The following is a 72,089-nucleotide window of genomic DNA, read 5'->3' as shown; positions in this document are numbered from 1 at the left end:
CATCTTTACAGAGTTGTCAGAAGTAAATGAAAAAACACAGGTAATAGAGCCTGGCCCAGTGTCTGATTTGTGGTAGATGCTCAATATAGCTTTTTTTTTTTTTTAAGAACCTAAACTTAACAGCATCCATGAACAGGTACTACAGAAGGAAACAGGCTTAAAAGATTAACTGCATTTTCTAAGTTCAAAGTTACAATGGCAATCATTCGCATTCCTGAGATTCAACAGTGCTTATTCTGACCCACAGTTGTAGGTAGGAACCTCACCGTTATATTTCCTGTGGATTCCAACTATAGATGCTTCCATAAGGTGGGATTGTGGCAGGTACATAGAGAATCTGTTCTTCTTGATTGCTTAGCAGGATTGATGCCTAAAGCCAATTAACCAAAGCTGAGACCTAGAATGCTGGCTCTCAGCAGGTAGCAGGTACATGGAGGTGAAAAGCATATTGCTAGTAACCTGATCCTCTCCACATCTATTGGCTGATATTCTATCTAGTGCACTCACAGATACCTCAGATTTTCCTCACACCACACCATCCCATGATATCCTGAGCCACTGGGCTCTACGTGTTCCCTTAGAAAAATCCGGCACCTGGGTGCAGAGCCCAGGATCATAACCTAGATTTCCCTTTGCTTCAGATTGTCTTTGCCATCTCACCACCACACCATGGCTGATTATCATGGCCTTCATTATTAACTTGGAAGTGCTATATTTATTTGCTAACGGGAACTTCCATTTCCATAGAAACTTGGCCTCTCTGATATACCACACAATAAAAAAAAAAAAAAAATCCATATTACAATGACCTTGCTTCCTCTCCCCTGGACCTTTGAATTTCAGTCCACAAGGCACTGTTCCACACTTTGGAGCCAATCTTGTGCCTGGGCAGCAAAGGGGTAATTAGGAGTGTGGTTTATAATAATCCCTAACTACACATCTGATCAGTCTTTCTGATGGTCTCATTCTTACTTTGAAGTTCCCAGGATTAAATTCGAAGAAATGATTTTGAAAGAGAGTTAATAAAAAGAATTGAACTGATAAATGGGCATACATCTTGAATGGTGCCAACAAATCACTTATACCCATCTAAGTCATTCTACACCCTCCAGTGTTCCATCCCTTGCCTGCCCACTCCAGGGCACAAGTTTCCCACACTGAATAAGAGAAGTGGCAGTAACCCCAGGTACCTTCTTCACAAGAACACACACCAGTCCTTTAAATTACCTGGTCCAGTCTCTGTCTTCACATAATATGGGCAGGCTATTCACCTATGTGAGACTTCTAATCTGATTCTAATCATATTTCTTAGGGGCCAGAAGTGTATTTTATTTACTTCTGTGCTATTTACATTCAGAATGCCAGGAAACTGTTAAGCCCATCTTGGAAGATGTTATTTTATTTTATGGTTCTCAAGCCCCACTGTTCACTTTTGGTCATCTGAAACGACTATCTTTTGTACCTTGTATTTTCACAAATATGAATCTAGGGATACAAAAACTTGTGTACATATTCATTGTATATAATGCATTTGGTCAATCTTTTCCAAATTGTATAATATTGCTCCCAGAGAGCTGAACCACAAAATTAACTAAATTTTTATCTTGTTCTCCATAAATATAATCTATAACTGTTTCTATAAGAAACCTGGGGTGCCTGCCTAAAAACCCCCTGTCATATGGTTGAATCCATTGTATCTATTGTCTCACTCTCCACCTGCTTGTCTGCCTAAGAAACTTCCTTTACTGAGGCTCACAGTGACCCTGGGGAATCTTAGAATCAGTTTGGGTCAATAATAATAGTCGTGGCCTGATTCTTATACCTCCAGACTCAAAAACTTGAAGGCGTATCCTTCCAATAACTCCCCTTGGCCTTGTCTTGAGGTACCAACACCCGATTTTTACTACATCCTGAAGAACAATCTGATCCACTATTCTCCCCTGATCCCATCCACCTGAAGCCACAATCATGAAAATCAAAGCCACCTTCCCTTATAGGCTATGGGACACGGACCCTGGCACAAGGGTATAGTAGCAGTGGTAGGTACATAGTTCAATCCCACTGGCACGAGTCTCCTGAGAACAGTGTCTCTTGTGCCCTATTTTCTAAAATTCACAGAATAAAGTCTCCAGGACAGAATTCTAGAGTTAAAGACCAGGACACTTATTCAGAAAGGCTCAGAATATCAGGTCCAAGAGGTGGGAAACTTCTTTATCTTATTCACTGCTATTTCCCAAATGTCTAGCCCTAAGCTTGGAACTTAGTATTTGTTTAGTAATACTTGAATATTTGTTTAGTAATACTTAGTATTTGTTTAGTAATACTTGAATATTTGTTTAGTAAAACTTGCTATATATAATTTTTTTAGATTTTCTTTTTCAAACATATGTCTTTCAGGTTTAAACTGAAAGACATATGTTTGAAAAAGAAAATCTAAAAAAATTATATATAGCAAAGGAATTTAATTGCTTTTGTTTTCAGGAAAAAAAATTTTTTAAAGAGGAATTTAACATTAAAACAGTTGAAGGACTTAATTAGAGATGGAATATAAGAGGCAGTATTAGAAAATGTAAACAGAACACAATTGATTCAGACCGCCTGGGTTAAAACCTTGGCTTTAAAGCTTACTAGCCATGTCAATGTGGGCAAGTTGGTTAGTCTTTCTAAGCTTTAATTTTCTTATCTTTAAAATGAGATAATATTACTTGCCTATTGGACCTGTTGTGGAAATTACATTAGGTAATACTTAGAAAGGGCATCATAGCTCCCTGGCTACAAAGTCAGCCCCATCACCATTAGCTCTTATTAGTGATAACATAGTATTAGCATTATCTTTGGGGAGCGGGAAGAAGATCAAAGTTTATTTACTATCTGCATTCAAAAACATTTCACATCAAACAATCAAAATTTTAAAAAAAAGAAAGAAAAAAGTAAGAAAAAGAAAAAGATACTCTACTTAAGACTAATGTGCAATTTATACAGAATAAACTTTCTGGAAATTGATCTTTTCAATAGTTCTGATTATATCTGAATGGACATGACTAATTCAGCTTAGTGTTTTAACTAAAGCTATGTTTGATTTTTAAATACTGTAGACTTTAATAAATAAACCAAACAAGTCTCAGTGTGGAACAGTCACTGCCAATATCACAGTGTCCCTGCAGGCGAGAGTTTAACACATGTATTCTATAGTATTAGTATTACCAATAATTTTGGTAATGGCTTCCTAAAAAGCTGTGTGGAAGAGTGTATCCACTGAGCATCTAGATTTGGATGAAAAAAGTGTCATGCTGCTCTGAATGAAACACTGAAGCACATGCCTTATATCAGCAATTTTTGGCCCGGACTGTAAATTTCTTGAAAGTAGGGACTGTGTTTACTCATCTTTGTATCCCCAGTACCTGGGAAAGAATTTAACAAACAGTAATTCTGTCAATAAACTTTCATTCAAGGGTTCAACCTTTGCATTGGCTGGCTAATAGTTTTTCTCTGCTAATAATTCCATATGACATATTGTTGTGTTGATAGTATTATAGTCCCATAGTAAATATTGGAGCAAACTCTGGTCTCAGTCAGGTGATGGTGATATTAAGAATTAATACACAGGCTCCAACAAAAATGTTCCACATTCCGTAAATTCAGTACATTCCAAGAGGGATTAATGCTATACAAGAATTCCCCCACATAACACTACATATGGACACTGTGTTGATTTATGTGTGTGTCTCTCTCCTCAGAAGTATTTTGTTTAACCCCATTTGAAATCTTATATAAAAATCATTTGAGAGTATTATATTTTTGTAGCAATAATCTGACAATGACTCACCTACATTTCACATTTTAATACTGTAAAAAGCAACATCCAAAGTTTGCCAGTGAATTCCTCAACTGCCTTCTCTATGACCTATTGAAATAGCAATGGCTTTTTTCTATCAGTAACACGTAGATAATTGAAGACTTGAAGAGTAGTCTAATTTTTACAAAATTACTCATCACCAGAAAAATAGAGCAGAACTTGAATTATTTTGGTTTTTATCTCTAAATGCAAATTCCAAATTACTTCAAAACATACAAGTAGTCCTGACTTATTACTAGGGTTAAAAAAGGAAGAATATTCTTAATAAGAAACACTAAGAAAAAAGAGTGTATTTAGACACATTCCCTCAGTGTGCATTAAATGAAGGACGAAGCAAACTGGGGTAATAATATGGCTTTGGATTTATGTGAGAATTGCTTTTGATCTTCTCAGAGAAGAATGAATTACCCAAAAGTCTCGACTACTCTGCTTAGAAGGATTCAGCAGGGGCAACTGGTTACTTAATCAGAACAGAACAGGTAAGATGGAACTAGGAACCTAGCTCTGACTTAATGTGACTACTGGGGACGATAAGAATAGGATGCAAGATGAGGGCTGTCCCAGCTGGAGTTGATAAAAAGAGATGGAACATAACAAATAAGGAATAAATATTTATGTGAAATGTCAACAACACTTAGCCTTGCAATCGAGTAATCATCTTTTCATAGTACCACCTTCTTAGGAAAATAGAATACTCAGAAGATCAAAATTTTAGATCATGGGTAAGCATAAAATTAGCATGAAGTCAATGGTTGGAAATCCTTAAGCTGTATCTCTATTTCACAGTAGCTTTTCTATTTTAAAAATTATTTAATGCAGAAATATTTAGATAAGGGATATGTTGATAGAAACTAATCAAATTAAAACTGCTGGTGAAAATGGATTTATTTTTTTTTAATCTTGAATGATTTCGCTGTCTAATATGCTCTCTTCTGCAATCTGGAACAAAATAACATATAAATTCTAGCTTTGAAAACAGAGAATTGCTACTCATTGAAATATAGAGAAACTCTGAATGAAAAAACTCTCATGGCTTTTACCTAGATCTGAGAAAAGTGTGAGGGTCCCTAACTATGAGAAAAGCCAGAATGACTTTTTCTAGAAAAAATAGAACTATACTAGTAAAAGTCAGATGAAGCTACAACATAAAACAGCCCTGCCCTGGACATCCAATTTGAAACAGGAAATGCCCCTGCTCTGGAACTTCCAATTCTCCCCACTTTGTTTCCACAGCACTTCCTCCTTCTAATCAGAACTTCCTTCTTCTTCCTGCCTTAAACACAAGACATAAGAACTGGAGGTTCACAGACTATTTCAAGTGCCTAAGAGAAAGCTCAAGAGAATTTCAGATTCGTCAGCCTTTATTTCACAGACACTGATAACAGACCTCCTCCATTGCTTCCTTAGATATGCTCGCCTTCAACCGTAAAGCAAATGTTGCGCTGCTCTGCATCCAACCAATGGTCTCCAAGAGTGAAAAGTAGCCTGGACCTAAGAACTTCTGGCCTGTTACCCTGCAAAGAAATACCCAAACTCTGTGTGTGGGCGTGTGTGTGTGTGTGTGTGTGTGTGTGTGTGTGTGTCCACACATGTACGCTCATGCGCATGTATTGCAGGATGAATTAAAAAGTTCCTTCTTCTAATGAGTGGAGGGCAGGATGAAAATTTTGGAAGATAAACAAATCCATTATTTCAGTCAATTGACATTGAGCTAGACTTTACGCTTAGCCCTTTTCTATCTGCAAGGGATATGATAATTAATGAAGAAAAAAATCCCAGCTCTCTGTCTCCTAAAGCTGCATCTGACTCTGGGAATGGCAAAAAGAGCCGCTTACAGCCAGCAGACCATGTTATTAAGGCTATTAAGATAATGTTTTCACAAGCAGCAGGGTGAAAGCCTTGATATCAAAAGGAATATCTTGTCATCCTATAAGATTAGATTGTGTTGTCATCTCAAAAAATGAATACTTATCCTGGACAAATCAGCAAGAAACTAAACCATAATTCTAGGTAATAAGTATACAAAAATTAAATGGAGCCATCACTTTTGCTTTCTCTCATTGACTAGAATCCAAATTCTGTCCCCTGCCCCATAGTCAGCAACACCTGAGTTGAAGCATCTCCATCAGCATCCAGTCCGGGACTAAGACTCCTAGAGCACACAGAATGCAAGAAGAATCTGAGTAGTGGGAATAAGGGTGACAGAATTTCTTATCTTGGGAGAGTAGAATTGTCAGAGGAAAGAGAGAGAGAGACAGAGACAGAGAGACAGAGAGATAGAGAGAACAGAGACACATAGAGACGGGGAGTGGTGGTGGACCATGAAGAGAAGTCTTCATGGGACTCCCTCCTGCTGAAGGCTTGAATGTGTCAGACTCCCAGCAGCTACACCTGGAAGGATGCCCTTTAAAGTTCCTTTTAGCACTAATACTCCATGATTCTAAGATCTAAAGCAAGATAGCAAAAAAAAAAAATTCATTAATTGGATTATATTAGAATTGATAAGGCTAAACATTTATTTAAAAAGATGTATAAGATTTTTATTCTCATCAACAAATAAAAAATGTGTCCTAATTTTCAAAATTGTGGATTTTATTGTGTTTACTTATCAAGAAAGATGTAAGTTACGTTAATACCATCAGGAACCGATCTCTGAAATCAAGATGAAATTTCCTTCTAAAAGTAAAAAGTAGTTTCTGCATTAAATTAAAGTGAGCTCCTTTAAATATTCCAGCAATACTAACCTTATTTTTATAATCTAGTTTAATCTTTGCATTCACCCCATGTGGTAGATGCTATTTTAAACCTTATTTATAGGTGTAGAAATTGGGACTTGGAAAAGCTGAGTAACCTACTCAAAGTCACCTGGCCAGTAAGTGACAGAGCCAGGATTGTAATTGCAAATCTTGGTAGCTGGCTATTTCACTATTCTATATTGCAACAAATAGACTAGAGGATGTTGTGGTAACAAAGAAATGAGAAATGTCTTGAATTTGGCTTGTTTTAATAATCTTCTCTAAGAAAACGCTTCACAAGTTGTATAAATGTCTAATTACTATGTTGTACAGCTGGAACTAATATAATATTGTCTGTCAACTGTAATTGAAAATTTTTTTAATTAAAAAATTCAAAACAAAAATGCTTTTGTCTTTTTTCCTTAATGAACATATATTGTTCTCTTGTGATATATATAACATTTTCATCAACTTAATGAAATCATTCAGCACAAGAAACTGCCTCAAGAAACAAAAATATATTAATTTGAGCAAAAAATTATAAGGTAAGCATAACTCAAGAAATTGTTTCCCAAAACAGACATAACACTCCATCTTTAATCGAGAAGCACATGCCCCAACTGTGTAGAAAAACAGCTCTGTATGTGTGTTCCAAGAGCAGGATCAGTTTTCATGCTTTTAGCATTAGCACTGGGAGAGATTTAAGAACAGAGGAAAATTCCCTGTCCAGGCTTCTGAGGAAAGGCAAGAATCTGAGCAATTACTTCCACTTGAAACTTCTGCCTAGTTTGTTTGCACGGGATTTTCAGCCTTTGTGGGTTTTTTTTAATTTTGTGCCGTTTATTATTTCTCTGTCTGTAAGTGAGAAAAGTGATTTCCCCAGTGAAATAGATGTGAAAATAATGGATGAAGGGAGCTACAGTGTTCCAAGACCTAATGCAAAGACACTTGAAGATGGGAGTCCCCCCGCCCCCCACCATCTTCCCTTTAGTGAGGATTTTACCAGGGGCCAGCCTCAAGGAACTAGTATGAGAGAATGCCGAAGAGCTTTCAGCTCTAAAGGCCCTTCTTTTCCAAGTTCTTGATCTTTGAGTTAGGAGATAAGTAGCAACAGAACTACATATATTACTTCCTACAGAATCCTTGCTCCCTTTTTTCGTATTTGTTCATCCAGTTTCAAAAGGCAATACAATGGACTTTATCACCTTCACTCAATGGCCCCATCACAGAGAGTCCACAAGCATAATTTTCTTGATTGATTATTGGAGCAGATCCATTTTCCACATCTTTGTGAACACAGCTGCTGATGGTCTTATCAGAGGGAGCAGGGAATAGGCGGCACAAAAGTTTATTTTTCTTAGTTAAAAATAAGAGCATAGACAGACAGCAGTCTGGGGCTGGGGTAGTGACCGGAAACATGTAGAACGCTACTGAGAAAAGGGGAGAGAGAGATAATAGCAAAACTCAGCTCTGTGGGCCTGGCTTTTTTGTTATTTTTTAATGCCTGTGAACTGACCGCTATTGACGGGGTTTGTGAGTTCAGCTGATTCCAGCTGTGTTGAATCTACAATGAAGGAGATTAGTCCTATCCTAAATTCCCAAACTCCTACTATAGTACATTTCCCCAAACCTGATTAGGACCTCCGACAAACTGCCACATGCCACAGGTTAAGAGATCAACAGTGTTCATTCGATAACTTCGAATGTAGAACTTGAGAACAGTCGTTCTCAAGTTGACTTGCATATTGGAATCCTTTGGGAACTTTAAAAGCTACTGATTGATGCCTGGGCCCCAGCCCCCAGCACTTCTGATTTAATTGAGTTAACTAAGCCTAAGATCAGAATTTTAAAACTCCTCCCAAGTTTTTCTAGTTGTAGACGAGACTGAGAGAAGGGAGTAGAATGCCACAGCTGAGATACAGATCTTCTGCCTGCAGACCAGAGGATTCATGGAACAGGATTTGATTGGGTGCCAATGAATACAGTCTTGGCAACGTGAGGCCCTCTCTGGCTCTAAAAATCACTTTTTTATATGATGACTGGTTCTTGAAGATGGGAGTCCACTTTAGCATGCTGCACTTTCCAGCAATATAAAACCTCAAGGATTTGAATCAAAATTTCAAAGACAAAGCCTCTCCATCCTCCAACCAACCAGTAGGTAGGATTAGTGGGCCAAGGACCTGCTATTTGCTTCTCGGATATAATTTTCAGTCAAACTGAACTTAACCTCATAACCAAATGATGAGAGTACATCTGCCCCATAATTCAAGTTAATCTAGAAGATATATTACCTCTTCCCTATTGCTCTGCTAACCACACACATCTGACTCTCAAGGGGTAGAAAGTAGGACAAGGACTTCAAATTTCTCAGAACTAGAGCTACATCCAATTTGACTTTAAAGGTTTGCTGATATCATGTATTTAGAGAAGGGTCTAACATCTCTCCCTCTGGTGCACTTATGAATATGTGCGTAATAAACTTATTACTCATGTTACATGAAAGTCCTTTGTGGACTTTTCCAGTCTCAAATCTAAGCATGGTTAAGCCAACAAAGGGATTACAGCCTTATCAGGAGTTTATTTTGCAAGACTGCAACATAGCTCTGCCAGATACAGTATCCTGTTTTTTCCACTATACTGAGCTCAAAGATCCCATGAAATAAAGTTGAACTCTTCAGTTATGTGGAAATATAAACAGATCTCTCACTGTGATTTGGAGTTATAGTTTTACTTAGGAAAAAAAATACTGTTCAAATAGTAAACTGTTGACTCTCACAACTCAGAAATCTGGATATGATAAAAGAGGAAATTCTAAAATTTCTCCAGTGAATAAAAGGCACTACATATTCAACACACACACACGCACGCACACACACACGTTTTGCCATTTTCTGTATCCTAGCCGAGAAGACCACTTGATAATCAATAATGCCTGAAGAGTTTCTCAGTGGATAAATCAGTGAGGACAGACCATACCCATTTATAGCATGGAACAAATCTAATAGCAAGCTTTGTGTAATCAAGTCTAAACTATTCCTCGGATATACAACTAATTCAACCTAATCTGAGCATAGGGTGTTTTGTGGGCTTGGTAACAGAGTAGTAGTTTGAGATAGATACAAGAGATAGGGTGGCACATCCCTATTGTGTAGGTTTCCGTTGACTAAAGATCTAATACTGCCTTGAGACTATGTAGGCGAAACTAGTGGAATAGAAGGATCATGTTCAGATACAGCTAGATCCAATCAACCACTTTAGCCAAAATAAAGGTATTCTCCTTTCTATGAACTTAAATACCATGAGAATATCTACTGTATATCCTCAGATGTCTACACGCTGTCTTTCTACTGACAAGCTTAAGAATTGGAGCCACTTTTCCTCAGCCGAATTTCCGACAGCACAAAGATGAGTGATTTAGTAGTAGCATTCAGATGACAGCAGACTCAGTGACATTCCAGTTGCTTGGAAGACCCCAAGCCAGAGCCATCCAGGATGCTGTCCTCAAATTTCTGACCCATAAAATAGCTGTTTTAAGCCATGAAATTTGGGGTAATTTGTTATACAACAATAGAAGCCAGAACCGCATTGTTTCGAAATTTTACTTCCTACTGTAAGACTGTTTCAGAATATAAGAAAGTCAGAACTTTCTAGCCACCTTCAGGAAAAGAGCATCTTTTCTCAGACAATTTACCTTGAACTTTCCAACACTCTGGTGTTTCTAGAATTTGCTAACAGTTAATGGCCCTGACAAGCATTCACCATATGGAATAAATCAGAGAAAATTATATTTATGAGAATTCTACTATGAGATATTACTCTATATGTCTGGGAAAATAAATTTCAACCAACTACATGATAGAATGAGAATAGGGCAGAGTCCCTCAAGTACATATTCAAAGAGTAATAAATAGTTGCTAAACTTCCTTCTAAGAGGGTGGGACCCTATTCACTGTAGACCATTTTGCTTTGTTAAGCACCTAGCTGAGCAGGGACTGTAAGTTTAGGAGAAAAATTAAATTTCTCAGCAAAATAAAGGAAACTGGATCATGTTTGGAAAAAATGAAAAAGAGAACACCCTGTTTGCTGAATAGCAAAATGAGTACTTGAAGGAACAGAGATATTTAGCGATATTGTGAACGAGTTTGCTATTGAGTGTATAAAGAAAACTTTATTCCCTATCTTCCCTACCAGAATTTTGGTAAGTAATATATTGCTCAATAATTCTTGTGTTGCTACTGGTTTAGAGAAATACAGAGATGTTGAGGTTAGCCAAAGGTTGAAAAAGGGACTGCCTATACCAGCAGATATCTAGGTCACACACACATTGGTAAAGATGTTGCAGGGACAAAACATCTTTTTTTGAAAAGGGAAAGAAAAACGAAAAAAAAAATTTATCCTGAGATATCACCCAGACATGGTGATGTTTCTTTCTAAATAAAGAGTTTTATACATATTGTCCTCTAAAAATTGAAAGAACAGGCACACACAGGAATTACTAAGCACTGATTAGTGTCTGTTTTCCCAGATGCTAACTGTTGTTTAGTTTTGGAAGAGAAAATACTTATGGGAAAAGTTGGTCTAGGGATATGCAAAAAGGGTCATATACCAGAATCCCATTAAAAAGCCCCAATGCTTTTACCAACTGCTGGCAGTGAGTTACTACCTCTTTTAACCCTTTCAAAATTTTTCTTTCCTCTGTTCCTCTTTTAGAGAACAAGCTCTAAAGTGACTATTCAGATGAGCAAATCTGCTCTAAATTACTACTAATTGGTAATAAGTAAATGAATTTTATGTATTTTAGTTCCCTGGGTCATTTACATTCTTAGTCTATATGAACCTTATCCCACAAACTTGGGTGAGAGGGAAGTGTATTGTTTCTTTACTTTCTTCAAATTAAATCCAAGTTTGAGCCTCTTCCGTCCTGAAATCGTAGAAAAATCCAACTTCTGCCATTATTGGGATTGGTGGGGAGATGTCTTCTCCTTTTTAGGTGCCAATTATAAGCTAGGAGCCTGGTGTAGTTCCCAGAAATAGAGGCAAACATCACTGGCCTTCAGCCCAGCCCGACCTGCTAATGTACATTGTGTAGGTTGTGTTACTGCTCTCCAAAGTCTGGTGACTCCACAGTTTCCTCTGCTATTTGTAGGTAGAGAAATTGTAGCTAAGGTAGGCGCTTTGTGTTAGTGTCCGGCCTCCTTAGGTGCAGCTTTCCTGAGTCCTGTCTCCAACCGGGTCTCTTTCGTGGTGTGGGATTCTCCCCCCAGAGTTCCATTCCCTCCACTCTTGGGGAGTATCACTTTTCTCCCGTTTTCCTCATATAATCCTCTCAAGGAGACCAATCATTGCTTGGAGACATAAAAGCCAGGAAGAGCCACTGTCTACAGTCATTTTTGCTTCTTGCACGCACAACACAAACCTACCCTGAGGCAAGGCAGGGGCTCAGGGGGCAAAGCTTCCTTCCTGAGAGAGGAAGAGAGGAAAACATACCACAGAAAGAAAACACAAATTAACATTTCAACAAAACACTCAAACATGTATTTGACAAGATATTCCAGAAGTAGTAAGAGTTTCACCCAAATGAATGGGCTTTTAAAATGGGTCCTGTGGCACTCCTCTCCAGAAAGACTCCAAGACTCTGCCTGAGTTTGAAGTGCAATGCACTTGAGAAAATCCTCAATTTGGGGATGTTGTTCTTGGAATCACCCCTTGGGAGAGGAGACATGCCTGCTAGGACACAGTTCTGAATCATCTGTGAGGAGTAAACATTTAGGAAGACATTTTCCTGACCCAGCCCCTGCCCTTCAGAAGAATGTTAGTAATCATTCTGGTTAGTTAGCCAAAGGCAGGCCCTGCCCTACCTGACTCCTGCCAGAAGCAGCTGCCTTTGAAAACAGCAAAAAGAGCTTTCTGTGTCAGGAGGAAGCAGCAGGACCCCTGGCACTGACCAGAACTCACACTTTCTTCGTGCCACTTGTTTACAGACAGCAGGGAATAGGGAAAATGAGGTCAAGGAGCCGCTGCTGTTTCCCTCTCTACTAGGCCCAGGTGACCTGAGAGCAGACCTTCAGAAGCAGACACCTTGCTTCACTGCCTGTGAGGCCTAAACTCTGACATGTGACTTCAGAGGTTCTGCTGAAACCCTCGATATCCTTCTGAAAATGGCAAACTTAGAAGTCTAAGAGAATCTCTGGCTTATTTCTTTTTTAGCACCCTGACTTTACACAAGAGGTAAATTGAGGCTCAGAAGGATTAAGTGACTTATTTCAGTTCCCATAACTAATAAATTGAATAGCCCAGGATTAGAAACTAAGATTTCTGGTTGTCTTAACCCATTTGTGGACTTTTGAATATATATTTCACCCAAACATTTAGATTTATTTGTTATTTTAAAATAAATGCTTAAAGAAAGTCAAAACATCCTAACATTAAGGGAGGCTGACTCCCTTTGAGGAAAACCAGACAGGTATTTATGACATTCCAAGCAAAGTATCTGTCTCTGGCAGACACCAATAGATCACATTTGACAAGAGAAGTCTAAAAAAGTCTCTCAATTATTTTACAAAGCTGCTTTCTGTTTATGAGCCGTTAGCTCAATTTAACCATTAGTGTGTATAGTGGGTGTGTTTGTGTGTGTGTTAGAGGTATCCATGGGATAGACAAATAAGCTTTGATATAGAGCTGGGCAAAGCCAAAGAATAAGCACGCTGTATACAACTAGAGTGTTCTGTAACTTTGAAAAACATTATGGCCAAACAAAATGTTCTGCCAGGGGCAGCATTGGGTTAGCCATCTTCTATCATCTCAATATGAACGGGTTATATTTTCAGGTTCTACTGGTCTTAAAGGCCCAACCTAATAAACTCTGTTCTTGTGTACCTGAGTTGCCCAACAAGATCAACAGTTTACTTCCTCTTGGGGAACTGAGAAAGAAGAGCCAATTTTCAGTTCCTTTCACAGAACTGTACCATTTTCAAAAAAATATTTAATGCTCAACAAGTGCCTCTAAAGGCAGGGAGAAGGTATGTTTTCACTGAGAAGTTGCAGCATTTTAAAGCACTGTTTTCAGTTGGATGAGGGTTTCATTATGACTATGTAATAGTAACCACCACTAGCTAAATGCTTATTAACAATACTGTGGGATTATGCACAAGTACCTGCACACGTGATTTCATTTAATCTATAAGGAAGGCTCAGGACAAATGCAGCATCTGTCATGCTTTCAGACACAGAAACTGTGAGTTAGAGATTTTCAATAAATCCCCTTCAAATGATCAAAACAAAGGTCTATTCTTAATTTTTGGAACACATTGCCTTCTTTTGACCATCCTGTGCCTAAGCTTCTGAGAGCTTATGTCTCAGATGAAACGATGGCGGTAACTCACAATATCTCATTCTGGAAGAATGTCACACTGTCCCAAATTTACAGTCGGGGCCCCTCTACAGCAATGCTCAGAAATTCACTGGTGTGGATTCCATGCTCCTGCCCTCAGCGCAGGAGCCAGTGGAGAAGGGGCACTCACTTTCAAGACAGAGATAGATTGGGGTATGAATTCTAGCCTTGCCAATTTCCAGCCTTGATTTCCTCATCTATAAAATTGAACTAAAAAGACAAATCTACCTCATGGTATTTTTATAAGGATGGAATTAGTTACCACACACAAAGTGCCTGGTGTGCAATAAACGCTCACGAATAATGTTGTAATGATTTATATAAATCACCAGTCTAGGAAAGTCAGTTCTGATTCTCTTTCTTGCTCTTTCTTTCTCCCAGATGGCTGCCACTTTCAAATCTGCCCTGTAACTAAATATTTTCATTCAAATCACTTTCCTGAGTTTTATGGTAACATGCTTTCTAATTTGATGTTTAGATAGTCTATTTTCTAGTTATTTCTGAACTTTGAAAAAAAGAAACAAAAACGTTCTACTTATTTATGTTTTTTTCTTCTTTAAAAGCACTAGTTGAGGTCATGAGACCATTACCTCAGAGTGCTCAGACATTATTAAAACAAATTACTCTAGGTCAGTGTAAGGGGAGCCCTAGCACTCATTTCAACAGAAGAGGTCAGGAGGCCTCCTGAGAAGAAGTGAAAGAATGGATCTCTTGTTGGCTCACACGTGACATTATTTAGAAATAGCTTATTTTGCTAATATGACCAGGTGTTTCCCAGCCATATATAAAAACATTCTAACCCACACTGATTTGCTTGACAAGTACCCCACAACAAGGTAGTTAACTGAAGGGTATATTTCTATTTGGGGTAACCTCGTTCAAAGATCACACAGTCTGCTGATGAGAGCTTTTGGAGGGAATACTAAAACCCTAACATTAATGAGAAAAGTACTTGCTTGAGCTAGAAATTGTAGGTTTAAAATTTTACTCTACCATTCTCCGGTGATTCGACATGAGTAAACCATTTGATTTCTTCCTTTCTTTGTTCATAAAGCAGGAATAATAGTACATATCTCACAGAGTTCTGGTAAGATTTAAGCGGATATTATGAAAGAATTTGGAACAGAGCCAGATACATATCAAGCATTCAACAAATATTAAGTGAAATATTATTTGTCTCAATATATCAATTTGGACATGTGTCTTCAAATTTTAGATCCCCATTTCAAGATGATTGGTCTGACAATGGAATGAAAAACATGTTAGATTTTAGTCAAGAAAAAAACTTAATTATACTTACTAGTTTCAGTCTGGTTTTGGATAAATTTCTCAACTTTTATGAGTCTTATTTTCTTACTATGCAAAATTAGGCATAATAATATCTTCTCTTTGTACTTTCTAGGATTATTGAGAGGGCAAAGTTTGTCTTTGTGTATCCCCAAGCTTCAGATTTTACATTCCTTCTGTTTCTAAAAGTAATAACCATTGTTAAGTATGCATGTGTGTTTTCTCAAATTATTACCTTCTAATGGAATGGATAGCTATCAAAAAAATCTAGTGGAAGAATATAAGTAGGTTCTGGAATTCTACAGTTTTCTCCAAAGGAACACTTTATATGCAAAGTTAAACAGCAACTTTATAACAGAATGCTAGTCACAGCAATGATTAAGATAATTGTTCATCTTTGGATAAACGCCACCACCTTCTCTGACCTTACGCTTTCAAGTTCAATAAGATCAAATAATTCCCACAATAATTTAAATCCTAGAACTACATTTAGTAAGAGTTTGAGTAATAGTTTCTGAACACTCTACATATCAAATGTTATAGCCAATTGGCTACACCATTGGATAAATCATAGGATAAGGCTCATGAAAACCTGAGTTCTTTAAAGGTTCAAACCTAGCAAACTGGGTGATATTCTAGAACACTAAGTATGCACTAAAGTTTACATAATATTGTCTAGAGGACAATAATGAGTTAATTATTAGTTTAGTTGGACGGAGAATTAATTTATCTTCTTTCAGTGGAAAAAAATAACTAATTTCTAAATAATACATAAATATATTCTTACTCAAAAAAATATAAACCTATAAAGTTTAAGTCTCTTTAATCATCACTCCCCTCCTCGAAGGTGACTACTATAATTAATTCATTGTATATACTTTTAGAAATTATTTCTCTACATTTTTAAATACATAATGAATTATGTATCAAACACATAGTTTTGTTAGTATATATTCATACACAAATAATAAAACTATCCTTTAACTAGCTTTTTACTCTACAATGTATAGTAAAGATAGTTTTATGTATGCAGATATCCATGTTTTTAACTATTGCATAGTAAGTACTCCATAGCATAAATGTAGTATGCTTTGTTTAACCATTTACCTATTGACTTATAAGGGAGTCACTTCAAATATTTTGCTTTTATAGATACGCAACGATAGATATATTTGACCAAAACTTCTTAGGCACATGAGTAAATATTAAAAAGTAATTATTGAACATAGGATATGCAACACCACCAAACTACCTTTCAAGATGTTTATACTAATTCATACTCTGATCAGCAGAGTATCATGGAATCTACTTCCCTATACTTTCACCAACATTCGATATAAAATATTTAGACTTTGGCAGAAGATTACAGACTAGTAATGAAGAGGAATTTTCCATTCAAATGGCTAACCTTGTAATCTTCTCTTTGTCCTGCTTCTGTGGACATGCTTGCTGCATAGGCTGAAGGGCAGAGTGATCTCAAGATCAACTGAAGACTCACCTCCCCTATGATTGTTCTGTCTTGATAACAGACCTATTACCTAAATTCCTGTTCAAAAATCACATGCTCTGTAACTGCCCGTTGCCCATAGCATCTCCCAAGGGTGCGTGTAACCCATAACAACTCCTGTGGTCTGTAATCATCTGAGGACAAATCAATCAGCCAGCCTATGTCAACTATAACAGCGCAAATACAAAAGCAAAATTGCTCCTGAGCTTGGGGCTCAGATCTTTAGAGAGCTAGCTCTTCTAGGACCGCCGGTTTAATAAACCTGAGTTCTCCAAGTCTCTGAGTGGTGCTTGGTTTCTCACTGGTCTTGTTTCACAACATTTCTGCAACATTTCAAGCAAGATTTGCCTCCTCCCAGGTCCAAATTATAAAATAATCAACATGGAGAATCACCTGAAGTTCAGCTGATTGTAACACCTACGCCTGACAATATAAAAAAGACAAATTGAAGCCAGTAGGAGGGGAAAAGTCACAAATGGGGCTGGACCTGCACCTGCAGGTAGATCACTGGGAGAAAGAGCGAGGCTACAGAGACTCCCCTGAAGGAGAGGGGGATCCTGGCCTCATTTGGGATCTCCCCAACCCAGGGTCCCAACTCAGGGAAGAGGAGATTCCCATAACTCTGACTGTAAAAACCAGAGGAAATTTCAGCTGTCGGGGTGAGACAGAGTAGACTGAAACCCTACACACCCCTTTGAAGGACCTGCGTACAGAATTTCTGACCTGCGGACACTCACCCGGGACACTGGCAGTGAGTCAGAGGCTCATGCGATATTCATACCAAGAAAGTCTGCATTGCCTAGTGCCAGAACAAAGATTGGAAGGGCAGCCATCATTGTGCCTTAGTCTGGCTCCCCTACTGGGCAATCTACAGACTGCACCAGCTTGACTGTGCAGACCTCTCCCATAGGGCCGTTAGGAAGCTCTAGCCTGAGGAGATCAGCCCATCCTACCCAACCTGCAGATTGTCCAGGGCTTTTGTTACTGGATGGCTGCCACACCTAGTGCTGATTCAGAACCAAACATTCACAGCTGGAAGCCAGCACTGTGAGCATGCATTTCCAAGATAGTGTCAAGCAGATCGCTGCTGCCAACATGAACTTGGGCAGATCTCAAAGATCTGTGGGCCGGTCTCAGACAACAGCTGGTCTTGCTGTGATCTGGGACTTCTGTGGGAACGCATGAACGGTTACCAAAGTTGCAGCAAGGCTGCCTTGATCTGATTGCTATTGTCTCCTTGAGACCTGCCTACCCTACCCACAAATTGCTCAGGTGTCCCATTGACAGTGAACCACCACCACCCTGCCTACCCTCCCACACATCCCCTGCCTGTCTCCCAATCCACGCAGGCAACAAACTTTGGCTAGTGTAAGGTGGGCACTGAATGGAAATCAGTTGCAGGCTGAACTCTGCTGCCTGCAAGAGATGCAATATTGCATCTGGGTGGCACAAGGTTCTGTGGGACTTCCCCAGACAGCAGCTGGTCTCACTATGGTCTGTGATTACAGTGGGAATGCTCAGGCGCATAAGTTGCAGCAAAACTGAGGCCGTATTGGCCGGATGGCTCTTGTCTCCCTGAGATTCCGCTTCGCCCAAGCTACAAAGTGCCTGTGACTTATTGACAGGCAGCCTCCCCTGCCCTGCTTGGCTCTAGTGTTGTGCAATCTGCACAGGCAACAGACCTTGGTTAGTGCAATGAGAGCATTTCCAGGAAAACAGTTGTGGGCAGACCACTGCTGCCTATACGAGCTGCAATATCTCTTAAGGGAATTGCAGGGGTCTGTATTGGCTTGATGGCCCTTGACTCCCTGAGCTCCTGTCCCATCCAGTTCACAAAGTACTCGCTGCACAGTGATAGGCAGCTGCCCCTGCCCTGGGGTGATGCATTCAGGCCCTACATGGGCAGCAGCTGACCTTGCTATGATTGGAAACTTGTACAGGGAGCCATAGAGACAGCACTGACATGTAAACTGACATGTAAACTGACATGGCAGTGGAAAGGGAAAGTTTATTCAATAGACCCAGGAGACTCCCAGGGTCCCTGCGCCACCCAACATGTATATCACCTAGAGGCTTTTCCAGTTTCAGAGATTTATGGGCAACTGACAGGCAGTGTCAGACCTGGAGGAGCACTGGTCTCTCTGTTTAACTGCTGTATCAGGGACAGGAGATAACCGACCACTGCCTACAGCATTGTCTCTTCCACTTACCTATAGATCCAGCATAGGCAACAACCATCTGCAGATCGATTTATGGTTCCCACCAGGTACCCTGAGCAATCAAAAGCAGCAGCTGACCTTGGCCTACTGGAGACCCCCCCGCCAAGGGGCCACAAAACCAACACATCTAGTGGCTGGCACCAGAACACAACAGAGCAACTCCTGACTAGTTCCATTAGTAGTGCACACAAAGAGTGGTTGCAACAAGTACACAAGCCTACTAGGGCAAATCCCACTCAGTGGAGTAAGCCTCCACACAGCAGCTCTTACCCTGTGGGTATAGCTAATTCCCACAATTAATCACTGATGTACTAACAACAATAAAGGCTTAGCAACAACAGAAGATCACACACAACCCACACAAAGATCATGCACAGAGCCCCTGACATAGGGGATCAGGGAGAGTACACCACTGGGCCACACAGGACACCTTCCACATTAGGCCATCTGGCCAAGGCTGAGAGACAAAATGAGTATTCCTGACACATAGAAATAAACACAGAGAAGCTAATAAAATGAGAAAACAACAAAACATGCCACAAATGAAAACTCCAGAAAATAAGCTAAATGAAATGAAGGCAAGCAACCTACCAGAGACAGAGTTCAAAACAATGGTTATTAAAGATGCTCTATGAACTTAGAGGGAGAATGGATGAGCACAATGAGAACCTCAACAGAGAGATAGTAAGCACAAAAAAGGACATAGAATCCATAAAAAAGAACTAGATAGAAATGAAGACTACAATAACTGAAGTGAAGAATACACTGGAAGGATTCAACAGTAGATTGAATGAAGCAGAAGATCGAATCAGCGAACTGGAAGACAAGGTAGTAGAATGCACCCAATCAGAACAACAAAAAGAAAAAAAGAATTTTAAAAAAATGAAGATCATTTAAGAGACCCCTGGGATAACATAAAGCATAACAATATCTGGATCATAGGAGTACCTGAAAGAGGAGAAGAGAGAGAGCAAGGAATTGAGAATCTATTTAAAGAAATAATGACAGAAAACTTTCCTAACCGGGCAAAGGAATTAGATATAAAAGTTCAGGAAGCATGGAGTCCTAAACAAGAGGAATTCAAACAGATCCACACCAAAACACATCAGAATTAAAATGCCAAAGGTCAAAGACAAAGAGAGAATCTTAAAAACAGCAAGAGAAAGGCAGCTAGTTACTTATAAGGGTACCCCCATAAGAATGTTGGCTGATTTTACAATGGAAACTTTGCAGGCCAGAAGGGACTGGCAAGAAATAGTCAAAGTTATGAAAAACAAGAATCTATGACCACAAATACTCTACACAGCAAGGCTTTCGATTAAAATGGAAGGTGAAATAAAGAGCTTCCCAGACAGGAAAAAGCTTAAGGAATTCATCACCAACAAGCCAGTATTACAAGAAATGTTAAAAAGACTTCTTTGAAAAGAGAAGGGGTAGAAAATAAAATAGAAATAACAAATACAAATAATAAAATGGCAGTAACTATGTATCTATTAGTAATCACTTTAAATATAAATAGATTAAGTGCTCCAGTCAAAAGTCATAGGGTAGCTGAATGGATAAGAAAACAAGACCCATGCATATGCTGTCTACAAGAGACCCACTTCGAATCAAATGACACTCACAGACTAAAAGTAAAGGGACGGAAGAAGATATTTTACACAAATGAAAATGAAAAAAAAAAGCCAGAGTAGTGATACTTATGTCAGATAAAATAGACTTTAAAACAAAGGCTATAATAAGAGACAAAGAAAGGCATTACATAATGATAAAGGGATCGATAAATCAAGAGGACATAACCCTAGTAAACATATACACACCCAACATAGGAGTACCTACTTACGTAAAGCAATTATTGACTGACATAAAAGGAGAGATCAATAGTAATACACTCATAGTAGGAGACTTTAACACCCCATTAAAACCAATGGACAGATCTTCCAGCTAAAGAATCAACAGAGAAACAGTGTGCCTAAAAGACAAACTAGAACAGATGGATTTAATAAATATTTTAGAGCGTTTCACTCCAAAGCAGCAAAATATATATTCTTCTCAAGTGCACATGGAACATTTTCCAGGATAGACCACATATTAGGACACAAAACATGTCTCAGTAAATTTAAGATGATTGAAATTATATCAACTATCTTCTCCAATCACAATGGTATGAAATTAGAAATCAACAAGAAAAAAAATTGGAAAATACACAAACACATGGAGGTTAAATAACATACTACTAAACAATGAATGAGTTATCAATAAGATGAAGGAAGAAATCAAAAGATATCTAGAGACAAATGAAAATGAAAACACAACAACTCAAAATCTATGGGACACAGTGAAAGCAGTCCTAAGAGGGAAATTCATAGCAATACAGGCCTATCTCAAGAAACAAGAAAAAGCTCAAATAAACAATTTAACCTTATGCTTAAAAGAACTAGAAAAAGAACAGCAAACAAAGCCCAAAGTGAATAGAAGGAAGGAAATAATAAAGATCAGAGCAGAAATAAATGAAATAGAGTCTAGAAACACAATAAAAAGATTAATGAAACCAAGAGCTGGATAAACAAAATTGACAGACTCTTAACCAGACTCATCAAGGAAAAAAGAGAAAGGACTCAAATAAATAAAATCAGAAATGAAAAAGGAGAAATTAACTACGAACTACACAGAAATACAAAGGATGGTAAGAAAATGCTGCAAGCAATTATATGCCAACAAATTGAACAATCTGGAAGAAATGGACACATTCCTAGAAACATACAATCTCTTAAGACTGAGTCAAGAAGAAACAGAAAATCTGAACCAACTGATTATCACCAATAAAATAGAATCAATAATCAAAAATCTCCCAAAAAACAAGTGCTGGACCAGACGACTTCACAGGCAAATTTTATCAAACATTCAAAGAAGAATTAACCTATTCTTCTCAAACTATTCCAAAAAAATTCGAGAAGAGCGAAGGCTCCCTAACTCCTTTTATGAGGCCACCATTACCTTGATTCCAAAACCAGGCAAAGGCATTACAAAAAAAGAAAACGATAGGCCGATGTCTCTTATGAACACTGATGCAAAAATCCTCAACAAGATATCAGCAAACCGAATTTAGCAATACATTAAAACTATCATACATCATAATCAAGTTGGATTTATTCCTGGGATGCAAGGTTGGTAAAATATCTGCAAATCAATTAATGTGATACACCACATTAACAAATCGAAAGATGAAAACCATACAATCATATCAATATATGCAGAAAAAGCATTCAACAAAATCCAGCATGCATTTATGATAAAAACTCTCAGCAAACTATGAATAGAAGGAACATATCTCAAAATAACAAACACCATATATGGCAAATCTACAGCTAACATCATACTCAATGGGGAAAGGCTAAAAGCGTTTTCCTTAAGATCAGACACAAGACAAGAATGCCCACTTTCACCACACCCCTTCAACATTGTATTGGAAGTTTAGGAAGTCTTAGCCACAGCAATCAGACAAGAAAGAGAAATAAAAGGTATTCGAATTGGATAGGAAGTAGTAAAACTCTCGCTATTTGCCAATGACATGATACTATATAGAGAACCCTAAAGAATCCACCAAAAAACTCTGAGAACTGATCAAAGAATTCAGTAAAGTAGCAGGTTACAAAATAAATATTCAGAAGTCAGTGGCATTTTTATATACTAATGATGAACTTTTGGAAAGAGACATTAAGAATATAATCCCATTTACAATTGCATTGAAAACTATAAAATGCCTGAGAATAGAATTAACCAAGGAGATAAAAGACTTATTCTCTGAGAATTGTGTCATTGAAAAAATAAATTAAAGAAGATACAAATAAATGGAAGCATATACCATGGCTAGGAAGAATCAACATCATTAAAATGGCCATGCTACCCAAAGTTTTCTGTAGATTCAATGCAATCCCCATCAAAATACCAATGTCATTTTTCAGAGAGGTAGAACAAATAATCCTAAAATTTATATGGAACCATAAAAGACCCCAAATAGCTATGACAATCTTGAGAAAGAAGAACAAAGTTGGAGGTATCAAACTATACTATAAGGCTACTGTAATCAAAATAGCATGGTACTGGCATAAAAACAGATACATTGATCAATGGAACAGAAAAGAGAGCCCAGAAATAAATCCACGCCTATGCTCTCACTCAATACATGACAAAGGAGGCAAGAATATAAAATGGGGTAAAGACACTCTCTTCAACAAATGGTGTTGGGAAAACAGGACAGATACATGTAAAAAGAAAAAAGAAAAAAAGAAACTGGACCACCTTCTTACATCATATACAAGAATAGACTCAAAATAGATATAAGACTTAAATGTAAGACCCGAAACTATAAAAATTCTAGAAGAAAACATAGGCAGCAAACTCTCTGATATTGCTAACAGAAATTTCTTTTCGGATATATCTCCCCAGGCAAGGAAAACAAAAGAAAAAATAAACAAATGAGACTACCTGAAACTAAAAAGTTTTTGTACAGCAAGGGAAACCATCAACAAAACAAAAAGACAGCCAACTGATTGGGAGAAGTTATTCGCTAATGATACATCTGATAAGAGGTTAATATCCTAAATATATAAAGAACTCATACAACTCAATAACAAAAAGACAAACAATCCAATTAAAAAATGAGCACAAGACCTGAACAGATACTTCTCCAAAGAGGAAATACAGATGGCTTATAGACATATGAAAGATGCTCAAGGTCACTAATCATCAGAGAAATGCAAATTAAAACCACAATGAGATATCGCCTCACACCTGTCAGAATGGCTATCATCAATAAATTAAAGAATGACATGTGTTGGCAAGGATGCGGAGAAAAAGGAACTCTCATACATTGTTGGTGAGTTCGCAAATTGGTACAACCACTATGGAAAAAAGTCTGGAGATTTCTCAGAAAATTAAAAATGGATATACCTTTTGACCCAGCAATTGCACTTCTGGGTATTTATCTAAAGAAAACCAAAACAATAATTCATAAAGATCTATGCACCCCAATATTGATGGCAGCATAATTTACAATAGCCAATATATGAAGCAACCTAAATGCCCATCAACAGACAATTGGATATAGAAGTTATGGTTCATATATACAATGGATATTACTCAGCCATTAAAAAAAAAAATTCTACCATTTGCAACATGAATGTACCTAGAGGTTATTAGGCTGAGTGAAATAAGTCAAACAGAGAAAGATGAATACCATATATTTCAATTATGTGCAGAATCTAAGAAACAAAAAGAACAAGCTAATCAAAAACTGACTCACAAATATAGAGGACAATTTGATGACAGACAGAGGGGGGTTGGGGCACTGGGAGAATGGGGTGAACAGTTAAAGAAGTACAAATTAGTACTTCTAATTTGTACTAATTTGGGGAGATAAGCACAGCATAGGAAATGCAACCAGAGGAGATAAGGAACAATTAGGGGGATTGTTTTATGAACTATATAAATATCTAACCAATGTTCTGTATACTTGAAACTAATAAAAATATATTTCACTTGTTGCTTAATAATAGGAAAATGGTATCTCATCGCTGTCTTTATTTATATTTCTTTAGTTAGTAGTAATATTGAGCATCTTCCATGAGTGTATTAGTTATTTGTATCTTCTTTCAAATAAACTACCTGCTAATACATGCGTAATCTCTTCCTGTGTTTTATTCTATTCTTTCATCTATTTACATTTTCTCACATAGATGCCATATTTGTTTAATCTAGCTTTTTAATGTGTTGTAATATCTTGGGAGAGGGGCTCTTCTATTTATATAGATCTCGTTACTTATAAATCTTACACTTACACAAGGAAGTATCTAACCACACATCATACCTGTGAACAAATGACAGTTATTACTTTCCATTTCTTAGAGATGAGGAAATAAAACCACAAAATGTACAAAGTCATACCTAAACCCCATATTTGGGGGTGTAGTGCCTTTCCTTCTAAAGTTCTGTAGTTATGTCTAGGTGCAACAGAAGCCTAAAATATTAGAGGAGAAGAAACTGAGGTAAGAATTATCTAATGGAAATGCCTCATTTTACAGATAAACAAACTAAAGTATGGGAAAGCAAAATACCTATGACTTGATACTGGAGTGCAGGTCTTCAGGCTCTCGACTGGGATTTTTTTCCACTAAGCCATGTAGATTTCTATAATGGCAGCATTCCATAAATAAATTCTAGCATTTTATCCCTACAAATCACCTGGAAGGGGGGAAAAGAATTCAGAACTCATTATCAGACCTTCCATTTTATTTTTCATTCTCTTAACTCATAAAATAAAAGGAAATAAAATTGTTAAAGTTGAGACTAGAGAGATGGAAGTTAAAGCTCAAGATCTTTTAGATGTTTATATAGACTCCTTGGAAAGGATGAAGGGAATAGAAACATCCTCAGTTACAATAACATATTCTATTTACCTACTGTCCACCTACTGTTTCTAAAAGTATTTCATGAATGGTATTGCATCTATAAGCAAGGATGGGCAAATATATTTGGAATGAGTACCCATAACTATCTTGAGGATTCCTCTGGAACAGAAGGTAATTCAAGCTCTTCCTTTCATTGGGACATTTCACATCCTGGTTTTCAGTATACTGAGCTAGGAAACATGTGAACACTGGATTTCAACAGCCCTCTTATTTCACCTGATAACATTTCTCTTTGAGCACAGGACAAGAATAAATTAACCTGTGTCACAAACTGCAAAATTGTTGTACCTACTCTTGAAAAACAAACAGTTACAAAAGCCTGGCCTTAAATAGGTAACAATAGACTAACTCTCAGAGCCTTTGATAACATACTTGCAACAATGAATACATCATCCAGATTGAAAATCAATGAGAAAACATTGAATCTAAACTATACATTAGACCAGATAGACCTAACAGACATTTATAGAACATTCCATACAATAGCTGCAGAATACATTCTTCTCAAGCCCACATAGAACATTCTCCAAGATAGAGCATATGTTAGATCACGAAATGAGTATTAATAAATTTACAAACATTGAAACTACATCAAGCATCCTTTCTGACTGCAATGGTATGAAACTAGAAATCAATCAAAGAAGAAAATGGGAAAATTTACAAATATGTAGAGATTAAGCAACATGCTCCTGAGAGACCAATTGGTCAAAGAAGAACTCACAAGAAAAATAAAAAAGTATCTTGAAACAAATGAAAATTAAAACACAACACATCAAAATATATGAGATTCAGCAAAAGTAGTATAAAAGGGAACTTTATAGCAATAAATGCCTACATTAATAAAAAAAAAAATCTCAAGCAACTTAACTTTACATCTCAAGGAACTAGCAAATTAAGCCCAAAGTTAGTAGAAGAAAGGAAATACAAAGATGAAAATAGAAATAAATAAAATAGAACTAAAGACAGTAGAAAAGAGTAATGAAACTAATGGATGATTTTTGAAAAGGTAATCATGATAGACAAACCTTTAGCTAAACTCACCAAGAAAAAAAAAGGTGAGAATACTCAAATAAATAAAATTATAAATGAAAGAGAAGCCATTACAAGTAAAGACACAGAAACACGAAGAATCATAAGAGACTGCTATGAACAATTATGTGCCAACAAATTGAACGTTCTGAAAGAAACGAATAAATTTCTAGAAATATGTAACCTATCAAGACTGAATGATGAAGAAATAAAAAAGCTGAACTGATCAATTAGTAATAAGAAGATTGAATCAGTAATCAAAAACCTCACAGCAAAGAAAAAGCCAGGACCAGATGGTTCCACTGGTGAATTCTACCAAACATTTAAAGAAGAATTATTACCAATCCTTTTCAAACTCTTCCAAAAAAAAATGAAGAGGAGAGAATACTTCCAAACTGATTTTGTGAGGTCAGCATTACTCTGATACCAAAGCCAAACGAAGACACTACAAGAAAAGAAAATACAGTCCAACATCCCTGATAAACATAAATGCAAAAATTCTCAACAAACTATCAGCAAACTGAATTCAACAGTACATTAAAAATATCGTATATCAGGGGTGGCTCCATAGTGTAGTGGTTAGTATGTCTGCTTTACACGTAGAAGGTCCTGGGTTCACATCCCAGGGGGAGCCATGGACCAGGCCCTGGGTGTGCCAGACCCTGGATGTGCCAGACCTGGATGTGCCAGACCCCGGGTGTACCAGATCCTGGGTGTGCCAGACCCTGGGTGCATGCCACAAGCATGTGGAGGAGACGCCCTGCCTTCAGAGATCCAGTTCTTAAAAGGGAAATAGCAACATCCATAGGTCAGGGGTAGAGTGGGGCGGCAGAGGGGGGGGCATGGGAATTAAAGAGAGAAAAAAAAAATATATATATATATATATATATATATCATGTATCATGATCAGTGAGGTTTATTTCAGGGATGTAAGAATGGTTCACAATTTATCAGTGTGATACACCACATTAACAAATGAAGAGTAAAAATTATATGATCATCTCAATTGGTGCAGAAAAGCATCTGACAAATTCAACATCCTTTCATAATAATAAAATAGTCAACAAATTGGGTATAGAAGGAATGTACCCTAACATAATAAAGTCCATATATGACAAGCCCACAGCTAACATCATGGTGAAGGGCTAAAATCTTTCCCTCTGAGATCCGAAACAAAACAAGTGCTCATTCTTGCCACTTTTATTCAGTATAGTACTGGAAATTCTAGACAGAGCAACCATGCAAGAAAAAAAAAGGCATCCAAGCCATAAAGAAAAAGGTAAAATTGTCTGTTTGTAGAAGGCATAATATTATATATAAATAACCTTTAAGATTCCACCATAACACTGTTAGAATAAATCAATTCAGAAAAATTATAAAAATCAATATCCGAAATTCAGTTGCATTTCTGTACACTAACAATAGGTTATCAGAAAAAGAAATTAAGAAAACAATTTCAATTATCATTGCATCAAAAAAAGATAAAATACTTAGGAAAAATACCAGGGAGGTAAAAGATCTATGCACTGAAAACTATAAGACATTTATGAAAGAAATTGAAGATGACACAAATAAATGCAAAGATTTCCATGATCATGGATTGGAATTATTAATATTGTTAAAACATCCATAACTACCCAAAACAATATACTGATTCAATGCAATCCCTATCAAAATTTCAATGGTATATTTTACAGAAATAGAAAAAAATTCTAAAATTCGTTTGAAACCACAAAAGATCTCAAATAGCCAAAGCAATCTTGAGACAGAAGAACAAAGCTGGACAAATTACACTTCCTAATTTCAAACCATATAACAAAGTTATAGTAATCAAAACAGTATGATATTAGCATAAAAACAGACATATAGATCAAAGAGACAGGAAAGAAAGTCCACAAATAAACCAGTGGCAAATTAATTTTTGAAAAAGGAGCCAAGAATAAATAAAAGGGAAAAGATAGTCTCTTTAGTAAATGATGATGGGAAAATGAGATAGCCACATGAAAAAGAATAAAACTAGACCCCTACTTTACATCAAACACAAAAATCAACTCAAAATGTATTAAAGATTTAAACCTAACACCTGAAACTGTGAAACTCCCAGAAAAGCTTCTTTAACTTGGTCTTGATAATTATATTTTGGATATAACATCAAAAGCACAGCCAACAAAAAAGAAAAAAGTAAATAAGTGGAATTATATACAACTAAAACCGCACAGCAATCAATAAAATAGAAAGATAACAGAATGAGAGAAAATATTTATAAACCATATGTTTTATAAGATATTAATATCCAGGTTTACAGGGAACTTCTACAACTTAACAGCAAAATAATAAATAACGCAATTAAAAAAATGGACAAAGGACCTGAATAGACATATCTACAAAGAAGATACACGAATGGTCAACAGATATATGAAAAGGTGCTACACGTAACTAATCATCAGGGAAATCTGAATCAAAACCACAATCAGCTACCACCTGACACCTATTTGGATGGCTCTTATCAAAAAGACAAGAGATAACAAATGATGGTCAAGATGCGGAAAAAATGGAACCTTTGTACACTGTTGGTAGGAAGGTACACTGGTACAGTCACTATGGAAAACAGTATGGAGGTTCCGCAAGGAATTAAAAATAGAACTGCCGTATAATCCAACAATTTCACTTTGGGTATACAAAAGGGAAATGAAATCATAATCTCAAAGCAATAATGCACTCCCATGTTCTATGTAGCGTTATTCATAATAGAATAGAAACAATTTAAGAGTCTGTCAGCAGTCAATAGATCAAATAAATGTGGTGTATGAATACAATGGAATATTATTCAGCTTTTACAAAGAAGGAAATCTTATCATTTGAGACAACATGCATAAAGCTGCAGGGCATTATGTTAAGTGAAACAAGCCAGATAAAGACTGCATTATATTACTTATATCCGGAATCAAAAAAAAAAAAAAAAGTCAAACTCATAGAAACAGAGAAGAAAAGCTGTTGCCACACTAGCAGGTGGGGGAAATAGGGAGAGGGTGGTAAACAGATATAAAATTCAGTTATTAGATGAATAGAGTCTTAGGTTCTAGGCTATAACATGGTAACTACAGTTGACAACACTGTATACTAGATTTGAAATTTGCTAAGAGAGTAGAACTTAAATGTTCTCAAAAAAAGAAAAAAACGTATGTGAGGAGATGTATGTGTCAACGCTATTAGAGAGATCCTCTCATAGTGTATACGTATATCAAATTATCACATTATATACTTTAAATATCTTACAACTTTATTTGTCAATTAAAGCTCAATAATGCTGAAACAAACAAAGAAACAAAACAAAAGCTGCCCTTACCTCAACATCCTCTGGATTTTAAGCCACAATGAAAACAAAACAAAACAAAACAAAACAAAATAATGCTTTAAGTTCTAACAAAGTTTGAGCTAAAGGTCTCAGATCCTCTGCAGTTACATAATAGGAAGGAAAAAGTCTACTACACAGCCATGAGCCACACAGCTTGAATGAATAATTCCTGATTATTCTTGGGTCCCGAACTTTGCCATCTCTCAGCCTGCATGTATTCCATTTGTGGTCCTCAGGCAAATTCTTTAAGCCTTTTGGTTGCATTTTCCATTTCAATTTGTTATAAATAATAGGTCAAAACACATGTCTTGAATAGCTTAAGATCTGAAACACGTGTTTGTGCAATAAGACCACAGAGGTAGACCTATAGAAACTGATGCCAGTTTTATTTTTAGCAGAGATTTTAGATGTCTTTTTAACACGTTTATTTGAAAAGTAATTTTTTTCATCCAATATGTCATGCTGTCAAGAAACATACTAAAGAGGACTAAGTTCCTGTTCTGCAGGAGCATATACCCTTGCTGGAGAGCAAATGTTTCATTCCTCGATGCCCTTTCTCCATGCACAGTGAACACCCTTTTGAGGAACTAAAGTTTCAAAAAGGTAATGAGAGTGAAGTTAAGTTGAAAGAGAATGCACTTGCCCCTCCCCTCTTAATAGGTCTCAAGCCAGAAAAGAATCCTTACCTATTACCTCTGGGCTCTCCAATAAGAGCTGTAGACCTGTCAACTACATGTGATGGCTCAGGTCTAATTTATAGAAATGCCCTTTGGCCTCTAGAATACTGTAGTTTTCTTAGTACTTAATTTCCTGGCTCCACAGTTTAAACTTAGATACAAAACCCATTTCTCAGGTCAGCCTATCTTCTTCTCTTGGTGAGGAAGTTTTTGTCTACTCAGATATTCCTTCCTTGAACTTCATGTCTTTCTTCACTAGGAAAACTTTCATAGTGTATACATATATCGAATTATCATTGTATACTTTAAATATCTTAATAACACCTTCCTGCTCCTTCTGGAGATTTCTGGTCCTAGAACAATACACTTCTTCCCCTTTCCTAATTTTCTACAAGGTCTAGGTAGTAACAGTGTTGTGGGAAAATCTGAATTAGAACCTTGGTTCTCTACCACTTTATAATTTGAGCTTCAATGTTCTTGACTATAAAATAGATAAAACCATTAATAAGTACTTTGCTGGACAGATTGATGAAATGATTAAGGTATGTAAAGAAGATATTTCTATAAGTATTGGATTCTCTCTCCTTTTCCTAATTAAACCTTAAATTTCTTCTCTAGGCTGTAGGTCATCCCATTCGGAACTACAGTAAACTTTTTAAAAGAGTCTCTGTGATAAATAAGTAAGTAAGTAAGTAAGTCTCTGTGGCTCCAATCCCAGAATATCTCCCTGAATTAAGTCTATTTGTGAGCATTGCCTTCACTTGGCCCAGTCAGCTTTCTCTTCAGATAAAGCTCAGTTTTTACCACAACCACCGACACCACCACCTATTGCTGTAAACTCTAAAAGCAACATTTCAAGAGGTCTGCATTGTGAACCTACAGGTCCTGGTAAACTGGTGAATTAATTAGGGCTGCCATAACAAAATGTCATAGATTGGGTGGCTTAAATGACAGAAATTTATTTTCTCACAGTTCTAGAGGCTAGAGGTCCAATATCCAGGTGTCATCAAATTTGGTTTCTTCTGAGACTTCTCCCTTTGTCTTGCAAATGTCCACTTTCTCATTATGTCCTGACATGGTCTTTCTATTCTGCATGCACACTTCTGGTATCCTTTTGTGCGTCCAATTCTCTTTTTTAAATAAAGACACCATTCAGATTGGATTAGAGCCTACCATAATGGCCTCATTTTAACAAAATTGCCTCTTTAAAAGCCCTATCTTCAAATAGTCACATTCTGAGGTACTAGGGGATTAGAGCTTCAACATATGAATTTGGGCGGGGTTGGGGGTTGTACAATTCAGCCCATAACAACTGGTTCTGTGGTAAAAGGGGTAGAGAGGGAGCCCTGATTTGCAGCATGGTGCAAGTATTCCTACAACGTCCTGCTTCAAAGTACCAATAGTTTAACAGCCAGTTCATAAATTTCTTGAACATTTAATAATCAGTCTCTCAAGTTATTAGATCTAGCTTCAGCACATAGCTGATATAGATTCTCTAAGGAGACCTCCTTCCCTGTTTAAGGAGGTCTTAAACAGAGAAGGAGGTCTCCTTACATTCTGTAACCAACATGAAACTTCATAAGACCTTCTATTATGTCTTTCTTTCAGTTGAGAGACACCTCTAATTTAAAGCCAATTTGCAATGCCAAAATGATTAACATAACTTAGAGCTCAGTAAATTCTCCAACCCTTCCAAGATTATATTATAGATCTACTCACCTCCTTAAGATATTAACCTATTCTCTCTAAGCTTGAGAAGCTGGCTATCAGGAAGTGTTTTTCTCTTTCTTTTTTATTTATTTTAATTTAATTTTTTATTTTTCAGTTACAGTTAACATACAATATTATATTAGTTTCATGTGTACAACATGGAGATTAGACATTTATAAACTTACAAAGTGATCCCTCTGATAAGTCTAGTTTTCTTTCTTTTTTAGCATCTTAAATTCAGTGATACTTATTTAAACCCAAAGAGATATGTATGCAAATAATTTCACTTAGGGCCAAAGAAAGGAAAACCTATTATTTCTCAACTGATCTTGTGGAGCAATAGAATAACAAGAAAGTGAGTCAAGCTTGTGAGGGTTAAACAAGAAAAAGTCTCAGACTTGTCCTAGAGTGAAAAATAACGGTCTTTATTTTTTACCATCCATGTCCAAAACTTCATGACTGCTCATAATTCTAGGTGAAAAGAATCTAATATTTTTAAATAACTTAAAACCTTTCCACTCAGGTAGGATTCCAACCAGATAATGCATTAAGAACTAATCCTCTTAATTTTCTAATTTCTTATTTTGTTCTGACAAGTTTTGAAGAGTAGCAAGAAATATCTTTTGATGAAGAAATTCCAAATTGGCTTCAACTGAAAAAAAAAATCTTGAATCTATTTTGTAACATGCTTTCAACTTCTGGGGTTTGTTTAATCATTATAACTTAGTAGATTCAGCCAAGATTTTGGCCTTTAAATCAAGGAATTACGATAACCTCATTATAAATTGGTGTCTACGTGTCTCAGAGTCATATGGGTAGTGGATTTATTTGAGTTTCCACTTTGATTATGCAATTAACTAGATATTTTGCCTGATATGATAGCCAGCCTCTGATGATCCTCTCCTCCTAATGTTCATGCCTCCAGTGTAGTCCTTTCCTACACTGACCTGTATAACTAACAGAATATTGTGCAGAAATGTCATAGAAAGCATTAAGGCTCTGCTTCGTTTTCCCTTGGCTCACTAACAGTTTACATGTCATGGGTTTACTCCAACAGCCTTATAGAGAGGTCTACATGAGAGAAACAGAGTTCTGCCAAACCCTGGCATCAACTGTCAGCATGTAAGTGAGCCTTCTTGGAAGTGAGTCCTCCAGCCCCAGTCAAACCTTCAGATGACTGCAGCCCCAGCTGATATCCTGACTGCAGCCTCATGAGACATCCCAAGGCAGAACCGCCCAGTTAAACTGCCTCTGAATTCCTGACTCACAGAAAGTGGGTGACATATTAAATGCTTCTTTTTGCTTTAAACTGCTAAGTTCTGGGGTGATTTGTTATGTAGCAATGGAAAACTAATGCACTCAGGTAGGCATTTAAAACCCAATATTCAGAGAGCCAGTGTTTATAAACCTCTTGGATTCAGTAAATGCAAAAAGGCTCCACTTTAATCCCCGTGATAGACATGAATTAGGTTTTTATTTCTCCTTGGCCTTTGAACTTCCCTCCTATGTTTATGAATATTCTACCTTCTGAACCTTGGTGAGAGGCAGAGCACTTCCTTCCACTCCAGACTTGGAAAATGTAAGATACTTATTTCACCTGTTCCTCTGGCAGCTGTTGGACAATTGCCTCAGGCACGATTTGTCAGGTGCACTTTCTCACAGTAATGATGGTATTTTAAGCTATGGAATTTACTATGGTCCAGCAGCTATGGCAGCAGCGCCCTTCTTCATTAAACTGGTTTGTTCCTGTCCATTTCCCAATACTGGTTTTCCAGCCACAGAGATTCTGTAAGCTACCCAATATTTTTTAATAAATTTCTTTTGTGCTTAAATGGTCATCTACTTTATGCATATTGCATCATAGTCAGTGTAAAGGAAAATTCAAAAGGATCAAATACATAAAAAGGCTGCTGTCAAGAGGAACTGATTGAGAGAGATTACCTCATTCTGGCCAATTGAATTTGTCTTTTTAAAGGCACAACTTAATTGGCATGGAGAAACTGAGCCATGATATAGAAGGAAAAGGTTAAAGGGCATAGTCTCTTTAAGATAAACCATCACAGCTATGCATTAGTTCACCAGGAGTTTGAGATCCTCAGACACTGGTGATATATAAATAAAATGTTTTTCAACTAAGTTGTCTTTGTTAGTAGCTTTAGAATTACATATTTATTAACTTACTAAAAATTATTACAAACCATTCATAAACTTCAAGAAACAGAAGTCATCGAGAAATGAAAAACAAAATTAATTTTAAAATCATACGAGTTAAAGCAAGGGCATATAGAAAATGAGATTTAATTTATGCACAACTTAACAAGCTCAGAATTGAAACCAGTTATAAAAGTATGAGACAGTCATAAATATCATATTTTTATACTGTTTTTCACATAATTAAACAGACATATTCATGATAGACTTGGATTTAATGTTTCATCTTTCTCCTCATATGCCTTCGATTAATTTTTGACTTACAAATTCTCATAAATCCTGGTATTTTTAGGCTGGTAGACAAATTTGTAGGAAAGCCAGAGAAATTACCTATATGAAGAATAAATAAAAATGCAAAATCACAGCTTCCTACAAGTCAAATTTACCCAGCTCTACCCCAGCCTTATTGGGTTCCCTCTAGTAACCTAAACTGTCAGCTCTAAACTCTGGTCCTCTGAACAGCCTTAGAAAAATCCTATAACTCTTACCCTACTTTTTGGCCAAAAAAAAAATACATTGGATTGTCTTAAATCTCATTTTTATTTTTTGGGAATTCTTATTTTTAATTACAAAATACGTAGATACATTCTTGGTAGAAAATCCCAACTTTATAGATCAAGCTAAAGTCCCTCTATACAACCCACAGTTCAAGTCTTCTGTGAATCCTTGCAACCTTCCAGATGTTCTGTATGTTTGTATGTGTGTGAGTGTCTGTGTGTGTGTGTGCATATGTGTGTGTGTATGTGTGTGTGTGTATGTGTGCGTGTGTACCTATTAGATGATATAGGTACAGGTATAAAGCTCAGCCTCTACTCTGGGTTACAAGGAAGACCATTAATGTTTAGCATGCTTATTCTGGTAGCATGAAAAAAATTTCTTCCAATCCACGAGACCCTTCCCTCCTCTCTTTCATCATGGCTATATTTAAATTTGGTGGTGGTTAGGGAAAGAAACACTTGGTCCTCCAAGTATTCTGTCCTATAGGCATTTATGGAGAAAACCCTCGTTCTCATCTACCTAGCTCTTTAGAACTAGGGACTGCCTTTGCCACATCAGACTGGAAGAGTAGAAATCAGTCTACCTCCAGTGCCTGTTAAAGCAAAAGAATTCCTGCATTGCCATCCAAGCTTTCTTCTGCCAAAACTCCCTCTGGCCTTTCACCTTTTGGGCTCTGCCTAGGGCAAATAGTTCTCCCCCAGAGAATTTATACTCTCATCATTTGCCCCATTTATCCTTCTCCCCTCAGATCAAAGTGGGTTTTGGTTGTTATTTTGTTTTTGTTCTGTTTTTTAGGTTGTGGGGTAAGGTGGGAGCAGAAGACTCAGAATTCTCTTTGTTCTAAGAGAATTTCCACTTTTAAAAACCAGAGTTAAGAAGAAATATACATATGACATTCCTATCTTTTGCCCAAATAGACCCTTTCCTCTGAGGTGATGAGACTAGGAGGGCCAACCTTGCAATAGAAGAGGATGAGAAGTAGAAGTAATAGAAGATATTGAAAAAAAAATCATTCTGTATTTATTCTACATCACTTGCATTGTCCTACATGTACTATTCTGTATATTGATTTTTCTTCTTATTCAATATGCCGTGAAGATATTTCCATGTTGCTATATATATATAGCTCCACATTATTCATTCAACAACCATTATTGAGCCCCTAATGTGTGCCAGGCAATACGTATGAGAGGCTGCATATATAGCACTGGGAAAACAGACTATGTCTCTATTCTCATCAATCTTACACATTAGAGAGGAAGAAAGATAATAGTCAGATACACATGTACATAAGTACTATAACATGAAATAACAGGTATAAAGAAAAAGAAACTAGGGTTAAAAGTTAGAGATGGGTTAGACAGTCAGAGCAGGACTTTCTGTGGAAGCACCTTTATTCTTTTTAGCTGCTATATAACATTATATTCCCATAAAGAAGGATAGTGAGTTTTGCTTCCCATTTTTCCTCTTACAAACCATGTTGCAATATTTAGCTCCTTGTACATATGAACAGTAGTACTTTGAATGAAGATTGAAAAGTGAAATTACGGGTCATACCTACAAACTTCTCTCTGAAATAACTGTACTGACTTATACTCCCATCAGAAACTGCTTGTTTCCCATACGGTATCCTCTTAGTAAATACTATCAAAATTTTTTATTTTACCAAGCTGATGTGAAATAAATGGAATCTTGAATTTTTTAGTAATTAGTACTTCCTTGATTACTACTTAAGTTGAATGTCGTGTCATATGATTATGACACGTTTATATTTCTTATCATGTAAAATGGCTATTCATATATTTTGCCCACATTTCTACAGAATTGTCTTTTTCTTTTGATTCGTCAGAGCCAACGTGTTCAAAGTAACAATATTTTGTCTTACATATATTGCAAATATTTTCTCCCTTTCTCTATCTTTATCTCTTTCATGTAAAACTTCTTTTATTCATATAGTCTAATGTATCCAATTATCCCTCTAATTATCATAACTACATCAGTCTTTATTATTTTGAGTTTTGAAATTCAAATTCAGCATACGCTTCTTGAGTACTCACTATGTATAAGACACTGTGCTAAGCAGTTTGGAAGATACAAAAATAATTGAGACTTGACTTCTGCCTTCATGGATCTCACAAGTTAGTACTAGAGACACAGGTACACAAATACCTATAAAGCCAAGGGTCTCAACAATCCATGAAGTACTATAAAAAGAAGTACTACGGTGGAGCAAATCCTAGCTCAGAACAAGGCACCTGGAAAGGTTTCACAGAGGCAGTAACATTGGAGAGTAGGAAGCCTTTTGAAAGCCAAGGATGAAAATTAAATGTCTTCATTACAGGAGCAACAGCACAAGCCAGGCAGAAAATGCAGCCAGCAAGGGCTGAGGAGAAAGTTCTGGGAAAGCTAGATAGTGTGTATGTGGGTAGGAATAAGAAGAGTAAACAGGAGAAGACCAAATTGAAAAGGTAAGGTGGAACTATCCTAATTTTTTACCCATAAATAATATAGTGATAAGTTCAACACTTCCTAGTCTCCTTGAAAAATAGTCATTAAAGAGAACACTGTTGACTATAAGGAGTTAAGTCAAGATTTGGTATGATTGCATGAACAGAGATAGCCTCACCCTCAGGCTTGCTGACAGCCTGAAGATGGATTGTTCTGCAGCCCTCCAGTGTGTGTGTGTACACTGCCAGTGGATCTGCTAGTTTCCTCTGGCAAGAGTCTTTGCTGGAGAACAGCTGCAATCTGCAAGTCTCTAGTCTGTTTTATCATTCTGCAGAGGTAAGAGTTGGATAGTTTATGCACTATGACTTCACAGTCCTCTGGGGAGGTGGCCAAAGAAAGCATGTTTTGGATAGAAATCTGAAAAAAAGTAAAAAAAAAAAAATGTTAAATACCCAAGCGAGTTTGGCAAAGGGAGAAGGTTTCACATCCAGCTCCTCCTTAGACTCTGCCATTTAATCATCCTCCAGGATGCAGGGGCTGCCATGGGTTACCATGGATAGAGATTAGGGTTCCTTGGGCTGCATCAACAAACACCCTCCTTTGATAGGCGGTTGGAAAGTAATGGGATTCGGGTTTTAGTTGTAAGGGAATGGTGGAAAATGTTACAAACAGATGACCTCCTTAGCCCCCACTGAAATGGCTGTCTTCCTCTGCACATTTTATGTTGCTTTGGGGAGAATGATAAAAGACAGATGCTTCTTGCTGGAATGCTAGTTGTTTAATCATTCTTTCTAGTCCCAAGACATTTACTGTAGTTTCTTGGAGCTGACATCTTAGGCCACTCCTTGGTTTTCAATATCTTGTAAATGGTATTGCATTGTGATTTTCCATTACATTGAATAGGGGAAGTCTGTAGGAGAGTTTTTAAAAGGTGTTATGTCAGAGAGGGTATCCTCTGGCCAAAAGCCTTAAATTGGGAGTGCATAAATTATAAATAAACTGTGAACTCTTGTAGTCAGACACAAAATACATAACCTGGTCTGGTTCCCATCTCCCAGAGAGCATCACTCAAGTCTACGAAAGTGTTTATGTTCATTCTAAGGATCAGTGGCAACACACAAAGTTAGTCTTTTCAATAGCATGTCCACTGCACACAGCACCCACCAAGGAAGAGACCTCCTTCTCCAGGTTTCATTGCCCCCATGGAATCCCAAGAAGTGGCACAGTAGACAAGATGCCCTTCAGAAACAATGCAAAACTCTTGCATCAGTCACAATCCACCTGCTCAATAGGTCTCTTGCTCTCTGTTTTCATAAAGATTACATAACAGAGAAACTGAAAAGATGTGATGTACTCAAACATTTTCATTGTGTTAAAGAGTAAGAGTAAATGATTAATCTCATAATCACATGCAACTTTGTTTTCCCAGGAAGATCACTTTTACAGGCAAGTCAGAACAGCAATTTGGAAAGCAAGTCATTTTTCTTCCCCTAAGAGTCTTACGTTGTTGGAACTTCACAATTCTTGTCTTAGTCTATTTTATTTAAATTAATTTTTCTAATTTTGAGCCTGTGTATGTTTTTTCTCTTCCTCTTGTTAAAATTTCAGTTCTCTCGATTAGTCCCATAGCCTCCCTCTACCTGTGCAGAGATAATCATTTTTTTCCTCTCTGGTGATTACCATACCTCTGAGGAACTCTCTTCTGAATGTGTGGGAACTTTAGTGTAGAGAACATGCAATGAAAAATGGAAATCTGTGGAGTCTCTATCTTTGGTAAGAGAATTTTAGGAAAAAACACATTGTCAAATCCTTTCAACATATCAGTATGTGTATCTGAAAGCAGGTGAGATGAATAACAAGATTTCATGTTTCTAGAACAACTTTCCCAAGGACATATAAAGATTGTTCTCAGAACTCTGTCTTTAACTGGGTTAAGAGCAAAACTTATTTTCATATCTCATGAGGGAGAACCAGAATAAAGAAATGTATCTCACCGCTGCCAGCTTTACCCAGCCCAGAAATTGAGTCCTTCCCTTCAGAGATAACTGACATCATCCAGCAGACTCACTGCTGCTCCAGCCTGAACTCCCCTAGCTTTTCTTTCTTTCTCTACGATGTATAAACCAGTGTTCTTGGCTCCTTATTTGATCTTAAAATCAGCATTGGGTGAATCAGTCAGAAGACTTGGACATTCTGTTCAGAAAACGTTATAAATTCATCAAGAGTGGCTGGAGCTGCAAAACTCTCCTGGCATTCTTAATAAAAGAGCAGTCTTGTGTCCCCAGATGACTTAATGAAATGTTAAGACATGTGTGAGGAGATGATACCAACAGTTTCCCCACTGCTCTGAAGGAGACACACCCTTTCACAGCTCTCTGTCTTTACCCATGCTGCCTCTCTTTCTAGCATGCCTTTCTTCTCTACCCTTGTCCACATGCAGCATTCTTATACATCTTTTAAAACTCATCTCCTTCATCAAGTATTTGCATGCATTCTCCAGTTCAGTTCTGCCTTCTTAACAAAGCCCGGTTTTGTTCAGGTCTCCACTCCTCTCTCACCTGGATGTGTGGTGGTAAATGGTGCTGACTTTCAACCAGCTCTGTGGAAGGCCCAATCAACATAAACATAATCTTAACCCCTTTGCCAGACATTAGAAACAGAATTGTCCTGTGGCCTTGGCCAATCAGACAAGAGAGGAAGCATACAGAAGGACTCCTGGTCCTCACTAATAAGATGGGTTTTGAAAAAGAGATTGTCAGCTCTCTTCCTCTGGACCTGCTGTATGGCTTTGGAGTGGCTGCCATCTTTTCACTTCCATTCTGAAGATGAAGCGAACACTGATAATTGAAGAGATGAAAATAAAATCCAGGTCCCTCAAAACTTTATAGAACCATTGAAATAACCAGACTTGAAACTGGTCCAACTTGGGATGCCTTCTTACATAAAATAATAAATATCCTTATTAATATCCTAAACAAAGCCCTACTTTCTGTTTCTTGTTGCTGAAACCCTCCTCATTCATCCAGTGTTATTCCTGAACTACAAGCCAATTCTGTTTAGTCAGCATTGGGTATTCCTTCCTTGGATTGCTCTAGTACTGTATATATACCTCTGTTATAGCATTAATACTGGATTTTAATGATCTGCTTATATATCTATTTTCCTCATTGTAAAACCTTCAAGAATCATACTTTATTTAACATTTGATTCACATTTTATTTTGGCATTTATTTTTAGAGTTAGTATTATGACTGACATATACCAAGTAATTAATAAATATTTGATGAGTGAATGAGTTAATTTACTCAGGATATATCAATATGAGTGCCATAAGCAGCCTTAGACAAAGAAACTTAAATAATCATTTGTGACTCTAGCCTTTTAGACCTGGTTTCCAGGGTTGACTATATTTTTCCCATCAGCTGTCCATTCATCCATCCAATTCGAAGAAGTGTCAAGCACCATGATAACCCTTAGGAATACACTGTCATTAGAGATACATTGTCATTCTGCCCACCACAATGTAAATTTGGGGTCCCCTCAAGTTGGGGGACACCTCTTTAGTTGCATACTCTGTCTGGGTACATGTGGGAAGCTGGTGAGGAATAGAGCTCCAGCTCTCAATGTAGACATATAGACTAGTACTGAAGAGAAAATGCTTAGCTTTCTTCCTAGAAAATACAGCTGGACACACATCCAGGAGAAAAAATAACAAGGTGCTGCTTCCCATCTGTGGGCCCTAACTTTCACAAGGACCTGGTTACACACAGCCATTAGGCAGATCTGCTGAACCATCTTTCTGGCTTATTGTGGGTGTTTAATAATGGAGAGAGCTTACAGGTTCCTAAAAAGAGGTGAAAAATCTCCAGGAATTTAAGAATTTCTGAGTATCTCTCTTTGATTCCTTGTTTCTTTCTTCTAGTCCAGAAAATTATAAGCTATGAGCCACTGGGAAGTAGGCAGGTAAATGTTAGACTCCAGCCAGAACCTTCAAAGATTATGATGTTCTTCTCCCTGCTACCAGGACATAGTATATTTAAATGTTTATAGTTCGAGTAATAAATCTATAGGTAGACTGTGAGTTTCTTGGCCTAATCATCCTTGCAATTCCCAAGGGTCTCTAAGAGTTCCAGCCTTTTAGAAAAATATTTTCCTTTAATGTCCAAATAAAATAACCGAAGCTGTGGCCAGTGTAATTTCGGGGATTTCATTACCTTCTCCAGCATTTGGAAGATGCCTGGTCGAGTGTTTGCCTCCTCTGCTGGCTTCTTATCATCTCTCGCCCTAAACTTTGAATCTCAAACCAATTCTTGGTCATCCTTGGTTTATTACCGCCAGTCCCGCCAATTATAGCTCTCTTTAAATCGTGTTTTCCAGAACATGGCAGAGTTCCCTCTTCCTTTGCTATTTCTTCATAGAGAATTTATGACCAACCCACTCTCTCTTTGTAGCAAAAGCCTAATGTATTTCTTCTTTTACCTGATTCCTCAAGGGCCCCCAAAACTCCTGTCTTTGGAGCCCAGACAGAACACTTATTTTTTTCTGATCATTTTAGTTCCCTTCGTTTTGGTATCCTTTCCTGTCTAAACTTTCGATGTATTTCCTTAAACAGACAAGTTTTCCCTTTTTGCCTCTTCTCTTGCTTCCAGATTGTAGAAAGGACTAAAGTAAGATTTAAACAAGCAGATTTTTAAAACCTCTCTATTGTATTTGTATTCTAAAAGTGTAGATGTGATATCACACACCAAAGATGGGCATGTAATGTCCTTGGTATTTGTTGACGCTCAATTAATTTTGTAACAGCAATAATATCTAATTCTTCCTTGAAGTAGTAATTAATCTAATGAATAGTTTATGTGTTGTTTTACTTTTTCATCTTGTGATTCTTATGAAGACTTCATAAATTCTTTCTTGAACCCCAAGTCTCACTCTAAGCAAAACAAACTGTAAAGTTCACTTTGTGAATACTCTCATTAGCAAGCAAAGTAAGTTCACACTCCAGCTGGCTACTTAGTAACGTAAATAGTCACTTAACTATGAGTCTCAATTTCCTCTTTCATAAAATGAGGAAGTTTGCCTCGTTTAACTATAGTTTCCCTTCAGTTTTAGAATATCATGTATGCCTCTAAAAGATAATGGGGGAGGAGTTGTGTAGTTGGACCCAAGAAGTAAAGAAGGCCAGATAATTTTAATTATAGCTATTTATGCAATTAATACTAACAAGCAGCTATTTGTCTTTTAGCGATCCAGTGATCTCAACTCTCCAGTTCAAGAAATACGGATCAACCTTGGTTTAACCGCTAACAGAACCTCACATTTACCCTTTCCCTGAAATGAGCCTATTAATATTCACCCCATCTCATCTGATAAACAAAATGTTTCTACTAAAATGAAGTAACAGGGATAATACAGTTCAAGTTTTGGAACTGAAAAAAAAATCTCTTTTCTCCTTAATTTTAATTCTTCTGTTATTGTTTCAAAACCACCTAAGTAGATCTAAAGAATTAGTAAATAGAGGAGCAGTTGTATGGAAAAGTAGAGGGGAAAAAAAGCTGGATTACTATCTGAAGCTAATAGATTTTAGCTTGCTTCAAAATGTTAAAAGAAGTAAGTTGAAGCACCATCTAGTGGCTCTCAACTGTGTTTTGCTAAAAGTTGCTCCCAATTTCCCTCAATTTAAGACCATAATTATTTTGTTGTGCATTTATATATATGCATATGTGTTCAGAAAAGAAAAAAAACATATTTTTAATCTTTATGCAGGAGTAGGAAGTTGGGGGAAGCTGTAGCTTTTTACTTTTCCAATCTAACATCATCCAGAAAATCATGGCAATGAGAATGCAACAGAGAAAGAGCACGAATTCAGATAAAACTCTTCCAGGAGTGATGGAGTCCTTTCACTGGAAAAGTGTTAACACAATCAAATCCAGTAGATTTCAGTTCCTCTGTTTCTCCTCCTCATATTCTCTCTAAGAGCTTGCAACGTATTTTTGTCTTTCCAGTTCTACAATGCAGACTTGTCCTCTGTGTCTAGGGATTGGCTGACTATTAAATCTTTGCATACTCCAGATTCCCAAGCCCTTTCCTACCACAAGCCCACAGCATTCTTTGAGTTTACATAACAATCAGTTCTGGAACTGTTGGAGAATGGCTTTCATAATTATGATTACTATGTTCTAAAGTTATGTGTTTCATTATCTTTAGAGGAAAAATGAAAATTGGCCATGAAAATATATACGAATAAAGCATAGCCTTCTGTTATAAGACTGACAGCAAACCTTGAGATTGGCAAACTAGATATTTGTATCAATTAGGATTAAGTTCAGCTGCATATGGAGTAAACCCCAAAATAACAGTGGCCTGAACAAAATAGTTTATTCGCTTTCACACAAAAGAAGTTTAAATGTAGTACTCTAAGTTTCGTACGGTCAACTCCATGGTCATCAGGGCCCAGGATCCTTCCATCTTTCTTTTCCCTAATGATAGGGGGTGGCTTCCATCTTCACTGTCCCCCTTCACCCAAGTTGGCTGCTGGACTTCCAGTCATCACACCAATGTTGCAGTCAAGGAGATAAGGCAGTAAAACACAAGAGGATGTCTCCTTTCTTCATAAAGATATTTCTTTAAAATATCACACATGATTTATGCTTGCATCTCATTTGAGAAAACTTTTGTCAGTGGTCATACTCAGCTGCAAGGGAAACTGAGAAATGTCTTTTAGCTAAGTATGTCCCCACACTAAATAATATCGGAGTTATGTTATTAAGCAATGTATCAGAGACCTAATGCCATAATAGTGCTGTGTAATAAGCAACCATAAAACCTCCATGGCAGCAACTGCTTAAATGTCTAGGAGCCCTAGAAGCTGGGCCCACAGTGCTCAAATGTTAGGCAGGCAGCTCTTCTGATCTTACCGAGCTTCTTCACATGTCTAGGAGATGGCTGACAATTGGGCTGTCTGGGCTGGCCTCAGCAGTGAGATGGGGTGGGACTGGGGTGACTTAGCTCTGCTCTACATGTTTCCCATCTTCAACACACTAGCCCAGGCATGTTTCCACCAAGTAGCATGTAGAAACAGGCAGGAACTCTGAGAATTAGGCTCAAAACTGATACACTATCACTTATGCCCCATTTGATTAGCCAAAGTAAATTATGTGAGGTGGAGAAATATGCACTCTCTTTGTAGAAAGAACTCTAAAGTCACTGATAAATTATATGGATAAAGGGAGGGGTGAAGATTAGAGTCATGAATACAATCATCTACCACAAAGGAAAAGAGGAAGATGAGCAGTATTGAACTAGCAATCTGTGCCACAGTATTTTTGAGTCTGTTACAGAATTGTGGTACTAGACTTTTTTCTGTTCTATGCCCTGTTTTAACCCTAAAGAAATTACAATAAAAAGGAGAGAAAAGAGCTAATATAAATTATACGTGATATTATTTACTAATTTGTTTCTTGACCCATGATCAATTACAAATGGAGTAGATATTAGTCTTAACATTGGCCTATTCTTTACTCAAGGTGTAAAGTGACTAAATGTACTTAAAATCTGACTCTATTTCTTCCAAGGAAGATACGCTACATCTTCCAACTTATGTAGAAGTTAATATGGCCATATATGACAAGTATTAATCAATAATATGTGAGCAGAATTGATTACCACTACAAGCCTAGTTCATAAAAATCTCCCACATAAAATTTCTCTCCCTCTCTCTCTCTCTCTCTTGTCCCCTGCCTCTTCTCCTCTCTCCTCCTCCTCCTCTTCTCTTCTCTTCTCTTCTCTTCTTCTCTTCTCTTCTCTTTCTTTCTTCTTCTTCTCTCTTCTCTCTTCCAAGCTGCATGGGAAATACTGAGAAGGGCGGGACCATAGGATAAAAGGCTAGCTGAGAGTAGAACCACTCCTGCCCCCTGCCCTAGCTTCAGCAACCTGCACTGGACTATGAAATGAGCAAGAATTAAAGTTTTGTTGTGTAAATATTTCAAGATTTTGCAGTTATTCGTTCCAATAGTTACACTATCCTACTTATGTAGTATCCTCCAAGTAATATGCATTCATTTTCTTCCTTAAAGTTTTGCTAAAAAATAAAATAGCTCGAATTACCTGACACTTTCCATAAGAAGTTTTCCCTTCAACTAAAATAACACTTTTTATTATAGGCTTATCATATGTATCAGTGAAGATAGGGTTCCAGTTTACAGTGGCGCTAAAAGATGTTAGGATTTCATCAAGCATTGTTACTCTTACCACCACTAATTCATTCCAGCCTGGAGTGCAGACAAAAGAGAATTGAGAAAGAGCTTGAGACACTGAAGCTCTAAAAGGTTAAGTGATATTCAGCTCTATCTCCAATGACTCTAATATCTCCTTATTTGGGGTCAATTTATAATTTTTTCAGACATGCACATACTGCTAGAAATAACACCTGGCTATTTATTCATTGATCAGTCCAAACAAGCAATACATCTGCCTCACTAATAGCCAGCAAAAAAGAAAGGAATGGGAAGTCAGCTACAGGCTGTCTTGAAGGCAGTGTTTATAGTGGCTCCTGCCATTGTAACATTCATTACCATCTCAAGTGGGCAGAGGAAACAAAAAGCTAGGATGAAAATGCCATCCAAATGACTGTAGAGGTGTAGAAAACTGCACAGCATTGTTATTTGATTTTGGCTAAGTCATCTTCTTCTTTAGGATAAGAAGCAGGGTCATTTGCAAATAAAAACTCACTAGGGCAAAGAGGAAAGTGGATGAGTCACCCTAGGCATTTATGGTGGCAAGCAGCAAGCTTTTGCATATATATATGTTTTGCACATACACACATTTTTGCATATATATATATTTTGCACAGATAGATACAGATATAGGCATAGTTATAGATATAGGTTAGATATAACTATATATTAGATATACATATAGATATAGATTTAGATTTAGATTTACATTTAGATTTAGATTTAGATAGATTCAAAATAGGCCTTGCAATGGCCATGCCACCCTGAACAAGCCCAATCCCGTCTGATCTCGGAAGCCAAGCAGTGTTGGGACTGGTTAGTACTTGGATGGGAGAGCACCTAGGAAGACCAGGTGCTGTAGGCATAAAAAATAAAAAAAATAAGGGATTTGTAAGCTGACAAAATAGGCCTTGCAAACTATCACATCGGTTCTCATAAACACAATGATATCAAGAGTAACTGGAGCAATTGAGCTGGATGTTGAACTCGAAGGCTGATTTCAATTGGCTATTTTTTTGTGAAAACTCGTCAAATCTAAACTGACTTCCAGATTTTTTATTTTCATGCTCTAGGAAAAAAACATAAAATACATAATTAAGCAGGAATAAATACTAACCTTCCAAATTAGAGAAACTGGGAAGTAAACACTTAAGGAGCCCCAGCTAAACTTCATCTCTCCCATGGAATTCTCAAAGAGTGGTATAGAATAGGTCTTCCCTGGGAAAAACTACAATTAAGCAGAAGCTCTTGCCCCCAGTGCTACCAGGCCCCTGTGCCTGGACTCTCAGTCGTTAACAAAGCTTTGAGGTCAAGAAAGGATTTGGGGGAATAAGCCAAATGTGTCAAAAAATGCATCAAGCTTTTCCCAGGATGTTGTAAACTCAAAGTCTTACAATGATGCTTTCTTTCTAATCAATCTATATTTTTCCGTCTTTAGCTCCTACCTGCAACCATTTATCCTCTGGAAGTAGATGAACGTCCCGATGACCAGGATAGCGAAGAAAATAGAGAATTTCACATAGAGAATTACCAGTAGATACAACATGGGCAATTTCAGGATTCTGACACCTTTAAACATAGGCAATGCAGGCAGGAGGAAAAAGTCATTTCAAGAATTCTTCTAATAAATGTATTAGAGTCAATAGTTTAAAAGAGCCTTTAAAAATAAATATTCCTAGAAGTTCACAGATTATCAAAATCGAAACACTTTCTAGATTATGATTCGAATGTTGCTAATGCATTATTCTTTCATGACAGAGTTCAGGAACCATGTCTGTCTTTTACACCCAGTCACAAAAGGTCATGTATTACATGATCTACATGAAATGTCTAAAATAAGAAAACCTATAGAAATAGCAAGTAGGTTAGTGGTTGCCTAAAGCTGAGGGAGATGGTAAGATTGGAGAGTGATAGTTAAAGAGTACAAGTTTTCTTTTTGGAGCGATGAATATATTCTAAAATCGATTGTGGTGATGGTTGCACAATTCTGTGAATATACTTGAAATGGGCAGACTGTATGGTATATAAATTAGATCTCAATAAAGCTGTTGCAAAAAAAGAATAAATGTAAAAGATGTTATGAGGAATAATTAATAGAATATGATAATTTTTAATAATAATTATAAAACAAGTATAATAGCTAATATGTATTAATATAATAAATATTAGTGTTAACATTTTTTAATATTAATAACTAATATTTGTTAACATAATAAATATAATAGCTAATATTTATAGAACACCAACTATGTTAGGCTCTATGGTCAGTATACATATTATTTTATTCAATTAACACATAACTCTATGAGGTAGTACCATCATCCTCATTTAACAGATGAAGAGATCATGAGACAGAGAAATTAAGTATTATTCAAGATCACACAGCTAGAAAATGAAAAGTCATGTTACACCAAAAGCTGTGCTCCTACCAGATTATACTTCCTGGAATAATAGGAAGATATAGCCCCTGTCTTTTCATTTTTGTATCACCAGCTTTAAACATATAAATAACATTCAACACATATTTGGTGAATAAATTGATGAACTAGTTTTAGATGACAAAGGAGGGGGAAAGAAACTTGTCTCTTACTCAAGGTAACAAAATGGTGACCACTATAAGAAATAATTAATCTCAAAGTAAAAGCCTATAGATCACTAAATTATCAAATAATATTTTAATGACCACCACACTATATTTAGAGAATGTACAGGAAAGAAATTATTAAATTAACTTTTTCTATTTGATAAAGGAATATGAATAAATTCTCTAACATACTAAGATATTTCCCAGATAGGTTTTAGACAATATCTACAAATTAGGAGTTCGAGTTTTCTTTACATTCTATTTGGTCATTCATAATCTTCCAATGAAAGAAAAAGTTGAGCATCAAGTTCACTACTCTAAAAGAAATAGGCACTTACCTTGACTCAGCTCTATGGACTGACTCTTGTTGCCAGTCCAATGGAAGACAGAACAGGACACAGTAGACACATCGCTATCTGCCCAGTGGCATGTACTCTGGACAGTCACTGTGCCATTGTCCAGATATTCTTGCTCAGTGACACAGTCTCCTTCTGGGGTCCAGGAGATCTGTGCAGCTGGCTTCCCTGCAATTGCCTTGCACACCACAGTTTTATTCTTGCTTTGAAACAGGGTCACCTCAGGGGCCACTGCAGAGATGTAGGGAAAAATACGTCAGTCTTAACACATAAGATATGGAATTTAGAGATATTTATTTCAGTCCCAAATCTGATTATCTGAAATGCCACAGTATATGATGCCCCTTACCTGACACTTGGAGGTGATAGCCCACATGGAAATCCCCATCAAGTGTTACCGTCTGACACCCGTAATACCCATCATGAGCGATGGCCACTGGATCAATCTGAAGGGTAGAATTCTGGTCAGGTCGGAAGGCCCAGGTTATTCTCTCATCAGTACAGTTTAGTTCCCTGGTCTCATTTGTATCTCTCCTGTAGGCTCTGGTGCAGGGAGGCTTGTCTCTGAGGATTATTTCCCATGTCGTCAACTCTGTTTTCAACAGGGTAGGATGGCAAGGGAGCACGACCTTTGTATTTGTATCCACCAGTACAGACTGGGAAACATTAACTACACACACACACACATACACACACAAAGAATGATTGGGAAAAGACCAAAAAAAAGCTTGGTAAATAAGTGTGTTAAATTTTCCATAACATATTACATTGAAGTTGTACTAGAACATTACTTGCTGGTGGTCTTATTCCAAAAATGTTAGACTTACATTAAAAAAATTAAGCATTTTCAAAATGTACATAACATATGACACCGAATCCAAAGATTAACTCATTTTCTCCTATATTGTGTATTATTAGGTAAACAATATGTATTATATGTGTAAAAAATATTTTAAGTATTTTGAAATTAATTCAGGAGTTTTGATATCTACGAAATGACCAAGAACACACAATTCTCAATTAAAAGGCAAAGACAATGAATGTTCTGGTCAGAGACCATTAGATTTATTTTATAACTCATGCTCCTCAGGATAGAAAATGGAACAATTAGTGATGTGGTTGTGGCCTCCTAAGTTCTGATAAGAGAGAATAAATCAGTGATATCAGAACTAAATACTGATCCCTAAGAGTGGTACTTCAGACAAACATAAATGTTGCAAGTATATGGTGTTAAAAATAACTGAGATGGCATTTGGGTTGAGCAAATGGGAAATTTTTTTTAATTTATTTTTTATTTGGAGAATCAGAAAGTCAACAAAATCAAGAGGTCTTCCTTCTTTACTTCCTCCCTTCCTGTTCAGTCATGCACACTCCCAAACAATTCAACATGGGATATGGAACTTAGAGAGACAGAATTTTAACACCCTTCTATAACTAAGTGGATATTTAACACTCATTGAAACTATCAACTTTTAAGGTTTTAATCACTATTTTTAAATAATGCAAATAAAATATAATCTTAGAATTAATAATTATTTTATATTCATATGTGATGACTTTGATTGCAGTCCATTTCCAAGGCATTTATATCCCAGGGATCATTTGAGCCACAGGACAAATTTTACTTAAATGGCCTTCTTTTCTTACTCTTTGTTAACTTACAAAGGTAGGTCTTCAGGAATGGCAGTGATTATTTGGTGAATCTGTCAAATAGTACTGGATATTTAGACCAAATATGGACCCAGAAAATTTTCCAAAAATTTTCATTGGGAAATAATTTCAGATTTCTGCTAAGAGAACAAACATATCACACTCAATAATTGGGAAGCTAGTTGTTCAATTTGAAACCAGAAGAAAATGGATTTCTAAACTACTTTTTCTTTTCATTTATCTCTGATAGTATTTCTTAATGTTCAAGTGTGGTTTTTAAAATATGCCCAATAATACACCATTGTTTTATCTCTAGTGAATGAAAATAATCATCTGGTACTGAGAAAGTCAAATTCACGGTAAACGAGCATTTGCAACATAGTTCAAGTTCTTAGAAAATTCAGATATCACATTTTTAACATTAGACATTATGAAATCATAGCATAAGTGGTTTAATTAATAATTAATAAGGCAGGTGGTGGGGAACAAGAAGCACATGGAATTCACTAATCTGCAGAAGTTCTGAAATCCAGTAGGGAAATATTTAGGTTCCTTGACTAAGACACAGCCCTAATCCTGCCCAAAATTTATTCTCCATGACTCTTAGCTTCTCTACTGGACTCTTAGTTCTGTCCTTTGAGTCATCTCTTCTTTTCTTATGAAAGTTAACATATTTTCAGCACTGTAATTTTCTTAGCCTGCTTTGTGCCAGTAGAATTATAGGGCTCAACATTCTGTTTCTATTTTGTACTTTCTTTGTAAATTTCATTACAAACTGCTGATGTAATTCTTTTAGAAACTTTTCGGATACGCTGTGAATTTTACTGGGGTTCACTCAATTAGAAGACAGCCACACCCACTAATCTCTTAGAAATAAGTCTTCCTCTGCCTTTGGCTTCTGCTGAGATGACAATGCCCTTAGCTTTTCAGAACCTTAGTATTTATTGGGAAGTTAGTGAGGCATACCCTTAAACTGTAGAAGTCCACTTCTCTGATCGAAGGGTACTGTTAGTAAATTCTTTTTATTTTCCTGAGATCCTAACAAATAATTTTACTCTCACATCTTTGTCTTTACCTTTAAGTCACACTTTCCTGAGAGTGCCCTGGAGTTAAGCTTTGCTAAGAAGCCATTTTTTACTTTTAACATCATTTGCCAGGCTAGGAATCTTCAAAACTAGCAAGGTCTGCCTCCTTTTTAAGAGTCCATTATTTAGCAGGTCTTTTTTTCTCTTGCATTTTACTGTAAGCATCAAGAAGTACTAATCTTTAATACTTGAGCCAGAAATCTACCTAGTAGTGCACCCAGCTCATTAAGTCTATTTTCTACCTTCACCTTACTGCAGACAACAACTATGCCAGCTTTCTTCCACTCTATAACAAGGATCCCTCTTTCCTCCCATTTCCAGTAAGATTTTCCCCCTTTCCTTTAAGCCTTCACCAGCTACCTCCTTAACTCAAAATTTCTATGAACAGACTAGACTGTTCAAGGCAATTTAGTCTTTCGAGCTGTCCTTCTAGATGTTCCTTGGTTCCAAAGCCACTCCCGTACTTTATATTTTATCTTGCGCAGTTTCTGAGATCAAGAATCTAGGAACAACTTAGCTGAATGGTTCTGTTACAAGGTTTTTTCTCATGAGGTTGTAGTCAAGATCTCAGCCAGGATTGTAGTCATCTGAAGGCTTAACTGGGCTGGAGGTTTGGCTCTGATCTAACTCATGTAGCTGTTGGCAGGAGGCCTCAACTCCTCCTGGCTATTGACCTCATTTCCTCAACATGTGGGCCTCTCCATGGGGCACCGTATGGCATAGCTGCTGGCTTCCCCAGAGAAAATGATCCAAGAAAAGAGAAACAAAGATAGAAGCTGAAATGTCTTTAATATCCTCTCAGAAGTGACATACCATCACTTCTGAGTATACAGACCAATCCTGATACGATATGGGATAAGACTATATAAGGGTACAAAGATTATGGGGGATATCTTAGAAGATGGTTACCACAGGAATTGAGGATTGCTATTTTACTATAGGGTGGCTTTTGAAAAGACTTGAAGGAAGTGAGAGACTAGCCATAGAAATATCTGGAGTAAAATGTCCCAGGCAGATGTAAAGTGCCTTGGAGAAGGCCCATATCTGGTATGTTCAAGGAACAGTAAGAAAACTTGTGTGGCTGGGGCAGAATGGAAACTAATCCAGTAAAAATGTGCTATAAACATATAACTTAATTGTTTCTTAAATCATCATACAGTCGAATTAATACTATTTACTAAGTAGTCCATTATTTTCCCATTAATTTTAAATGAGATTTTTAATATACACTAAATTTGTCTATAAAATTATCTATTTCTGAACTGTCTAATTTAGATGAAATTTAAATAGACTTTGGATTTTAGAGTCAATTCTGGAATGAGTTAAAATTTGTGGGACAGATGGCATGGAAGGAATAGCAACACAGTAAGCAAAAAGGACATGAACTTGGGGGGAACATGTGTGTTGGTGATCCCCCAAAATTCATACATTGAAGTCCTAACTGTCACTGTGGCTGTATTTAGAGGTGGGATCACTAAGAAAGTAATTAAAGTTAGATGAGGTCATAGGTTTGGGGCTCTGATTCAATAGAATTAGTTTGCTACATTTACAAGTGAACTTGGCCTAGAAATTATTTTATATGCTAACTTTGTTAGGATTTGGTATTAGAATTATGCTTGTGAGATTTAGAAAACATTTTTCCATTATCCATCTTGTAGAAAAACATAAATGGCATAGATATTATCTATCCCTTAAAGATGTAAAGGATATAAAAGATTTATCTTATATAATAATCTCAGGCTATACATTTTCTGGAGATAATTCTCAATTTCTTCAATGATTATTGATCTATTTATGTCTATTATCTCTTCTTGAGCCAAGTTGGTTATTTAGTTTTCTCTTAGAAAATTTATTTCATCCAAGTTTTCTAATTTAATAGCAAAGAGAAAACTAAAAAACCATGAACATGGAAAAATAAATAAATAAATAAATAAATATATGAGAATGTTCATGGTTATATATCATTTTCTCCCCACATTTTGTATATTTGTGATTTATTTTATCCCATTTAAACTAATAAGTTTTTTCGCCCATTAAAAAATAAGTTCTTGGAATTGTGTATAAATTTTAGTTTTTTACTCTTTAATGCATTCAGTTCATCTTTTGACTTCTTAATTATCTTTCCTACCAAGTATCACTATATAACTAGAACTGGACTTTCCAGGCTCACCTCTTACTACACTCCAGCAAGCATATTAAACTCCTGCCACTCCAGACTGCTTCCATTGACCAAACATTTCATATATATTCTACCTGTACCTTAGTTTACAGTGATTCCTTAGCCTCTCTTTTCTCATTATTTCTGCCTTATGGATCCTCCCAGAGCCACCTCAAAAGCTACTCTCTAATACGTAGATTTTGTATCTATAGTGCTCATCTTATTGTCCTGAACATAATTCATGGTATTTCCATCTACCTCTTGAGGAGGCATATAATTCATGGTATTTCCATCTACCACTTAAGGAGGCATGTAGATTTTCTTCATCTTTGTAGCTTCTGTTTTACCAGCACAATGCTTTGTACTAGTAAGAAATCTATAGGGTTGTTGTTCTTCTTCTTCTTGAATTAAATTGGCTAAATAGGTCCATGTATGATCTTCAAGCAATAGTGTACAGAGGGATTTCTACTACAATTGCTCACATGGCTAATGATCATACAAATATTTCTGCTGATGATCAAACCCTCCCTCCCATAGAACTAGCTAATGAGTGAGTACTTTACCATTATCAGGTGGTTTTAGATGGCTTTGAATTTTCGATCGTGTCACCAGGAATAAGTTATTACCTGCAGTTAGAAAATATTTAGAGAAGAAATATAGAGAAAAATAAGACATTTTGCTTACTTAAATGGAGAAAAATCCCCTGATTTTACATAAGATAATGACAAAATATTTTCAATGCCTTAAATTAATTAACCATTACCAAAAAAAATAATAATAAAACCTTTTAAAAAAAAAAGAAATCAAAAGTGATACCATAGCTAAGTAAAAGCTTTATCAGGTTTTGAAATTTTTTACATAATTTTGAATAAATGACTCATCCAATGCTATTATCATAGATCAGCCCCTCCTGATCTTTTGCTAGCCACACACACCTCTAATCAGTGGAAGAGTTCACAATGGAGGGCACAGGAGTCAAGTTTTAGACTTCCAGAACTATCACAGGAAAGAGAGGCAAAACTCTCCTACTAAAAAATACTCAGAAGTGTTAGATGAACTATAATAATCCCTGTTTCCAATGCATCACTAAACTTGCAAAACAATATGAAAAATTCTCCCAAAGCCAAAACGGCAAAGGAGAAAGAAACCATAAGACCATTGTTGATCTTCATAACCTAGAATCTAATTTAAAAAATACTTAGATAAGTTTAAATTTATTGAGAATTGTTTTATGGCTCATTTTGTGGTCTACCTTGGTAAATACCCCATGTGCACCTGAAAAATAATGTATTTCCTTCTGTGATGGTTAGTTTTTATGTTTCAGAATGGCTAAGCTATACCCAATCATTCAATCAAATACTAATCTAGGTGTTGCTGTGAAGATACTTTGTAGATGTGATTAACATCTACAATCAGTTGATCTTATCCTCAATATAGTTGGCGACTTCATTAATCAATTAAAGGGTAAGAATAAAACTAAAGTTTCCCTGAGGAAGAAGAAATTCTGCTGCAAAACTGCAGCATTAGCTCTTGCCCAAGAATTTCCAGCCTACTAGTCTACCCGAAAATATTTTAAACTTATCAGCCTTCACAATTGCATAAACCAATTTCTTGAATACACACACACACACACACACACACACACACTTCCTACTAATTGTTTCACAGTCCTGACTGCTACCAATTTTTAGTACCAAGAGTGGGCCTAGAGGAACAGATTCCTAAGGATAATATTTCTGAGTTCATTCTGGGTTTTCTGGAATTGGTTTTCTAATATAATTAGACTTAAAGGTACTAATGATACTACTTCTAGTGGTAAAGAGGGCAGTAATAATCCACAGCATGATGTAGCATTAGAGATATGCAAAATATCACCATTGGATACTCCTAATCGAATACTTATAAAAGGTATGGGTAACTATGTGTTTGATACTTTAGAATATTTTAGTATAAGATTGGTTGGTTTCTCCTGACTGCACTGGAGAAAGTGGGGCAGGAGAGGGGAATGAATGAGTTTAGGGCATCAAATTCCCATCTCAAGCTCTGTATAAATGACCAGAAAGTTCTTATGTCTGCTTTGAAAGAAACCATTATCTCTTATAGCAGCAGGGCTGGGATTTCTAAAAAAAGAAGAAAAATAAAACTTATTCTGTGACCATCTGAATTACAACACAAATTCCTGAACTTACAGAGTATCTTCTGTTAAAATGAGGAAATTGATTGAGAAGGAATGGGATCCTGGAAGCAGAATGGGAATATATGAACAGATTCCAGTGAAGTTGGGAGCGTCAAACCCTTAAATTCTGCTAAGTCTTCTTTTCCATAAAAGCAGCCCTTTTAATGCCACCAGAAGTTAACCCTGCTTCACCTCAAAAATTGTAATGGTCTATCTTGAGGTAGTTGCCTGGAAAGACATTGTTGTTCTCTTCAGACCTGACCCCCTCACTTCTCTTCACATCTAGACCTGTAACTAGATTCAAGTCCCAACTAGGTCCCAAGAGTGAGGTACAAAGTGTGACCCTCCAGGAGATGCCTTACACACTACAAGACTTTTTCAGTTAATACACTTATAAACCTAAAAATAAGTGTAAGAATGAATATTCTTACACATTATCTTGGGATAATGACAAAAGAAACAAAAAATTAGACCAGGCTAAATTTATTGATATGGGTTCACTAAGCAAACATTCTAGGTTGGATGCTGTAGCTTGAGGGATTAGAAAGGGCTCTAACAGTTCATCTATTTGGTGCGCTAAAACATGGACCAAATGGTAGCCTACACGAAATTAAAATTAATTCCTGAACTGCCTTGATATACTGTAGAGGGAGGTATCTAAAGACTAATGATACTGAAATGTTAAATTAGATTTATCATGTAAGACTGACTCACTCACCCTGGGTGACCTTTCACGACTATGAGAAATAAGTTATGGAAGGAAACTCCAACATTCTTTAAGGGTTCTGTGGTTGCTCTTTTTTGTAGATTAGAAATCATAGTAAGAACTGCTGCCACTGAAGTTTAATCCTTAAATGCAAGAAAGATAATTGGATTCTGGAGTGTCATGGTCAAGTAATGGCACTTTGTCTCCAAAGACATGGTGAGTGTGGTTCTTATAATGGACAGTGGAGTCAAAGAAATGGTCTGACCTTCAGAGACCTATGGCATTGGCTAGCTAACATGGTGTCTCTAAGAGAAATGAAATAGATAGGCAGTCTATAAATTCTTACTTGATCTATATGAGCAGAAAAGTTTTAGGTCAAGTAAACAGAAGACTAATTTGAATTACCAAAACAGAATCACAGCCCCATCAATCGATATCCGGGCTTGAACAGTTCTATGTTTTTTTTCATGCATTTTGAATTTTGGTTATTAGATTCATTAATGTTTAGGACTGTTAGGTCCTCTTGATAAATAACCCCTTCGTTATTAAGAAAAGTACTTCTTTATCTCTGGTAATATATTTTGGTCTGAAACCTACTTTATCTGATATTAATTTAGCCACTCCAGGATTCTTTTAATTAGTGTTAGTCTGGTATATTTTTTCCCATCTGTTTACTTCTAACCTATTTGTGTCTACATTTAAATTCATTTATCATAGACAATATATAGTTGTGTCTTGCTTTTGTATCTTATATGACAATTTTACTAGAATGGATATCATCCAGAAAACTCACAGCTGACTATATTTTCCTGAAGTTCCAGAAACACTTCCTTGACAAAAGCAATAAAAAATGCACTAATAAAGGGCAGGAAGGGAAGAGAGCATTGGCATCATTGAGAAGCTCAATGGTGGTTCTTTTGTAAGCCAGGATTAAGAGTAAGAGTTGTTCTAGAAGTAGGCTCACTAATGACAATGGAAATGATAGGATTTTGTAATAACCAGAGACAAGGTGATAGCTCTTAACAGTCAGAGGCAAGACGGATATAATTATCATAAACAGTAGAAAGGCCAGAATGACAAACAAAAGACTGACCAGAAGCATTTGTGGCAAAAGCTAAATAAACCTTGGTGTTCTTAGGGACAATATGGAAAGGGAGTCAGAGAGAATATGGTTTGTCCTATATAACCAAATCAAGAGTAAGTGATCATCTTAGTTTTGTCTGCTACAATGGAAATACCATAGACTGGGTGGCTTAAACAACAAATATTTATTTCTCACAGTTCTAGAGGCTCTGAAGTCTAAGATCAAGGCACCAGAAGACCCTATGTCTGGTTAAATTCATTTCCTGGCTTGTAGACAGTTGCCTTCTCAATGTTTTCTTATATGGGAGGAGCAGAGGGAGAGGGAGAAAGACAGAGAGAAAGCAAGCTCTCTTGTGTCTATTCTTATAAAGGTATTAATCCCATATGAGGCCTCTACCTTTATGACCTATTTACCTCCCAAAGGCTCCATCTTCAAATACCATCACATTGGGATTAGAGTTTCAACATATGAGTTTGGGGAGGAAACAAACATTCAGTCCATCGCAGTGAGTGAAAGATCAGATCAGTTGCCATATTGGAAAATCATGATCCTCCTTCACCAAGTCTCCTTAATCAAACCAGTTCTCAGACTCAGAGCCGCATAATCATGAGCTCACATTCCAGAATTATAATACACAGGAAGAAATGCAGGACCACGAAATTAGATAATGTACCCTTTATTGGCTGCCTTTTCTTATTCCTAAAGAGAAAAATAAGACTCAGATATTCAGATATTGAAATTATTGAATGTAGTTTATAAAATAAATTTGTTGAAGATGTTTAAAGAATTAAAAGAGGAAAATTTTTAAAAAACAGAAAAAAATGTAATAAAAAAAAATCTAGGCAAATTAGGAAAACACAACAAAGTTCAATTTACCCATTGATTCTCTACTTATCCTACCTGAAAAATTACAGTGACATAAAAATGTAAAAGATGGGAGAAAAGGGGAAAAAAATCAGAATAAGGATCATTGACATAACTCCAAGACACAAAAAGCACTTTGAGGTAAAATTATGATAAAATTACATGTAAAATTTAAACCATAAAAAAGTAATGAGAAGTTAACACAACTTCTCTGAATCTGCCCTATTGACTTGAGTGATCACATTCTTTAAAATACCACTATATATGCAAATTATTTTTCCAAGGACTATATTGCTCCACACCCCTAAAAAAATTTCTGTTAAAACTTATTTTCAGAGCAACTAAAAATCTTAGATTTAACCCATTTCCCATTTGTCCTGAGAATGATCACTAGCGGCACTTGCGACTGCACTATTTACCCTGAGATAACTCACAGATTACAGTCTTAGCCTTATCCCCAAAGTTTGTCATATATCCCTCATGCTTTTCAGAGAATTACAACAAAACAGGACTGATGCAGTTGGGACAGCTCATTTGAACTGAAAGCAGGTGCCAAATGAACTGAAGAAAAGGACTGCAAAGGGGACGACTGTAGCCAGATTTGATAAGCTGGACTCCATTAACTTTGAAATGTTCTACTCTAAAAGAAACAAGAAGTAAAAGACAAGTCATAAATGAGGAGAAAATATTTGCAAAAAACATATCTGATAAGGGATATGTTATATATCAATATGTATATTTATCCAAACTATACAAAGAATGCTTAAAATTCAACAATAAGAAAACTGTTGTTGGAAAAAAATGGACCAAAGACCTTAACAGACACCTCACCAAAGAAAATATACAGATGACCACTAAGCATATAAAAAGATGCTCCACATCATCTGTCATCAGGGAAATGCAAATTAAAATAATGATGAGATACCACTACACACCTAATAGGATGGCCAAAATCCAGAACACTGATAATGCCAAATGTTAGCAAGGATACAAAATAACATGAACACTCATCGATTGCTGGTGGAAATGCAAAACGGTATGGCCAACTTTGAAAGACAGTTTAATGGTTTCTTACAGAACTAAACATTCTTACTATATGATCCAGCAATAGCCCTGTGGAAAGCATTTCCATATTTCCTCAGAATGTTATAGAACTTCTTTGGAATTATTGCAAGTAATGGCAGAAAAGACAGAAAAGATTCAAAGACTTGTTTCCGGCTGCTCAAGCTTGCTCTAATTAACCACTCCACTCATATGTTCTACCTCTTTAGGCTTTTGGATAAAAGTCCATTTGTATAAGAATTCTGATGAGAGCTTAAAAACATTTATTCAGAATAATTATTTATCATTTATATATTCTTATGTTTCTTGATCCTCATTTTCTGAAACAAATTGCACCTATAAATTTATTGCCTCTATTTTAAAATTTAAAAATCCCAAATAGAAGTTTAGGGTTTTCTTTTAAGCCTCAGGGCTAAAAATATTAGAAATAGCAAAGAGAAAAAAGTAATTACAAAAAATGAATAAGACAAACAAAAACTTATAGACACAGACAACAGTTTAGTGGTTACCAGACAAAAGAGGGGAAGGGGGAAGTAGGTAAGGGTAAAGAGGGTCAAATATACAGTGATGAAAGGAGATTTGGCTTTAGTTGGTGAACACACAATGCAATATACAGATGATGTATTATTGAATTGTACACTTGAAACCTATATAATTTTACTAATCTATGTCATCACAATAAACTTAATTAAAAAATAATTACACAATAATAAACATTAAGGTCCAAAAATAAGTATTCAAGTAAGACAATAAAAATACAAACCAAACAACTGGGGAAACCCCTACATTTTATCTAGTCACAGAAGTTCAGTTTCACTCTATTCCAGGGCCCCCACTATTGTACTGAACTCAGCTAGTCAACTGGTCAGTGCACTGGTCAGTCAACTGGTAAGGCAAATTAGAAGGAGGTTTGATGGATAATGCAGCAAATAAACCGTTGGAGAAATAAACCCTCTTATGAGTGGATCAAGAGCATCTTTATCACTATTAAAAGATAGTTTTACTTTTGGCTGAAAATGTCATAGCATCAGACTTACCAGACACCATGATAATGATGGAGATTAGTACTGCCAAAGTTGAAGTCCTCCCCAAAGTATGCATTTGGAGTGTTTTTCTTCTTTAACAAAAAATCACTGTAAATCAATTAGTAAACTCAGTGAACCTTTCTTTGGTCACAGTTGCTTACCCTCAGTTAACAGGATTGCTTGTTGTTTTTCTTCACCAGTTTGCTATGTATTTATCTTTATCTCCATCTCCATTCTGTATGCTTTTAGGTGATGGATCACTGACAGGAAACCTCAGTAAGTTTTGCTGAGTACTAAAGCAAAAAAAGCCAATGCTTATTACTCATTCGTCCCCCCACAGCACTGAAGTGACAAAATAAATTATAGAGCAATTCATTTAAGAAGTAGCATGTCTGGAAGAATAAGTTACATATGGTAAAATATACAAATCTTAAGCGCACAGCTTGATGAATTTTTACATATAGATGCTCTCAGAAAATCACCTCCAAAACCAAGATAAGACCATATTCATTACTCAAGAACTTTATTTCATGCTCCTTCTCTGTCAATATCCCTTCTCCATAAACACTATTCTAACTTCTATCATCATTTTGCCAGCTTTTGAACTTCATATAAACAAAATTCTTCACATAATTTATTTTTTAATGTTGCATTGTGTTTTGGAATGAATATACCATATTTTATTTATTCATTTCTCTGTGAATTTAATTTTTCCAGTTCAAAGTATATAAATATTTTTATTTTGTACATATCTTTTGGTCTACATATGTATTTATTTTACTGAGTATATACCTAAGAATAAAACCGAGGAGTCATAGGATAAATATATGCATGGCTTTAATAACTACCTCCTCTTATGAGTTGAATTGTGTCCCCTCAAAATTCACATCTTGAAGTTCTAAACCCTAGCACTTCAGAATGTGACCTTATTTGGAAATAAGGTAATTGAAGATGTAATTAGTTAAGTTGAGGCCACACTGGAGTAGGTTGGTCCATAATCCAATATGACTGGTGTCCTTATAAGAAGAGGATTTTGGACACAAACATGCACTCAAGGAGAATGCCATGTAAAGATGAAGGCAGAGATTAGTGGTGCCAATGAATGCCAAAGATGTCCAGCAGATTACCAGAAGCTGGGAGAGTAGCAAGGAAGAATCTTCCTCTCTGTTTTAGAAGCTTTAAGATTTTTTTTTTTTTGATGCTGGAACATAAAGATATGAAAAGTGGAACTCTTAAAGCTTCAAAAATGAGATGGCTGCCATACAAAAGTCACACAGGGTTTGTACTCGTAGACATGGTTCCACCAAACTGGAACTGTAGTATACATGTTACATATGACAAGTAAGATGGGTTTGGGTGTCCAGGGCTCCTGGAATGGTTAATTTGAATAATTTCTCAGATGTCTGTGTGTTTGTTTATAGGGCTGTCCCTTGCTGAGGTAATGAGAGTGGGGGCACAGTGGCCAGGAGTGTGAGGAGCCCAAATAAGGAAAGTAATTGGGGTATGGACTTAGCTGCACAAGAAGGGGAACTGACCGTCCTCTAGTCAGGGCCTCAAAATTGAGTCTAGACAGCATTTTTAAAAATTCAAAACTATATTAAAATTGACTCATTGATCTTCACATCAGTTTTGAGCTTAATTATTTGAAGAATTTGAGTTGCCCAAATAGAGGAGACTTTTGGTAAGTAGTACATATATTTTCTATGCAGTTTAGTTAAACTGCATAGAAAACATCTAATTACAAGGGCAAATTGGAGGACAACAAGTAGAAGTATAAGGAGTCCTTGTAGGCCAGTCCATAACCAAGTCCCCCATCAGATGACATTCGCTAAGAAATCAGATCTGGAATTTCCAAGATTTCTTACAATATCTGATTGAGTTGTAAAGTATATTAAAAGTATGAGTTATGTTTTTTCATGACAATAATATCTTGGTGTATTCCCTTGTTCAAAGTGGCATGTCCAACAGTTACATTGCTGTAGGGTATGAACTGATAGTTCTGTAAGGTATATGTTTGTGGCAATTGTAACTAGGAAAAAGTAGTTATGGTGGTCATGGTCAAAGATACAAGCAGGAATTTGTGGCAAACCAGAGGTGGGAAGTAGGGAAAGGTGCAGGAAAGTGGGAGGTCCTCTCCCCAGGGGCTTGAGGAGTGAAACTGTATAAGCAGTTGCCTACTGGAGAAAGTAATAATCTCCATTCATTTTTAGACTAACACAAACAGTAGTACCTTCTACCAGATTTTCCTTTAAACATGAGAATTGGGGTTGTACACTTTGGCAGAGAGCAAGAAGTACACCAGGATTATGGGCTAAGCAAACAGAATGCTTAAGAAACATAATAGAATTCCTAATATCAAAGGAACACAAGCAATAAATGTCCTGTGTCTAATTTGTCAGTGCCTTAGGAGAAGTAGACAATGAAAGTTGCTGGGCTGGTGGTCTCAGTGCCCTGGGTGAAGTTGCTTCTTGAGCAACGGACAAAGTCATTTCAAACTTCAAGGTATTGGGTTGGGATAATATCATCTGCAATGTGGTACTAGGTTTCAAGTGAACACAAGTCTAGTTGATGTGGGTCGCTTGTGATGGTGGCAATGTCATCCCTACAGGCTAGGAACTCCTATTGCTATTAATTCAGTTAATTCCAAAGTACATCCCAGATAATCAAGAGGTCTGGGAGAGGGGGTGACATTCTACAGCACCATGGCATCTGGCAAGGGAGTGAGGACTCTGCAGACTACCACTCCTGCAGATGGAATAATCAAAAGGGCCCATGTTTGGCTCCATCTTGTATCAAGGAAGTCTCAGTAGCCATAACAAGCTTTGAGATTCTGCTTTTGTGATTCAAGGCATAATCAACAGTTGAGTATGGAGGGTCACAGGTTCAGAATCTATGAGAACCTTTATTACCAGGAAAACTTAGTATGTGGTCAGCAGTTTTTGCTCTCATGGTAGATAGCACAGGATCAAGAAGGGCAGATTTTTGCATGTGAAGTTCATTGACAACTTATGGCCATCAGAGGTAGTCCAGAGACTCCAGAAGTTATGAGAGGAGGTTGCTAAAGCCTCTACAGGGAAAGAGTCTCTGAAAGCACTAATGAGAGTGCCTGTTGATTTTAATTTGGATAGATTTTAGAACCTTTTGTTGAGAGTGGCTGCCATTTAAGGTTTCTTTGATAGTAGGACACAACACAATGATTTGGATAGATAAGGCAGAACTCTGTTACTTGTAGCACCTAATGAGAGAAAGATGCACGCAAGGGTTGTACCTGGGGAGAGGGTAACAGCAAGCTGAAACTGTAGGGGACAATTTATATAGGATAAGTGGAGTGGAGCGAAGTTTACTAGGTTTCAGGGATTCCCTTCTATTGACTAATTTAAATAATTTTGCAGGATCCAGGACAAAAAGGCTGCTCCTAGTTGTCTGGTATAGTGTCCTGGGGCAATTAGGGCAGATGGCCCAGAGTGTGAGAGCCCAAATAAGAAAGTGGTTGGGTGTGGACCTAATCAGATGTTCAAGAATAGGAACTGACTGACTTCTAGCTAAGAAGAACCGAGACTGTATTTAAAAGAATCACACAGCCCTCAGAAAGAACTTACCCTGTTGACACCGTGATCTTGGAATTCTAGCCTCCAAAACTCCGAGACAATACTTTCTATTGTTTAAGCCAATTAGTTTGTGGTACTTCATTAAGACAGCCTTAGAAAATGAATACACACCAAACCAGTAGTGCCATTTTTGATTCCTTCCATTGTGGAGGACCAGTTACAACATATCCTCACCTTATCTCCCATGACAGTTGGCCACATCTTATCTCAGATTAGCCACATTTCAAGTAGTCAACGGAAGTTATGGCAAATAGCTAATATATTGGACACCACCATTCTAGAGAACTATTTGTTTTTACGGTCATTATGGTGTTCTAAAATTTTTTGATAAAATCATTTTTCAAAGAAACAAATGTATTAATTCAGTTCATAATATCAACTGATAAAAATTCAGAAAAATAAGAATAAAACTTCCTCAACTTGATTAAGACCATCTATAAAAACTTACAGCTAACATTATACTTAAATATGAAAGATTAAATACTCTCTCCCTAAGATAGTGAACAAGGAAGGGATGCCTGTTCTCACAGCTCTTATTCGACATATTTTTGAAAGTTCTAGCCAATGCAATAAGGCAAGGCAAGAAAATAAAGGGCATACACATGAGAAAGAAAGAAATAAAACTGTTCCTATTTGAAGATGACGTGATGAAACTGTTCTGTATCTTGACTGTATCATTGTCAATATCCTTGTTGTTATCATACTATGGTCTTGCAAAATATTACCATCGAAGGAAAATGGGTAAAGACCACATAGAATCCACCTACACTATTTCTTACAACTGCTTGTGAATCTACTATGATTATCTTAAAATAAAAAATAAATAAAATTACGAACAAATTTTATTCTGTCATTTGTAAGTGTCCCTAAAGATTTCTTCCTTGTATGTTAAAAATAACTAACTTCAATTTTTAATTGTGGTAACTATAAACAACTTAAACTTCACCATTTTACTCATTTTGAAGTGTATAAATCATTGTCCTTTAGTATATGCACAATGTTGTGAAATCATTACCATTATCAAGTTCCAGAAGATTTTCATCATCCCAAGAGGAAACGCTGTACCCACTAACTAGTCACTAACTTACCCAATCCCCCATCCTACCCTTGGCAAACACTAATCTGTTTCCTTGATAACACTGCTCTAGTCACTACCCACTCTTCCTACACTGTATGTCTTCCAAGTAATTTCATGAATAGTTGTCTTTGTATATGAAGTCATCTTTATTTAGAATGTTCCCTTTATTCTTTGTCAGCCAATTAACTTTAAACTCTTATCTATCCTTCAGGCCTCATTCAAATTTTATCTCTTGTGTAAAGTGGTCTCTGGATTCTTCCCATTTCCATTTACCACATAATGGTCACTGTCTCTTCTATAATTCCATAACTCTGTTGTAGCAGCCAACAGGAGAATTGGCACCACAATAACTACAAATAATAGGACATTGTGAAAACCAGCATAAAATAACAATTGGTTAACATAGTTAAAAAAGGAAAGAAAAAAAAACAGAAAATAAAATAAAATAACTAAATTTTTAGAAATGAAAAATATAGTCATTGAAATTAAATCTCAATGGATGGACTGAAAAAGACAGAGTAGACACAGCTAAAACAGAAATAGTAAAGTAGAAGATTAATCTAAAAAACATCAATCTCAATGCAATAATAAGATATAAAGCAAAGAAATGCAGGAAAGCAGAAATAAAATAAGTGGAAGATAGAATAAGAAAATCCAATATAAGCCAATTAGAATTTCCTGAGGAGATAGCAGAATAAAGGAGTGGGTGATGACTCCTGTTTGGGAAGTTTTGATGATCAGATCAGTAACTACAAGCCCACTCATCGATGGTTATATTCTTGTTCCCAGACAAATGTAAAACAGCAGGTCACTTAAGATACATTGTTGCCTACCCAGTGGCATGTGCTCTGGACAGTCACTGTTCTATTAATCTGAGGTTCACACTCAGCAAAACAATCTCCTCTGGGGCCCAGAAAATCTGTGCAGCTGGCTTCCCTATGACTGCTTTGCACACTGCAGTTGTATTCATCCCTGAAAAAAAGGGTCACCTCTGAGGATACTGTAGGTGAGGACAGAAAAAATTGCTTCAAGTTTAATATTAAAAAACAACAGAGTTTGTGAATATTTATTAATGATCTACTTGTAGTGTATGTTGGCTAAAGGCATGGGCTCTGGAGTCAGATTATCTGGGTTCAAATTTGTTTCCTACTTTCTCCAAGCTCCGTCATCTTGCAACTTCAAGCTAAGGATAGAATGTCTTCCAGAATCTTGGGCAAATTTTAAGTTTCAGTCCTGGACCTGAATATAACATTCTGCCAATCGATGTGCTTCACACAGGGATAGCCATATTGGGAATTCCTATCAGGCATTACATGAGTACACCCACAATATACATCATGACTGATGGTCACTAGATCAATCTGATGGGCAGCATTCTGGTCAGGTTGGGAGACCCAGGTTATTCTCTCATCAATGCAGTTTATTTTCACTGTTTTATTTCTATCTTTCCTGTAGGCTTTGATGCAGAAAGGTTTGTCTATGAAAACTATTTCTCATGTTATTAACATCGCAGTTGTCAATGGGATAAGAGGATAAGAGAGCACAGCCTTTGTAGCCACTGGTATAAATAGTAAAATATTAACTGGAAGCATGAAAGAAAGTATTGATAGAGATGTCCATGGTTCAATCATTATAGAGGGCACTGTTCAAAGTTTTCCAATAGAAATATCTTTTTACCTAAAACACTTTGCAAATTTTAATTATAAAATACTTTTTAAAATAAATGAAGCGTTATTAGTTTTTTATTATATGCGATAATACAATCTAATAATTAATATACATTGTCAGAATGCAGAATACACTAGGAATTGATAAACAGATTTTAAAATTCGAAGTTAGCCTGCATATAAAAATGTTAGCTATGAGAAATCTGAATCCTAAGAGCAAAGATTCAAATCCAAATTTTCCACAGTTAGTAAGAAAGAACACAGCAAATGACCATGCCTTTTCAATATCACTCTGCTTCCGGAGCAAACAAAACAAAATCTCCCCTATAGTGGCTTAAATAGCACATATCCACTTATAAGGAGATTTACATTTACGTGTGGATTTTTTTATTTGCAAATGGAACAAAGATATAGTCTAAGAATTGTCACAAGTTCCTTTTTTTAAGACTTCCTAAAGCCTTGCTACTCAAAGTGTGATCTATAAACCATCAGTAGCAGCATCACCTGGAAGCTTGTTAGAAATGTAAAACATTAAGACTCATGCAAGGACTGTTCTAAAACTGTTGGATGGGGAAATTAGAAAAAGAAGAAGAAAATTGAGCATTTTAAAAGACATAAAAAATTCTGGTGGAAAACAATCTAAAGCATCTTTCTTATCGTGGTTTCCTCTACTTCACCCTAACACCTTTTACTGTTCCCTCACACCTATAAAAGGGAGAAAAATTGTGAACAGTATCCCAAAAGCTGAAAGCATCTTCCAAAGGAGGTTCCCTTGCATTTTTTTCCTATCCTTACCTCTCTGTTTTTCTTCCACCACACCTTATACCTAGCTAAGGTCTTTTACTTCTCCTGTTCTGCCCCATAAGCACTGATGAGAAGTCCCCTACTCTTTCATTTCATTGTATTTCTTTCTGGTTATAAGAAATTTAAGAAGCAGCATTTCCTGTTTGATGAGCTGAGGTGATAATAACTGGACTTTCTGATTTGCACTTTCATGCTTATTTCTCTACAGAGAAGCATGCACATTTCACCCAATATTCAGATCCTATTGTAATCTGTTGAGCTATCTCCCAGATACTGTCAAAACAATTCTTATGAGGGATGTGTCATTATATTCTTTTTTATAAATAAGAAAATAGAAAGTCAGAAAGGTTAAATAACTTATCCTAAGTCAGTTAATGATATATCTGTAGAACCAGGACATAAACCACAATCTTTTCATGGGTCATTTTCCTTCCCTTGCATTGTATTTTTTGTGTGTCTATGTATATTGATTTGGTAATTTGTTGTGTGGTTTATGAGAGAAGCCAGACATAATCTTTCCCTCTAGAAGTATGCAGTTTAAAGAGATAGAAAGCATTTAAAAAGTAAAACACTCATAAAGATCATAATACAAATAGTTCTCCATTCCCATGACCCCCTTCCAAGTAGAAGACCCGGGCTGATGTTAGAGGAGAGTCTGGAAGCAGGCATTAAAGCCAAAGGAGACATTTTACTTCAATTCATCAAGTACATCCTATGCACAAACCCTGGACTTTCACCCTGCTCAGATGCGGAGAGGACCAGGCACCAAGAAAATGCTGGCTGTTCCTAATCTAAATGTTGGCCTGGCATTTTCCAGGCACCTCCCACTTGGCTCCACCTCTCTGCATATGCAGCTGCCTCTTGCTCTCTCTGAATGTGGCCCTAGTGGAAGATTGTCCCTGCTGCAAACTAACAGGAGATGCCACTGCCCACTGCACAAGCTCAGACACTTCATGAGCTACACACTAGGTCCTCCTCGCCTCCACCACTGGCCTGCGCACTCTCCCTCATATTTTCACTCTGCTAACAATGTTAGACTCCTCTGCTTCATAATTTTAACTTTATTTTTTCTTCTTTATTCTGTTTGTTTCTGGCTAAAGCATTCTATATTCTGTCTCCTGTCACAAAGTAGAGAGTAGAGAAGTAAGGGAAAGCGATCGACTGATGCAATGCAGAGTCCGAGGTAAAGACTGAAGGAGCTGACAGGTAGGCAGAAGCTTCCACTCATAAATTCTCTTTACACCTCCTTGAACACACAATAATCTTGCCCTTTGAATGTGTTCTACTAAGAAATGATTAACACTGGTTTCCGTTTGGTTACTCAAAGGTATGATTAATGACTTCTTATGAAAAAGATAGGAATTGATTGTATACTTGTTAACTTTCCAAACTACATACTTATCAGCAGGATCAGATTCTTGTCACCAGATAGACAGTTTCTCAACACATTTGAAGATGAAGTTTGGAATTTTTTAATTGGGGCATTTTATTAATGTCTTAGTTATGATAGTATATCGAGAATTTAGCAAAATGTTATCATTGGGGCAAACTGGGAATAGTACACAGAGATTATTGTATTATTGTATATATTCTTTTATATAATACAATATGATTATTGTATATATTATCTCTGTATTATTTTTTACAATTGCATGTAAATCTATAATTTCAATAAAAATTACAAAAGTTGCAAAAAGAAATTAAAGAAGACCTAAATAAATGGGAGATCTATTGTGCTCATGGATTGCAAGACTTGATATTGCTTAAATATCAATTCTTCTCAAATCAATATGCACTTCAACATAATCCAATCAAAATTTTAAAAGGCTTTCTTTTGCAGACTTTGACAAACTGCTTCTAAAATTCATATGGAACCATAGGTTATTTGTCTTTCTTTGCCTGGCTTATTTCACTTAGCATAATATTCTCTAGATCCAACCATGTTATAGCAAATGGCAAGATTTCATTTCTTTTTATTGCTGCGTAATATTCCATTATACACTCTCTCACACACACACACATACACACATGCACACACACACATATTTTAAATGATGGGGTAATGAACAGAGGGGTGCTTATATCTTTTCAAATTAGTGTTTTTGTTAATACTAAATACTCAGAAGTCGAATTGCCGGGTCACATAGTATATCTATTTTTGTATTTTTTTAGGAATCTCCATACTGTTTTCCAAAGGGGCTGCGCCAGTTTGCAGTCCCATCAACAGTACACAAGGGCTCCCTTTCCCCATATCCTTACCAACACATGTTATTTTGGTGACTTTTTGATAATAGCCATTCTGATTGGTATAAGGTGGTATCTCATGGTTTTGATTTCTTTCGAGCATTTTTTATATGTCTATTTGCCATCTATGTCTTCTTTGGAGAAATGTCTTTTCATGTCCTCTGCCCATTTTCCAATCAGACTGTTTATTTTTTAGTTATTGGGCTGTATGAGTTTTTTATATACTTTGGATATTGACCCCTTATTAACTACATCATTTGTGAATATATTCTCTCATTCAATGAGTTGTCTTTTTGTTTCATTGATGATTTCTTCACTGTGTAAGTTTTTTTCATTTAATGAAGTCCCATTTGTTTATTTTTGCTTTTGTTTCTCTTGCTCAAAGGAACGTCTCCAAAAAGATATCACTGTGACTGATGTCAAATAGTTTACTTCCTATGTTTTCATAAGACAAATGTGGGATATAAAAATAAATAAAGAAACAAAAATAAATAAATAAATAAATAAACAAATAAAATGAAAACAGACTCATAGAAACAGAGACAAAAGGAATGGTACCAAAGAGGAGGGGGTGAGGGATTATAGTCAATAACATTGTGATAGGTTTGCAAGGTGACAGATGATTATTAGAATTAATGAGGTAATCACATCATAAGGTATAGAAATGTCGAGTCACTATGTTATGCACTTGAAACTAATATAACCAATATAACGTAATATACCAACTATATCTAAATTTTAAAAATTAAAATAAATTAAGTAGAAAAAAATGAGCACATAATAGATCCAATAAAATGCCTATTAAATAAATTATTGAATGCAAAGAGTGAATGAGGGAATGAACATATGAATATGTAAATAGATGGACTGGCAAAAAAACTAAAAGATAAAATAAAATAAAAATAAAATTTACATGAAAATGCAAAGTACCTAGTATAGACAAAACAATTCTGAAAGAGAACAAAGATAGAGAGCGAACACTACCTGATTTCAAGACTTATAGATCTACAAGACGATATGATACTGGCATAACAATAAACAAATAGTTTAATAAAATATAACAGATAGTCCATAATAAACCCATATATATGGACACAAAGGATTTTCGACAAAGATTATAAAGCAAATTAGTGATGCTGGAATATCCATATGGTTATCCATAAGCAAAAAAAAAAAAATGAACTTTATATCTCATACCATTTACAAAAATTACATAAAAATAGATCATAGATCCAAGTGTATAATAAAACTATAAAACTTAAATAAAACAGAGGATAAAATCTTTGTTACATTGGGTTAGAAAACATTTTTCAGATGCAATACCAAAAACATCGTTCATTAAAAAAGTTGATAAATTGATCAAAATCAAAAATGTCTCCTCCTTAAAAAAAATCTCTTTTTCAAAAGACAATATACACTGTAAAGAGATTGAAAAGGACTTATACTCAGAATAGGCAAATAATTTTCAATAAAGAAACAAACTACCCAGTTTTTTTAAATGAGGAAAACATGTGAGCACTTACTAAAGAAGATATATGAGTGGTACATAAGTATATGATAAGACAGTCAACATCATTAGTCTTTAGGGAAATACACATTAAAACCAAAATGAGAGAGCAATACACACCTATTAGGATACCTAAAATTAAAAAGACTGACCATATCATGCATTAGTAAGGATATAGGAGAACTGGAAATCTCATACACCGATAAGAGGAAATGTAAAATAGTACAACCAGTTAGAAAAACAGTATGACAATTTCTTTGAAATTTAAACATCCACCTACCATATGATTCAGTTAAACCACTCAGGTTTTTACCCAGGAAAAATAAAAGCACATGTCCACAGAAATACTTGCACAAGAATGTTTATAGTTTTATTTGTAATAGCCTGAAACTGGAAACAACCCAAATGTCTATCAACAGATGAATGGATAAACAAACTATGGTATATCCATGTAATTAAAAATTATTTAGCAATTAAAATAATAAACTATTAATGTGTGGAAGTATTTCAAAATAATTATGTTAAGCAAAAGAAGCCAGACTCCTCCCTCTCCCCAAAAAAGAGTACATATTGTATGGTTACATTTAGATAAAAATCTAGAAAATATAAATTATTATATAGTTAAAGAAAGCAGATCAATGGTTGTCTCAGAGGGAAGGGGAGCAAGAGTTTAGGAATAGCATTACAAAGAAGAATAAGAAAAATTTGGGGATTGATAGATAAGTTCATTATCTTGACTGTGCTGATGGTTCACAGGTATAAAATTGTCAAAACTTAACAAATTGCACACTTTAAATATGTGCAAATT

The 72,089-nt window shown here is 36.3% G+C and overlaps 1 protein-coding gene, 1 long non-coding RNA gene and 1 pseudogene across 2 annotated transcripts in view; 2 read left to right on the top strand and 1 right to left on the bottom strand.

Annotated features, from left to right (window-relative positions):
* The window catches only part of LOC120615762 (uncharacterized), a 10,320-nt gene extending 4,821 nt beyond the window's left edge, over positions 1-5,499 (top strand). Inside the window, exon 2 of the long non-coding RNA XR_005656354.1 lies at positions 5,264-5,499. This is a non-coding gene — a long non-coding RNA (uncharacterized LOC120615762). The remainder of the gene's footprint in view (positions 1-5,263) is intronic.
* A 40,549-nt stretch (positions 5,500-46,048) lies between these two features.
* LOC120615821 (cell surface glycoprotein CD200 receptor 1-like) lies at positions 46,049-66,228 on the bottom strand. The gene is made up of 5 exons (XM_039879069.1): positions 66,210-66,228; positions 48,913-49,233; positions 48,546-48,794; positions 47,069-47,192; positions 46,049-46,118 (listed from the first exon to the last, which is right to left on the bottom strand). The coding sequence occupies exons 1-5, from the start codon at positions 66,226-66,228 to the stop codon at positions 46,049-46,051; spliced, it is 783 nt and encodes a 260-aa protein (XP_039735003.1).
* On the top strand, positions 46,370-46,488 carry LOC120615889 (uncharacterized; annotated as a pseudogene).
* Positions 66,229-72,089: the final 5,861 nt, after the last annotated feature.

This window comes from Pteropus medius, unplaced genomic scaffold, assembly GCF_902729225.1.
Source record: "Pteropus medius unplaced genomic scaffold, Ma_sr-lr_union100, whole genome shotgun sequence".
Taxonomy (NCBI): Eukaryota; Metazoa; Chordata; class Mammalia; order Chiroptera; family Pteropodidae; genus Pteropus; species Pteropus medius.
This window is presented reverse-complemented; position numbering and strand designations above follow the sequence as displayed.

What these genes read in the sequence shown, in the direction of transcription:
- LOC120615821 (XM_039879069.1), bottom strand. An exon ending in CTATCACCTCCAAGTGTCAG is followed by an intron (nt 48,795 to 48,912) that starts GTAAGGGGCATC and finishes ACATCTCTGCAG; the next exon opens with TGGCCCCTGAGGTGACCCTG. An exon ending in CAGAGGATAAATGGTTGCAG is followed by an intron (nt 46,119 to 47,068) that starts GTAGGAGCTAAA and finishes TCTTTGCCCTAG; the next exon opens with TGAGTTTTTATTTGCAAATG.